The sequence below is a fragment of the Hyalella azteca genome, unplaced genomic scaffold, assembly GCF_000764305.2.
Source record: "Hyalella azteca isolate HAZT.00-mixed unplaced genomic scaffold, Hazt_2.0.2 contig11372, whole genome shotgun sequence".
NCBI classification, from domain to species: Eukaryota; Metazoa; Arthropoda; class Malacostraca; order Amphipoda; family Hyalellidae; genus Hyalella; species Hyalella azteca.
In genome coordinates this window covers 11,923-84,011 of record NW_025941371.1, presented here as the reverse complement: position 1 = coordinate 84,011, position 72,089 = coordinate 11,923, and the positions used below count along the sequence as shown (strand labels likewise).

The 72,089-nt window shown below is 37.9% G+C and overlaps 3 protein-coding genes across 7 annotated transcripts; 2 read left to right on the top strand and 1 right to left on the bottom strand.

Moving 5' to 3' along the window:
- The first annotated feature begins 41,271 nt into the window (after nucleotides 1-41,271).
- LOC108666175 (eukaryotic translation initiation factor 3 subunit E-B) lies at nucleotides 41,272-56,467 on the top strand. 4 transcript variants are annotated; one of them, XM_018152996.2, is made up of 11 exons: nucleotides 41,272-41,382; nucleotides 41,512-41,648; nucleotides 47,929-48,096; nucleotides 48,621-48,731; nucleotides 49,686-49,808; nucleotides 52,908-53,103; nucleotides 53,691-53,827; nucleotides 54,711-54,946; nucleotides 55,764-55,866; nucleotides 56,116-56,250; nucleotides 56,395-56,467. In XM_018152996.2, exons 1-11 carry the CDS (start codon nucleotides 41,379-41,381, stop codon nucleotides 56,413-56,415), a joined length of 1,371 nt encoding a protein of 456 aa, XP_018008485.1. In that variant the 5' UTR covers nucleotides 41,272-41,378; the 3' UTR covers nucleotides 56,416-56,467. The 4 variants fall into 4 exon arrangements, with proteins under 4 accessions (XP_018008485.1, XP_018008486.1, XP_047738764.1 ...); XM_018152997.2 differs by having other exon boundaries at nucleotides 41,273-41,372; nucleotides 56,116-56,467; XM_047882808.1 differs by having other exon boundaries at nucleotides 41,273-41,376; nucleotides 56,116-56,467.
- An 88-nt stretch (nucleotides 56,468-56,555) lies between these two features.
- On the bottom strand, nucleotides 56,556-61,642 carry LOC108666174 (soluble scavenger receptor cysteine-rich domain-containing protein SSC5D). Its single transcript, XM_018152994.2, has 8 exons — nucleotides 61,559-61,642; nucleotides 61,045-61,164; nucleotides 60,137-60,260; nucleotides 59,741-59,868; nucleotides 58,989-59,691; nucleotides 58,177-58,270; nucleotides 57,050-57,175; nucleotides 56,556-56,683 (listed from the first exon to the last, which is right to left on the bottom strand). Exons 1-8 carry the CDS (start codon nucleotides 61,598-61,600, stop codon nucleotides 56,647-56,649), a joined length of 1,374 nt encoding a protein of 457 aa, XP_018008483.1. The 5' UTR covers nucleotides 61,601-61,642; the 3' UTR covers nucleotides 56,556-56,646.
- Nucleotides 61,643-64,778: 3,136 nt separating this feature from the next.
- On the top strand, nucleotides 64,779-69,614 carry LOC108666176 (T-cell immunoglobulin and mucin domain-containing protein 2-like). Of its 2 annotated transcripts, XM_018152999.2 has the most exons (9): nucleotides 64,779-64,861; nucleotides 65,270-65,389; nucleotides 65,697-65,823; nucleotides 66,337-66,542; nucleotides 66,579-66,867; nucleotides 67,450-67,543; nucleotides 68,246-68,350; nucleotides 69,008-69,061; nucleotides 69,419-69,614. In XM_018152999.2, the coding sequence occupies exons 1-8, from the start codon at nucleotides 64,820-64,822 to the stop codon at nucleotides 69,036-69,038; spliced, it is 1,014 nt and encodes a 337-aa protein (XP_018008488.1). In that variant the 5' UTR covers nucleotides 64,779-64,819; the 3' UTR covers nucleotides 69,039-69,061; nucleotides 69,419-69,614. The 2 variants fall into 2 exon arrangements, with proteins under 2 accessions (XP_018008488.1, XP_018008487.1); XM_018152998.2 differs by having other exon boundaries at nucleotides 66,337-66,867.
- The last annotated feature ends 2,475 nt before the right edge of the window (nucleotides 69,615-72,089 follow it).

The window sequence follows — 72,089 nt, the reverse complement described above, 5'->3', positions numbered from 1 at the left end:
TTAGTAGGCTAATTTAAAAAGCAGGCTATAGTCACAATGGTAGGCTAATTGCATGGGCAGGCTAGCCACAACGGCAGGCTGGCCTCATGCGCAAGCGTATCTCGCCACGCTCGGTTTAAATGATGATGAGATTGTGAGACAAATTGCGTCGAGGATCAAAGCGAAGCGATCACATAATTTTTTGAGTGCTCACATCAAGATGGTTCTTATTGAGGGCTAAGCAAGAGGGCTCTTATTGAGGGCTAAGCAAGAGGGCTCTTATTGAGGGCTGGGGCAAAAGGTTCTCATTTATGGCTATTGAATCTCCAGATTTTTTCTACGTAGCAGTTGAGCGTGCAAGTCACTTAGCTAATGATGGCCAATACTGCGGCCAAACAGATGGATGAGGCATATGGAGTGTGGACAGTTGGAAGTGTAGGTAATTATCGAATTGAAGTTCACATTGTTGGACCAAGATAATTCTAACTATTATTAACTATTGAGTTCTTCCATCAATGGTAATGCAAAAAAACACAAAAGCGGAACATTTATTTAAAAGATTTACAATAGCAGATAATTTATTGTCAGAGTAATTTTGAGTTTTTGTTCAAGCGCTTCATCCTTGTAATAACTAATGCTGATTCTTACGCCGCTCCGACATTCTCAATTGTAAACTAAAAGAAATAGGTGGGTCTGGATGATCCACTTTTTTGATTCGACTGCTACATTCAAACTGCTGAAGCAACTTGTACATTGAAGTGCAGGTTGGAAATTCCAAAGCACCACTTCTGCAGGGGCTTTCTCCATTTCCACCATGATGATCCGGTGTACAAGTGGAAGTATGGGCTCCTGACAGCCAAAGAGCACCAGAAGAGAAGGCATGAGGTAGGATATCAGCAGCAGGTGCACGGGCAGCAGTACCTCCAACAGGGACAACACTGGTATAAGAGCTTCATCCGTCTAGATGGCACAAGGTGAGGATGGCTTGGAAAGGACGGCCAGAAGATGAGAAGCCTTTCCCTGAAAGTCAAAGACCTACGTTATCATCTAATTATAATAGCATATTTACGATGTTAGTTTATAGAAAAATAAATTTTGCCAACCATTAGGCAACCAAAGCAGGCGTCAGCCTTATTCTTTCTTAAACGGAGGACAAGCATCCCTAAACTTGCTTTTGTCGTAAGCAATTTTTTTTTTAAATATTCCTACTGCAAGAGATTCACAGTGAAATGACTGTAGCTGATCAATAACCCCTCGTGCTGTCTTATTACCAGTCACACAATATAACTTCTGAACTCCAAGAAACTTGTTACTGCCATCAGCAAATGAAAATAGCTCTACAAGTAACCAGTGAACTCTTTCACTTCCTGACAGATCTGACGAAAGCTTAAAGTAGATACCTTGTTATCAAGTGAAATGTTTGAGAATATGTCAATTAGAGTTTGTGTATATAAAGTGAAAGCTTAAAATAAATAAGCATATAAATAAAATCCAGCTCATTATTCCACAGCTTTGGGTTTATTATTTTACGCTCTATTAAAGATCACTATGATAGAATTTACCTTGCTAAACGATCCTGATGTGATACTGTTCACTGAGAAATATATTAGAGGTGATGTTTTAGTAATATCTGAAAGATATGCTAAAGCCAACTACAAATATATTCCCGAAAGTTATTGTCAGGTTATCGCAGAGGCTGAACGGCATCAGCCGAATCGATGAGTATAATAATGGACATATTACACAATAATTTAAATTTAATATAAAATTATAAATAATGATTTAGGAACGAATGCTTTACCTAACAACCAAAATGAGGAGAAATCTCTGGAGGAATAGAGCGATGTCCTCTGAAAGAGTGCAGAGAAGATCACAGACGACTGACGGTAGCATCACAGACGACTGACGGTAGCATCACAGACGACTGACGGTAGCATCACAGACGACTGACGGTAGCGCCACAGACGACTGACGGTAGAATCACAGACGATTGTCGGTTGACGGTAGCGCCTCAGAATCACAAATGACTAACGGTAGCATCACAGACGACTGACGGTAGCGTCACAGACGACTGACGGTAGCATCACAGACGGCTGACAGTAGAATCTCAGACGACTGACGGTAGCATCACAGACGGCTGACAGTAGAATCTCAGACGACTGACGGTAGCATCGCAGAATTTGGTATTTTTTATAATTTTGTATTTTTGTAATTTTTAGTTTTTAGTTTAGAAGTGCGGAAGTTAGATTTGTAGGTTATAGTCCGTCCTAGTCAGTCCCGCATTTAAACCCACAGTGTCAATATGTGTTTTAACTTGGTTATTTGTTTGTTCCTGTGTTTTACATTTAGTGGTTATTTCGAGATGTTCTTTATTTGTTATACTCTGCAAAGTTAGATTACTTTATTCGTGAGAGGCGTTTATTCATACATTGTCTTTTGTTCATTTATTTGTTAGTTCAGTTCATTTATTCATTGTTTTTTTTCTTTAGGAGAGTTTGGAAAAACAGGTTCGGAAGTGTCTTTCATTACAAGCCTATGTCGGGGTCCACGTTAAAGTAGTATAAGTACGGCTGGCAGAACCTGGGTGACCCCAGCATAATTTACTCGGTAGAAAAACCGAGTAATTATGTATATCGTACAAAAAGACCTACATGGCAATCATAACGATTTACCACTAGCTCCTGAAAATATTCAAATAGCGGTGCTTCATAACTTAGTACCTCATCTAGTAAGCGTGAAAAATATATAATCCGTTATAGTAATTTGAAGCTGTATGAGGAACTTGGATTGAAATTAGAGAAAATTCAAAAAATATTAAATTTGATCACCATGAATGGAACCATACATACATACAGGGGTTAAAAAATAAGGGAAACACCTGAGAAATCCAGTTTTTTTTTAAAGTTAGATGCCTTCCGGCAACAGCACTATATAAATATAACCTCTAATACCTCGCATATAGCTTACATAAATGCATAAATATATGCATAAATGAGAGTTATAAATGCGTTTTAAATAAATAACTTCTCAGGCCAGCCGTTTATTCAAACGTTACTTAAGTATATTTTTTTCACTGTCTACTTCTATTTCTAATCTAATAATATCTTATTTCTCATGAATGAAAAGTTTCAACTTCAATAATCCCACGAATTAATTTGTTTAGCTCAAGTTTGCAATTATTTTGACTAATAAATTGCCTTCAAAAGTTTCCGCCGGAAAAGTTGTGAATTTTGAAGTTTTTGTCCAATAAAATTTAATTAGTTCCAGAGATGTGCAAAACATTTATTTAATTGAACGTTTATTATGAAAAAATGTAAAAATTGCTTCATTTACGAATATTTCAGTGACATTTATCACGCGCAGGGGAGGCTCCCAAGCAACGTCGTGTGGCGATGCGCAGTATATTTTTTCCGATGTCTTCTTCTACTGCTAATCTAATAATATTTTATTATCTTAATAATTTATAAATTCATCTTACTAATTTAATAATGTCGTCCTATCATACCAATTTCATATATTTATATACATATCGTGCTAATGTACGAATGTTTTCTTATCATACTTTAAGTAATATTTATCTTATTACTCCTAAAATTTACTTACTTTGCTCATCTCTCTAATCAGATATTTGTGATTTTAAACAAAAAATTAAATAACCTCTTTAAAAAATGTTCACGTATTTAAGTATATATATTGGATCAGTTTTTTATTAACAAATTAACCATTAATTTGAATGCCAAATTAACGCATTATAAATTCAACATAATTTCAACGAAAAAATTTCGAAGGCCTGCTTCATCACCAATTCAAAACTTCAGGACTACGAGTAACAGAAAGGCTAAAATTTACGAAGATACCAAAATTAAAATCTAACTTGCCAAATAAACGAGAAAAACTAACATTAAAAACCTATCAAACAAAAATTTCCGTCAGATAAGAACTATATATGAGTTGGGAAGGCTGGGTTTCCAGTTGAAAGTATGAAGAGATAACAAGATTATTGAATCGGAGGCACTGGAGGTGGAACTTATAACTTTTGAATTGTTCTCTGACACATCGACGTTCAAGGTAATAAGGCCATTGCCATCAGTTAAAAAAATGAGATGAAGGCCTTTCAAACTGTTGGAAAAATTTGATCAGTTGGAAATCAAGGCCGTTGCTGTTAGTTTTAAAAAGAAATAAGATGAGGGCCTGCTATTCAGTTGAAAAAAGATTAACGTTATTGCCCCAAATTAAAAAAAAAGTAATATTATGAAGGCCTTTATTGCAGTTAAAAAAAGGCGAAGAAGGCCTTTCATTCACTTGAAAAAATGAAGTGAAGTACTTTCACTCAGTCGAAAAAATGAAATAAAGGCCTATCATGCAGATGAATAAATAAGACGAAGAACATTCATTCAGATGAAAAAATTTTATGAAAGACTTTCACTCAGTTGATAGAATACGACGAAGGCACTTATTTCAATTGATCAAATGAGATCGACGCTTTTTTCAGCTTATAGAATAAGATGAAGACATTTTTTTAAATTAGATACAAAGAGATAAACGCATTTCCTTCAGCTAATTAATGTGAAGAAATTTCTTTCGGTTGCTGAAATGAGATGAAGGATTTTTTTCAGTTTCAAAAGCCAACAGCTCTTTTTTCAGCTAGCAAAAGATGAATGGATTGCCGTGTGAATAGCCATTTGTTTTTAAACAATTCGGTGAGATTGCAAGCAATGGCTTCCAGACCATACAATGAGACGATTGCAATTAATTGCAGGAAAATAAGATGAAAATAAGAATTCAGTTATTCAACAGGATGAATTGGTTGACTCTCAGTCGATCCAACAAGATGAGGCAGCTCAGGAGTTTAATTCTATAAGATGAAAGTTATTGTCTCAGTTGACTTCTTGAGACGAATGCATGGCGCTCAATGGCTTGTTTCTGTGGCAGCTCTGACGTGGGGACAAAGGGAGCGTCTGGACAAAGGCGCTATACGCAACATGTGTCTCGTAGCTTTGTATTGCGAATCATAACAAAGGAATGTTGATATTGTTAAACAAAGGAGTATAGAACACAAATTAATTGAATCTCAATAGATCAATTAATTATAGATCTTAAATCTTTCAATTACATTATTGGCTTATAGATGACCATTGTTAGGTGTTAAGGAATACGAATTAATAATAAGCATTGTAATAAAAAAAACTCGAGGGAGTAATGACTTTGAATGTAGTTAATTTGTATTAGATGTTAATTATATGGAATTTGTAGCAATATACATGTTAAGAATTTTAATCCATGCAATTCAATTCTTCAGCTTACTGGGGATAACTTATACGAGTGATGACAAATACTGCATTGAAAAGAAAGCTTGATGAATAAATCTTGAGCTTCTAGTTGATCATGAGCTGTGCCTTAGGCTGTTTACAGGCTGTGCCTTAGGCTGTTTACAGGCTGTGCCTTAGGCTGTTTACAGGCTGTGCCTTAGGCTGTTTACAGGCTGTGCCTTAGGCTGTTTGCAGGCTGTGTCTGAGGCTGTTTACAGGCTGTGTCTCAGGCTGTTTACAGGCTGTGTCTCAGGCTGTTTACAGGCTGTGTCTTAGGCTGTTTACAGGCTGTGTCTTACGCTGTTTACAGGCTGTGTCTTAGGCTGTTTACAGGCTGTGTCTCAGGCTGTTTACAGAATGTGTTTCTGGCTGCTTACAGGCTGTGTCTCGGGCTGCTTACAGGTTGTGTCTCATGCTGTTTACAAGCTGTGTCTCAGGCTGTTTACAGGCTGTGTCTCAGGCTGTTTGCAAGCTGTGTATCAGGCTGTTTGCAGGCTGTGTTTTGGGCTGCTTACAGGCTGTGTCTCACGCTGTTTACAGTCTGTGTCTCAGGCTGTGTCTCAGGCTGTTTACAGGCTGCGTCTCACGCTGTTTACAGGCTGTGTCTCAGGCTGTTTACAGGCAGGCACAGGAGATTGTGTTATGATGAACATAGGAAATAATGATGAGGCAGACACAGGAAATCGCGTTTGACAAACATTGGAAATTATGGTAAAATGGACTTATGGAATCATGTTGACAGAGATAGGGAATTATGGCACGGCCGATATTGTAAATTATGTCCGACATATGACAGACCTGATAAAGTATATCAGCTTTACAACTGCCTATCAACGCCATCAAGTTATTAAATTTGTCTATAGTTTGATTCACTCAATAGATTGAAAGTACCGAACTAGATTGAAAATAGATTCGGTATTTTAAAAAAATACGTTCTCGTCACACTACGACTGTGGATCATTCATGCTCGATTTTTTTCGTATATTATACTTTATACTTTCTACAAAGTAAAAATTTTATGTATTGGGATGGCAAAACCATTAGAAAACTGAATACAATAGGCAAATTTTATTTTTCGTTGAGCAAACCTCAAAATATGTTAAAATTTTGCACAGACAGCAAATACAGATAATAAAGTCGAGAATATCGAGCCCCGGAGACTGCGGGTTTTAAAAAATGAGCTCAATCAATTCCCAATAAATAGTTAGATTCCTATATTTACTTGCATAATTCAATTCATACCTCATCCTGGGTGCAATTCATACCTCATCTTGAGTACTTGCATAGTTCAATTCATGCCTCATCTTGGGTACTTGCATAATTCAATTCATACCTCATCCATTCATATACCGCATCCTGGGTACAATATTCAGTCAGAAACTTCTTCGCCGGTCGACAAACGCAGACCGATTTTTTGCACAGTCTTTATTAGAAGTGATGAGATTTGGCCCAGGAAATTCACTTAGAACTTCTAGTCTCTTGGATTCATTTGATTTATCGCAGTGATGAATGAAGGGCCTGGGGCATTAGCCCTCACTCGAGCGGGGCTCTTTTTCTTCATTTGCCCTCAGAGGGGAAACGGAGCTGCCCTCGGTGCTGTGGGCATGAAATGATACGACGAAGGAACCGATTATGCATGATTGTTGAATTAATGATTGTTGAATGTTGCTGCTGAATGCAGATGAATGTTTGTTGAATGTTGCTGTTGACTGCTGCTGAATATTTGTTGAATGCTGCTGAATAAATGTTGAATGCTTATTAGTGTTTGGAGGATGCTGCCATTGAATGCCTATTGGATACTACTGAATTTTTGTTCAATGCTGCTGCAGAATGTTTGTGGAATACAGCAGTTGAACGATGGTGGATGTTTGTTGAATGCTGATGGATGTTTGTTGAATGTTGAGGGATGTTTATTGAATGCTGATGAATTTTCGTTGCATTCTGCTGTTGATAGCAACTGAATGCATGTTGGATTTCGCTGCTACATGTCTGTTGAATGCTGATAGATGTTTATTGAATGCTGCTGTTGATAGCTGCTGAATGCTTGTTGGATGTAACTGCAGCATATTTATTGAATGCTGCTGCCGAATGTTGGTTGAATGTTCCTGCTGCATGTTTGCTTAATGTTGAAGCTGGTTTTTAGGAGGCTTCTGCTGAGTGCTTGTTGATTCTTTGTTGAACGCATGTTGAATACTCCTAATGAATGTTTGCTATATACTTTCATTCACTGTTTAAAAATATTGCTATTAAATTAATGCTTACTGCATAGTTTCAGAGGGTTTTTGTTGAATGTTGATAAACGATAACAGCTTGTTGAAAACCTCTGCTAAATGTTCGATGAACTACGCTGCTAAATGATTTTTAATTCCAAAGTTGAATAGTTGTCAAATGCAGCTGCGGAATTTTTGTTGAATTACGCTAGTGAATATTTTCTGAATGACGCTGATGGATGTTTAGCACATTTCACCACTGAATGATTGTATAATTTTGTTACCAAATGAACGTTTGATTCTGACGGAACTGCAGCGTTTGTAACACAAATCAATTAAAAAATATCAGTTGAGTTCTCCAATAATCGTTTATTAATCCGCTTGTTTTATTGGACAGTTATAAGCGAGCGTTCGCATTAATTAACGGATCAAAAAATGTCTCATTAATCAGAGCTAGAAATACATTAGAGCTGTTCAAAATTGCTTAGCATTTAGCTGAATAAACTTTACATCGCGTTAATAAATGACTTTAATCCGATAACGCGCGTGGTCACGGTCGTGATAAAGTGTAATGCCGGGTAATTCACGGTAAGCTCATGATGCATCTCACCTTCATAGTGTGTCATGGTAACATGTCTTTATCATAAGTGAATGGCTTGTGTTGCTGCGTAGGGTTGCAGTGTATGGCCGATACACTTTTCATCATACATGCGGCAGTGTAGTGAATATTGAAAAATTGAAAGCATCTTAAATTAAAGCAAGTCCAGGTTTTTGCATTGGTTTTATACCTTAAAGTGCAATTTAATGAGTAGTTTTAAGAATTTTATAATATTTCCTGAGTTATTCGAGACTTGAATTAAAATTTATATTAATATACTGTCTATTTCATTTTGTTTTAAGTAAAAATTAATATTCTCGAGTTTTTACCGAGTCAACTGCTGGATTAATTTCAACTGCTGGGTTAATAAATTTAATATTATTCATAAAGTTTCCGAGAATTTGCAACGAATGAAAATTTCAAGAATTAGGCCAGGATTAAGCCAAAAATTAAAATTAGAATCTTTTTGAAAATTAGTTAAATCGCGAACATTCTAATTACATTAGGATGAGTTCTGTTTATTGCAGTGAAACAGTAAAAAGTTAAAATTAAGAATTTAATTTGACTTTGAGAGATGAAATCGTCTCATTTGATTGTTTATAAGTTGTTTGCTTTTCATCACAAAGACATTTTCATAATATTTTCAAGTGGCATCTAAATTTTGCGTGGCTTGGGATAAATATTTCACGTGTTGCCCCGATGTTCTTAACAAAAATTGAAAAACATTGAATAATTTGTAACAAAACTTTAATAAAATATCTGAAATTCTAAGCAAATCCATATATTCGAATATAAAATGAAAATTTAGGGGCTTTATGATCTCCACCGAGTACGACATCCCATAAGCTAGATTTCCACCGATCAGGATCTCTACCGAGCAGGATCTATACCGAGCAGGATCTATACCGAGCAGGATCTCCACTGAGCATAATCTCCACCGAGCAGCATCATTATTTGTAAAGTTACACAATGTCCGCAACAATAAGAGAAGCCATTAACTGACAAATAAACGTGCAACAAAAAACTGACATTATTTTAACTGTAATCATTATGTGACCAGTGACTGCACGTCGCGATAAGAGTTCTAATCAGAACTTGTTAACAAAGTTATTTTTAGAACTTTATTTACTTGTTTTCATTCCTTATTTATTATCAAGTTAATAATCTCTTAACTCAAGTTAATTCGCATTGAAACAAATTGTGTAATTCATTACTTTCAAATGTTTTTTTTATTATTCTTTATTTTTTATCCCGGTTACTACTCGATAAAACATACAGTTACGAAATTAACTTTTACAATATTTGTGACAGTTTCTGCAAAAATTAGGTATGAATAATTAAACATTCCATGTTCAGATATATTCAAGAATGAAGATATACAATAAATTAAGTAGGAATAAGGCATTGCATGCCGCACTTCATATATTAATTGCTGCATATATTAATTAAAATAAGTTGGAATATTTACTAATTTTTCCCGCACTTCGTGAATGCTAATTTATAATAAGTACGCTGCAGTTCACGAATGAAAATGCACAAGAAATTGAAATAGCAATTTTAAAGCACGCCACGAATGAGAACATACAATAAATTAACTGAAATATTTAGGCATTACAGACCACACACCTGGGATGAGAACATACAATAAATTAAGTAGAAATATTTAGGCATTACAGACCACACTCCTGGGATGAGAACATACAATAAATTAAGTAGAAATATTTAGGCATTGCAGACCACACTCCGCGAGTGATAACATACAATAAACTAAGTAGAAATATTTAGGCATTGCAGACCACACTCCAAGAGTTAGAACATACAATAAATTAAGTATAAATATTTAGGCATTACAGACCACACTCCAGGAATGATAACATACAATAAATTAAGTATAAATATTTAGGCATTACAGACCACACTCCAGGAATGATAACATACAATAAATTAAGTAGAAATATTTAGGCATTACAGACCACACTCCAGGAATGAGGCCGAAGCGATCTTGTGTTTAGGCGGCAAACACGAGGCGGAGGCGACGACAAACACCGTAATGCCGAGTCAACATCCGACTTGGCGACAGGCGCCCAGATTTTCGATGCATTTGTTGCCACTTACGTGTGTGTTCAAACTGCTTAATGTTTGTCAACAAGCACGGTGAACATATGTAAAGAACAACTATATGTTTTTCACCATACACGGTGAACATTTGCGCTGAATATGTTTGTCAACAATCACGGTGAACATTTGTGCAGGATATGTTTGTCAATAAGCACGGTGAACATTTGTACCGAATAACTATATGCTTTCCACCATACACGGCGAACATTTGCGCTGAACTGCTGAATGTTTTCCGCCAAACACGGTGAACATTTGTACTGAGCTGTTTGTCCTCAAACACTGTGAACATTTTTCCAAACTGCTGAATGTTTGTCGCCAAACACGGTAGACAAATGTGCTGAACTGCTGAATGTTTGTTGCCAAACACGGTGAACATAGGTGCTGAACTGCTGAATTTTTGTCGCCAAACACGGCAAAAAAATGTGCTGAACTGTGCTGAATGTTTGTCGTCAAACACGGTGAACATTTGTACTGAACTGCTCAATGTTCGTCGCCGAACACGGTAAACATTTGTACTGAACTGCTCAATGTTCGTCGCCAAACACTGTGAACATTTATGTTGAACTCCTGAATGTTTGTCAAGAAACATAGCTTACATTTATTCTGATCTGCTTAATATGTCACCAAACACGGTGGACATTCTTGCTGAATGGCTGAACTGCTGAATTTTTAACACCAAACACTGTAAATATTTATAGGGCTATTGTTGTTAACGTGATACGTCAGGCTTGGTTACATTTTTCACATGTTGACAAGTAGCTCATGTCCCAGCAGGTCTACATGCAGCAGGTTATCTAGAAATAACATTATTTCCAAGTATTTGCTTCCATATATTGCTCTGTCGAACTTGTGAAATCGAATAATGCTTCAATAAACACATGAAACGCTTTTCTATTTTTTAGAAGCTCGGAAATTTTGCTTTAACCTAATACAGTTAAAACAAACGCGCGCCCGTTATAGTGACAATGAACTCTATTGATCATTTGCATTCGTTACTTCAAATCATTGCTCATTTTTGAAAAAAGTGATTTTGATGAGGAAAACATTGCAACATACTATTCACATGGAATCATTATTTCAATTTTTATTGTTCAAACATTATACCTATAAAAATTAGCATGAAATAGGTTAAATAAACTAGCGCACAATTTTAATACGGGTAATCTGAACTCTTTTATATCGTCGAAAAAATTGTATTATAAACAGTATCGCTTGAAATTTTCAACCTCATATTAATCTATTTGAAGAATTATTTGTACAGTAATAGTCGAGTTTTACATATTAAATGTTGACATAAATTTCGTTTCCATAAAAAAATTCTCAATGAGTTATCTTCCAATATAATTAATTTAATATTGAACTTACAATACAAATATATGAATATAATAAAATGTTTGTACGTGTGTTAGAAGCCTAGTTTGGTAGGTGCTGCTGAGGATACATATCCTTAGGATGATGTACAGTGCAAGTAATCATTTAAAGAAACGTGCCGGTATATTACATGGATCTGAGAACTGCAAAATGGATCTGAATCATCTGAAATTTATCACTGGTAATAAAAAATCATAAATAATACAAATATATACAAATCTACTTCGATTAGATACAAATCTAGTTCTAAATTTAGGCAAACGAAAAAAATATGCATTTGAAATGTTTATTTTACAAATAAAATACTTCTGAAGAAGCGCCGGGGATTCCTTCTAGTTTATTATAAATGAAAGAAGACATTGAAGTTAGGGAAGTATGAATAATTACTCAAATTTTGCTCGATGCTTACTACTTATCAAACCTTTCATTTATAAAGCGAAGCGAAATTATCTTTATCGAAATTATCTATTAAGGCGAAAGCGAAATTATCTATTAAGGAATGTGCCGTTGAAATGAAATTCTTTTCCCATGAACGGCCTTTCATAATTTCTTATTGCCGTTAACCCGATTGAAAATTCACGGATAATCGATGGCCCACGCTTGGTTTCCTATAATCAATTGAACATTTTTAAAAGGTACATTTTTCGAATCGCGTGATGCGCTGGGCTATCGAAGACACGTCCGCGCTGTAAAATTGTCACGCAAACCAACCCTTGTAATGCTTGCTTGCCACGAAATGTTGTACTTTAAGTTCGACTTGCATCCAGAACGTTATTATTGACGATTGCTGGATACTTTTTTATCTGTTGTCAATCTTTGAGAAGTTCATAGTGAATTTTTGTTAATCTCTGAGAATTGAAAGCTGACTTGACATGGTACAATTTTGATGCAAAATCTAAAACCAAAGATTTCAAAACTCGAATTATGTCGCGGTATTCGATTACTTCGCAATTACCAGATACATCTACAATCCTTTAGTAATTCTGAAAATTTGTGAGCAGGCTTAAAGAGCATTTAATCAATTATCTAATGAATGGAAGTTTTCTAATTGCATTTTATCAACAAAGTTAGTATCAAATGTGAATATTTTTTCAATGAAATTTTGGATGAAAGAAGTTTTGATAACATCTTTTCATAAAAGTCGTTCAAAACTTCGAGCCCTCATAACTAAAAGTCTATTTACGAAGCGAATTTTTGGATTGAGTAGCGCTTTTAACTGACGCCACCGTAGCGCTGCGGCCGCCGTTTAGCGAATGTGCACCGCGTAGCTACATCTGCCGTGAGTAATCTAGTAGAGTGATGGGTTTTAAAACTGTAGAATAAGGGTTTTTCGGGGTTTTAAAGCCAAACACATGGTTTGATTACGTCCGTTGCTTGGCTTTGTTTCCTTGACAGAGATCAGGCTGGTAGGTGCCTCTGACTTCGTAAGCCGGCAATCCAAATAAAAAGACTCAGGCGCCATTACGAAACCATACGATGGAGTCTACATTTGCTTACGTGATCTTAAAATCCCGTCAACTGCAGGTACGTACAATACTCTGCGCTCGAGGCTTTAGTTCAAATAAGTTCTGATTCATAACGTAGACTGTAAAGTGAATATACCTAGACGTGGTATACCTAGACTTTGCTAAAGCTTTTGACAAAGTTGACCTTGGGGTGCTCTTTAGAAAGCTGAGGCTGTTGGGGGTAGGAGGAAGACTGTTAAGGTGGATCCACAACTTCCTTACAGATAGAGTACAAGCTGTCGCACCGACGACGACTCGGAGACGGAGGACGACGAAGGCGGCGCATCAGCGTGACCGTGGACTACGACGTCCTAAACTCATCATAAGGTCATAAGGTCATAAGGTGAAAGAGAACAGACGATTCGTACTAAGCTGAAAAGTTTCGCGCTGTCTCGAGAAGTGCTTTGTATGAAATTGTCCGATCAGGCTGCAAGCTTCTTTGAAGATGACGTACAAAAGCTGGTCTCAAGATACGATTAATGCCTCAATATTAATGGAAACTATATAGAAGGGTTGAGTAAAGTTTTATGTGGAAATGATACCTACTTTGTAAATACTAAACAACTTCAATGCTCAAAATAATGGAGTATTAAAACGTTAAACAAATGATTCTGTGTTTATAAGCCACTGAAGAGATGCATTCAAATCCTGGTGCATTTTGTGCTCATTATAAAAATCATGTTAAATAAAAACAATGTAACTGTCAAACTGTAAACAATGTAATAAAAAGAAGTTTCTTTTAATTAAAACCATTCAACTTCTTTATTTATATTCTTGACTATCTTTTACTGAAATGCAGACGTATAGGAACGTTCAAAGTTAAGAAACAAGATATGAATGCAAGAAAGTCATGTATTGGAATGAAGTTTCTCAATTCATAACTTACTAAGTTATATAAGTTCTTTAGAGTGAGTGTGGATTGATGAACACAGAGGACCAAAATAAATAAAACTTTTAGTGTTATTAGTCTTCAAATATTTTCAAAATGAATGAGAATAAAACGAATTAGAATTTTCATATCAATATGAATGAGAAAGAAAAAAATCAGAGCATCGTCTGTAAGTTAAATTTTGTGTAAAAAATTCAATTGAATTCTTACGTAGAGTAATTCTCGGGACTCGATTGCCTTATACACAATGATTAATTTTTTTTGGCAGTTTAGCAGTGGTGCAACAGTGGCCGACTGCCACCCTGAATTAAAGTTAATTCAGCAGTGTGGCAGTGACCAATAGTGGCCGCTCTGAATTAAAGTTAGTTCGCCTGTGGCACATCAGAGTCACATCAGTGGCACATCTGTGGCACATCAGTGGCACATCAGTGGCACATCAGTGGCACATCAGTGGCAGGAGCGGCCGCTTCCTGTGCCCCCGACAGAAGAGCCCTTCACTCACAAAAATGAAAGGTTACATTGTGTAAATACGAACACAATTTCATACCAGCAGTACGAGCAGAGAGCGAATGTATCACTGGTACTTTCTTTCCCTGGCCAAACTGGGTTAGGATAACGCACACAAAGACAATAACATTCATTTAAAAATTACTTTTTAAAGACAACACTTCTAAATAATCCAATGTCTCCGATGTTACACACGTACAACGAATTTCTAATTTTAATATCAAATATTACAAAATTAATTTTTGAATTTTTTTAGAATTAAACAAAATTACATTTTTCAATATTATTTATTTTGTCAATTGATTCATACATTGTCTCCGACTTTACGCAAGTGTTGAAAATTTCAGATCGATAGGACAGGTAGAAGTGTGTTAAATATCGATTATAAGATTTGTAGAAGACAGACAAACAAACAAACAAACAATCAAACAAGCAATCAAACAACAAGAAGTGAAGTTAAAGAAAAGTGTTGTAAAAGGTGCATCAATATTTGGACAAAATCTCACGTATTTCTCTGAGTGCATAAGCAAGATGATGTACGAGAGGCGCTGTTCACAAGCGTCGTGCGTGAGGCCGCGTAGTGCGTGTCTCAGCGTCGCGTTCTTTAAGAAAGAAGAGCGCTGCGCTTATCGGGGCATTGAGCGGAAGAGAATGCGTTAGTTTGGTGGAAAAAATTCGTGTTCGCGCTTTTTTGATTTGAACAACAACGCTCAGTATGTTGGAAAAAAATTCGTATTAGTAATTTTGTTAATGCCGGAAAAATAGAATTTAATACCAAAATTAATGGATACCAAAAAATAGAATTTGAATATTTTTAAGAGAAATAAACGTATTATTGGAATTTGTAAAAATAGTTTTGCGATCTAAACGGAAGTTGAAAGGAGAAGTAAATCAAAACGTGATTCATGTTAGCAATATTTCTACGGCATTAAATTAGCCAGCAAAGAATAAAATCTAAAAAGAGTTTATCAAGAGAAAAATTTAACGCGGTGTTCATAATCGTCCCATCGATATAGTTGCGCTATGAAAATATTATCAACGAATTAATTTACTATATGATAAGAAAAACACTATCGTAAAGTAAATAATATCCATGCAATTCCTGTATATTTATGTCTATAACAGTTCCTTGTTGTTACTTTAGAGTAGTTATTTCTACTCTTAAAATTACTTCCAAATTTCTATTTTCTTTGTCTTTGTGGAGGCATTTGTCTCATTGGTTGACAATGGCCCACCAATGTACCGTTTGTAATGCATAATTATACTAAGATAAATGAGTGAGCATTTGATGAAATAGCGATGCACTTTCAGCCCTTTTTGGGACATCCTGACCTAGTAAGACTCGGATAAGGGCGTATCAGTGCTACATCCGCTCTCTGCTGGTGCTGAGGTTAAGAAAGTGTGTCATAATTTGGGCAATTTGAATCATAAAGTTTTCTGGGTGTATTTTGTGCTAAGACTGCTATAAATAAAATGGCCTTGAGTTAGCAGACAATACTTCTTCGTTGTCATTGCAGAGTAGTCTTGCCATTGAAGCATCACAATCTCATAGTGCTCGATCATTATTAAGTCTACGGGAATGCTAACCAGCATTTAATTAGTGTCATATCCTGCAAAGTCTTCGGGAGTTAAAACCAGAATTTAGTTAAAATATTTTAAGTGTGTGTCATGTATCATGTTCTTAATTTCTAATTTTATTGTCTGACAACTCCTCGTCTTGATGCAGATATAAATTGAACTAATATTCAATCGTTTTGAGGTTCGCTTTGAAGCTCTGTATTTGGTATAGAAAAGGAAGATCCTGTCCACTTGATGAATTCAATCCTGTATTATCTCATATGATTGCTTCACAATGCAGCTACTAACAATTATTATACTGTCTTTATTATGCCAGTGTTGACTGCAGCTTCTCACTGTAAGATGCTTTCAAAGTGATTTGAAATGAATATCGACGTCATTTAGCAGAGATTTTCTTACGCGACGAAGCTGACAATCTAATTGCTTGATTGGCTTCAGAAGAAGGAGTAATTACATAAGTGAGTCATTCGAAGCAGACTAAGTGAGTCATTTGATGCAGACTAAGTGAGTCATTTGAAGCAGATTATGTGAGTCATTTGAAGCAGACTAAGTGAGTCATTTGAAGCAGACTAAGTGAGTCATTTGAAGCAGATCAGGTGAGTCATTTGAAGCAGATCAGGTGAGTCATTTGAAGCGGATCAAGTGAGTTTAATTCTTATTCTATTGAAGCAGACAAAGATAGTTATTTACGGCAGACTAAGTGAGTCATTTTACAGCAGATTAAGTAAGTCATTTGAAATAGATTTTCAAACTACGAATAAAAATTTCAGATGGAATACTGCTGGTTGTGTTAATATGGTCTTCTCTTGCCTAATTTTCTACATCTCTTTTATTAAACTGGGTTATGTATAATATTTATTTTATCTATATCCAATTTTTTCCGAGAGAATATGTATTCCGTATATCTAAGTATATACATTAGTCCTATAAGAAGTTTTAAATTTACATAAAATTGCTCGTAAATTTAAATTTATGGCTGTAACACCGTATTGTGAATGATGTTTTAAGAATAGTCATCAGTGTGAAGATCTGATCCCGTATACATATTAATACACAAAAGTATACATTATTTTATTATTATGTCTAAAATGAAGCGACTGTTTTCACTGTAGGTGCGTCGTATGAAGTGCTTCCAATATTGTTGCAACAAATGAAACAAATTGGTAATTTTGGGTGCTGTAAAAAACATCTAGAAGTCAATGTACAGTGAAAGTGGGATCATCGTTAGAAAGAAATATTTTGTAATCAAAATGTCAGTGAAATAATATGTGTGATAAATAATAGATAATACAAAGGAAATACAGGCACAAGCTGTGAACTGAAACTCGACAACAATGAACTGAAACTCGACAACAATGAACTGAAACTCGACAACAATGAACTGAAACTCGACAACAATGAACTGAAACTCGACGACAATGAACTGAAGCTCGACGACTGTAAGCTGAAACTCAACGACTATGAACTGAAACACGATGACAATGAACTGAAAGTCGACGACAATGCCGTGAAACAAGCTGAAACTCGACGAACACAGTCATAATTTCGACTGGCTCCAGCAATGACAAACGTGTTTGGGTTTCGATGTTGAAGTGTTTGTTGCGGCGGCAAAACAAACGACCATCTGTCGATTGTCGACACTTGAGCTGGTGTTTGTGCTCCGACTGATGAACAGCCAAAAGCGAAGAGAATGGGAAATTTTCCAGACCATGTGCATGATGGACTGCGTGTATCAGATACAGGAATAACACAGGCTTCAATGTTGATTTTTATTTAAACGTTAGATATGATTCATTTTAAAGTACGAATGACACCATCAATGACACGAGTATTCACTCAGCTCACTCTCTCTCAGCTCACGAGTATTCACTCTCCGCTCACTTATATAATACCGTTAAATACTCGTAATAACTATGGTTTGTGTGTTCGATTATTATTGATTTCTTTAAAATTGTTTCAGTGCTAGAGAGTTTAGAATCAATCTTGCTATGGAATTCATCTATCGTAATTAATCTACTGAAGACCGGCTACATAAGAGCTGATGGCACTTGATTGATATTGACATTAGTCAACTATCAACAGTATTCAATCATTCATTAGTTTTTATACATTAATAAGATGAATATAAAATCAATACTTGTCCATGCTCACTCGATTTAAAGAAGCTATCCTTTTATATCAAGTGTCATCGGTAAAATTGTGTTCGTCTCAGTTTTTATACTATTTGGAATACTGATTTGGCACAATTTAATCTGTTCCCTTTTTCATAATATCTCGATTAAAACTTTTTGAGAAAACTCATTGACATTGCAAAAATTTATAGAAATGAATAAAAATCATCACAATAAATCTAGCAATAAGGAACGAAATACTTCGCAACAAAACTTTATTCTCATGAACGAATTTCTTTACCATAAATTAATCCATGATAAAATTCACTCAGGATCGAAACATCGTGTAAATTTTCGTGCGGGATAAATCTTTCGAGAGGCCGAGCGACGACACCGCGTGGCAGTAACAATAAATTCAAGGCGCTCACTGCGCTGCTAAGAGCTGAGGTACATAAACTGCTGTCAGCACTGCAAGAAAATTCACTCAGGATCGGAACATCGTGTAAATTTTCGTGCGGGATAAATCTTTTGAGAGGCCGAGCGACGACACCGCGTGGCAGTAACAATAAATTCAAGGCGCTCACTGCGCTGCTAAGAGCTGAGGTACATAAACTGCTGTCAGCACTGCACGGTGATGCCGACACTGCAGCACTGCAAGGTGGTGCTGACACTGCAGCGCTGTTCGGTGGTGCTGATACTGCAGCACTGCACGGTGATGCCGACACTGCAGCACTGCACGGTGATGCCGACACTGCAGCACTGCACGGTGGTGCTGACACTGCAGCGCTGTTCGGTGGTGCTGACACTGCAACACCGTGCAGAGCAGTACTGCAGTGACCTTATGATGAACTTAGAACTTCCTAGTCCCCGGTCACGCTGATGCGCTGCCTTCGTCGTCCACCGTCTCCGAGTCGTCGCTAGGCAGGCCACCCCGCCCTCGGGTCCCGGATGTAACGTTGGATGTATTCCGTATATTTGCCCTCCTTTTGGCCAGCTGATGCAAGATTCTGTTGCTTGTCACTTGCTGAGGGTATTTTCCCATATTTGGACAATCCGGGATCCTTCTCAACCAATTGTCCAGTCGTCTCTTGAATATTACAAAGGTGAACTCCTCTCCTCTGAGCCCTTTTGGCAGGGCATTGAAAAGCCTCGGTCCTTCAACGGACAGTGATCCCTCACGGAGAGTCTGTACTCTGGCCGAGGCTCGATTATTGAATGAGGAAACATCGCACAGTCTCCCCCTCCTTTCGTTGTAATGTGTCACTATTCTGGAGGTCTCACTCTCAAAGTTGGGAGCCAGTCCGGTTATCATCTTCCAGGTGTACAGTATGATATGGCTTTCTCTTCTCTCCAGTGAGTGCACTCCAAGGTGTTTCAATCTTCCCTACTAGTCCAGCTTCAGCTCCTCCATGCCGCTGATCCTGTACGTGAAGGTCCGCTGCACTGAATTCAGTTTTTGCAACGCACCCGCCTTGACCGGCGGCCAAAGCTGGTAGAAGTACTCGAGATTGGGGAGCTCGAGGGCTCTGGAGAGTGTAATCATTCGTGCTGCTTCTCGAGTTCGAAATGTCCGCCACATTCCATCCGTTGTCTGTTTCGCGCAACTAGTTGAAGATTTGTTGTGGGCGATGGGACTGCATTATAGGACTGTTATACGCCTAGTGGCCTCGTGTAGAGAGATACTGGCCGCTTCAGGGGGCTACTAGCGAGTGGCGGCCAGTATAGTTGGTCACGTCACTAATAAACGGCCGCCTGATTGGCTGAGAGTGAAGACAGCTTAGATTCGTATGTATTAACGGTTCGCTTTTACCTAACGTGAGTGAGGTTTAATACCTAAAAATCACTTTATTAATAATTTCTTCTGTATAATAGCTTACAGTCCAATACAACTAATGTTGAACAGTTGCAAATTAAATTACATTTACTGAACTTTCGCGGCACCCTGTCATTTCAAGTGTTTAAATAAGACATGAATTATTAGAGCATGGATTAACACCAAAATTATTCCATCACCTAAACATCGTCAAGGTTGCCAACTGCGAGTTAATAATTGAAGTTCTATCTATTCAGTTTTTATCTATGTGTTCGTGACATCTCATTTGACATTTGTTTCGTAATGTTTCATAACATCCGGGACGCCAGTTTAAAATTGCGGGACTGAATTTTTGTAACGTTAACGAAATTTAACCCAGGATATTTATAAAAACTTCTTCTAGATTCTTTCCTGGATCTCTCTTGACTCGTTTCATTGTCCTGGTTCTTTTCGAAAGCACTATTCCGAAACGGAGGACCGGCAAATGATCGCATCATTAATTAATTTCGTGATTGAGTAAAGACTTCATTGCATGCGTTACTTTGATTTTTCTCAAAGGAAAATGAAAAATTTATAATAGTATTTCATTTAAAGTCAAACAAAAGTAAGTTTATTCAAAACTAGTTCACATTTTTTAAAAATAATCATTTACACTCAAAATTGAAAATGCTCCGGTTCTTCTCATCAGTAATCAGGACCTCCACATCAGTACTTCCCGCCGTTCATTGTGAAGAAGTTGGACTTCCGGCACCAACAATCCAACTATTTCGACGAGGTTGTGCTCGAAGCGTTAGCTTTGCAGGAAGATTCCTCCGAGTCACTCTCAGTATAAGTGCTTGCAGTTTTACAAAACGAACAGTAGTCCGTTGAGCCTTGAGTTGCGCTTTTTTAACTAAAACCTGTACTGCGTGTTTGCGAAGTCGACATGGTCGTGCTGGAACTTTCATTCGTCGAGGCCGAACTCGGGCTCGTAGCCTGACTGCCGGAAGAAGCGGTGGAATCTGTGTCGCCAGTCTTGCTCTTACTCGATGAATTGTTTGACGTCGAAGCGGTCCCAGAAACTGAACTCAATTTCGAGGAAGTTCTTCGAGACGAACCACTTTCCGTCGTCGATCGAGTCGGTTTATCTGACGAGCCACTGCTGACCCCTTTTCTGCTAGAGCTTGAAGATTTTACGGTCTTGGATGAGCTTGAGCTGCGTTTTGCCGAACTCTTCGTGTCGTCTGCTTCGGAAGACTCGTCGTCACTCAACTGAGAGCTTCGGTTCATGGTCCTCTCTGTACGGCGCGCTGCACAAACTGTAACTTCGCTGGTGGCTGAGCAACCGTCCGATTCATCTTCAGTTAAACTAATGCACTTCAAGCTTCGAGTTTTGCAGCTGCTTCCTGATGATGTTGTTTCAGATTTACTTTTTCCACAGGCCGCACTGCACGGGTTACCATCCAGACTTTTGCTGCTAGCACATGTCGAATCTGTGCTTTCTTCGATTTTGAATGCTGGGTGTATATATGCTCCACTGCTGCCACAGACTCGAGCGTTGATCACATTATAGTTGCATTTAGGAACTGCTTTTTCACAGTTATCAACCTTACATTTGTTGTCCACACCGCCCTTCTATAGTCGGTTTCTAGTGAAAGCTCCGGTGATCTTTTCCTTGATCATCTTCCTTCGCCTACCCCGGCATGGATCCCGGCATCCGTCATCAGAACTGGAGCTCGAACTTGACGAAGAAGAGGTGCTTTCCATGCAAGAATCTTCCGTTTGGTCATTGCACTCGCAGCTTTCTTTTTTACTGCTCGAGCTGCTGGTTGTTTCAGCCCCGCATAAATTGTTTCGGGTCGTCATTAAAGATTCTTCACAGCAGGCAGTTCCAAGCTGCCAATTCCTCTGTGCGTTTCCAAAGTTTCGAAGAAGTTGCGCTTTCGGTTTTTGGCTTTCCATGCTTCCGATTTTATTTCCAATTCGTAGAAGTTCGCAGTAAATTTTCAAATTGAGCTGAAAGTCGAGCTTTATAGTTCCAAGTATTGTGGATACCGACGCTATATCTGTCATTTTGTGAAATATTTTTGAAATTTTTCGATTGATTCCCTTTAAAAAACACACGTTTGTGGATGCAAAATGCATCATTTGACCATAAATTAAACTTTAATAATTAGGTCTTGCGTTTTGCCGTACAGTATTTTTTCACCTGATCAAGTGCTAATTTTCTTATTCAATTGTTGATCTAAAATCGTTGCCCGAGTTCAGTAGTCTCGCGCTGTCGGACGGCAGGTATATACGTTTCACTTAAACGGGGATTAGAGAAACAAAACACACAACAAGGCCTACAGCGGTAAAAATACATGTCTAGGCAATGAGAGAAATGAAATTCCAAATAATTGGGAATTAAATAATGAAACTTTGCATCCACCGGAATTTGGTCGTAAAATATCAACATTTACCAGCAACTAGCACCGTGCAGCTGTTCATGCTCGCTTATCAAGCATGTACGTACTTACAATTATATTCTGAACATATTACAACAAAGATGCTCGGCATTGAATTATATTATAACACGTAGGTAACGAAAAACGTTGGAACGCATTCAACGCAACATTCAAGCCTAAGCAATGTAAAAAATAGAACAGAAGATGATATATTAATAAAATACATGGAGTAAATTGTATGCCTTGCACTGATTTTATATAATATTTATTTATTATTGATGATATATGAAAATATCTTGTAGACAAGATCTCAGTGATTTCGATGAGACTGAGAATGTTGGCAGAACCTCATTCACAGGATTATGAATCATCACCCGAGACCACGAGTCAAACAAACTGGAACGCTTTTGTAACAATTCAATATGACGAAAATAAATGGAGTGCGAAAGCTATGATTTAAGGCTAGTTTAATTCAACGCTACTTACGAAGAAATGAAGAGGTTGTGGGAGCAGGGCAGACAGAATGAGTGACGGCAGCCTGGTAAGATTGAGTATCCATTTTCTTCATTAATGCTGTCTTCCAAGCACACGGCGCACCTCTGATTCTTGTGCTTATTGTTATTTTCATTCTCTTCATTTCCCGATGTTCCGTCTTCAGTTTGCTGGTTTTGGGAGAAGTTTGATTTGCTTTCTTGCTCTGTGTCGCTTGCTCTGGTTTGAGCAGTTCGGATAATCGAGTCAAAATCTGCCCGCAGAGGCTGTCTTCCGTCCGTGTATTTTCCAGTGAGTGCACCACAAAAAAAATATCATTGAGAAGAGCTCTTTACAGAGCAGAAAAACTTGTGTACGTTCACGCATTAAATCTCTTTTTAGCTCTGGTTCACTAATTTTTTTAGGTACTATGAGAATTACTTGGATGCAATACTGAATCACGGCAAATAACTCGGCTAGAACTGGAAGGCTATAGACGAAGAGTGTGACTTCGCTGTGAATGAGACGAAGAAGAGCAGCACTCAAGCATTCGGCGACATCTTTTAGAACCTCGGGCTTGTGGATATGTCGTAGCCTGTGCCATGCAGGGGGTTGAGGATTCTTCTCCACAAGAGACATTAGCGTCAGTGCCAGGCGATTAATCTCGTAATATGACATCCGTGTCTGCATTGGTCCTAGAATGTCCCTCATCCGCAAGAGGGTCAAAGTTTGCCATTCTTCTTCGTCGAGCTGGTCAATGCCGTGCTGCTTCTCTATAAGCCGCCACATATTCTCCCCGAATTTGCTTTCCAAATATGCAACTTTGGCCACCAGGAACTGCATCGCCTCGTACTTAGTGAGGCAGGTGTAGTAAGCTGTCTGTGCCATTGCGATGACGTCGCAGACTCGCAGTGACACACAATAATAGCAGATTACAACAGAGCGAAGGACGATTGTGCAGATTGTTCTTGCGAGGGGGTGTTGAATTTATGGCTGACTCGTATAAATTCACTCGTCTGAAAAATTTACAATTCGTAATTAATGCTGGTTAAAAATATAATAAAAAATGTATATTTTGTTTATATTCTGAATCACTCTTTTTCCCTTTGAAAGTTGATAAGCCCTCAAACACACAGTCTTTTAAGTAATGAATTAACATTTTTCATAACAGCCTCCGACGACGTTATTTTATGAAATCGCCACGTCAGATAAAGTATAGGACTATAGGTGGATATTGGTCCAGAATAATTCCAGGCTTTTTTGTTTTTTTCTGGTTCTCATTTTTTATCTACTAGACGAAATTTAGAAACTGCTACTAAGAGTGAACAATTTAAAATGTAGGAGGAGGGTGTTAGCATTTAGGTTATCCCCACGTGAATATCAACCGCATTGTTTGGCGAGCATTGCTGGAAGAATCAAGATGCACTTATATATATTGCTGAGACATAATAATGTCGCATGGGCTCCATTCGTTCCATTCGTTATTTGTGCTCCATTCGTTACTTTAAGTACCACATGGACAATTTTGTGTCTAATTTCCATAGCATGTTCTCCACGCATAATTTCGTCAGATCGAAACCTATCTTGACCTAATTAACAAAGAAGCTATGTATTCACAATACACTCCTGCAAGCATTGTCAGACTTATTTATGCCGCTTAGTTTTCATGTGGTGTGATACACGCTAAGTTTTAGCCTCTTCGCAACCCTGAGTAACTGTGTAGTAGGCTAGTAGCGCACTATACGTGAAAACGAAGCGGACAATACTGATTCTGGCAACGCTATCAGGAGTGTATTGTGAATAAATAGCTTCTTTGCTAATAAGGTCAAGATGAGTTTCGATTTGACTAGATTATGCGTTGAATACGTGCAAAAACATAGCGTGAAGCGCGCTATTTAAAATCGAAGTGAACTAAAAAACTATGGTGATGCTAACATCGGCACAATGTCAAGAAATATCTCCCTTTTTAATGTAGTTCTGCTTGGTTTTGATTTGACCTACGCATGCCTGGAAAACCTGCCGCGGAAATTCGTCCCAAAAAAGCCGTTGTGGTTTTCAGTTTGAAAATTTTTGGCTAATAAAATGATATAAAAATATCACTTTATTTGATATTGAAACATTTAGATGCATCAGAATTGTTTCAAGTGGTTCTATAAGCTGCATGTACAACATTTCTTGACAAGAAGTGGCATTTTAATTTTGGTTGTTATAAAATGCCAATGGGAGTATTATTTTTTGTATTGACGATTGTAATTTTTTGATCACGCACGATGACGTACATATCTGTATTAGAATTAGCTAATTACTATTGAGTACATGGTTCATTGAAAATGAATATGATCTGGCATCAAGAATGAGAGAAAGACGTTTTTAACCGAACTCATATTGATGGGTCATTTTTAGTGAGACTAAATTTAGCTAATACTAGACAGATCGGATGTTTTCCGGTTATGATCTAATTTTTGATCATTTTATTCGTGTATCGAATAAAACTGCCGGCACTGCAGCTTCAACATTAAACAAAACAGTAACATTTTATAATTTTTAATTACATTTCGCAAAGTTAGAAGAAGGAAACAACTGTTTCATCGAATTTGATGGAGTGTGAAAGTTTTTAACGTCGGAACCTTGATTTTTCTTTTCACTTCTCCGATAAGCAATCAAAACATAAGCCACTTATAAAAATGAAAGATAAGAACTCTTCTCTGAGAGAATTTACCATATTGCTCCATGAGCATATACTTTCTATACCTGAAATTTGTAACTCATCGATATTTAAAATAGCGCTAATGTTCTCATACCATCAATATTCAATCATCAAGAAACTTCTTATAATAGACTAAATGACCAGTGTTGGCCGGTATATAATCACGCGAGTGTTCTGGGACTCACCTTGCGTACGGTATGGCAGTTCACGTGTCTTCTCGAAAACTCCAACCTCTAACTTGGTCTCAAAGTTAGATCACAGAGACAGAGATGTTTAACGCAGGACGGTTCTTCATGGACTGACAATAACTTTGTCTTGAGGTTCACTCTGGCCTATTCCTGCTTGAAAACGTTTTCATCTCTCTAACCATTTGTGCTCCAGAGATGTAGCCTCCTCATTGGTCCGATCAGTGAAATACAAGTTGCCCGCTTGACCACTGACTTCCGTTCACAAAAGATTGTTCGTTGTTGGGTGTAACATTCGCAGTTTTACATGGTGATGTAACAACGGCCCATGATAAAGGAATCGCAGGATGAGGTCGTACTGAGATGAATGGTTTTCTTAGGGTCATTTCGTTGGTGTCTCACCACGTGGTTGGATGTAGGAGCGCCATGAATCACGAATACAAATCAAATTTTACAGGCTATTATTTCTGTTAAGTTTATAATCTTCAAATGAACCTGCAGCAAACTATATTCACAATTTAAATTTTTACCATATCTGTTGATGTTTATTGGTAATGGGTAGTGTTCACAACGCGATTTATGAGTGAGTGCAGTCGAGAATTGAAAATATAATCTAGAAAATAATTAAAAGGGAAAAGGAAGATGCGGTAGAATTTACCAATTTATAATAACAAATACTCGTCGGCATCCAGCGACTGAAGGACCCAGCTTGTATTAGTAGGGTGAAGTGAATCGACATTGTTCGCTGCGAATTGCTTGGAAATTGAATTTTTGTCTTTGATGTGAGATGCTTGCCTGCAATCATATGCATTAATACTAGCAGGTGTAAATGTAGTTAACTAGAACTATGTAATGTAGTTAACTAGAACTATGAAATGTAGTTAACTAGAAGTATGAAATGTAGTTAACTAGAACTATTCTTGATACGACTTTTCATGTTAGATCTTCTTACTTGTTGTCGACTAATAAACAATTTTTTTTCGCCAGAAAATACAGGCTTTAGAGTCACAATGGTAACCGAGGAACCCGGCGATTACCGAGCCTCAGTTAAGAGCCTGCAGCTTTCCGCACGAGTCTCAGTCTGCTTTTTCTGATGAGAAGTTCCAATAATTAATATGCCAACATTTAACTAACTTAACTTTAACCTCAATAGTGTTGTGTTATTCAATGCGTTTCTTGAGTTTAAATACGTATGGTCCGTAATACCTCCACAATGACTGTTTCTAGCAAATATTTGTGGTAGTAACTAAAACAGATAAATTTTATTGAGATTATAGAAAGAGACGAGTATTCTTCCGAACTTCCATCTAGGGAGCAGCAACAATCAAACTTCTGTATAACGGAATAGACAACAAAATACATCCTTCTCCAGTTCATTTACAATGAGGGGACACTCAATATAATTGTTTCTAACTCACTTCTGAAAGCATACGATGTCTCATATAAATGGAGGATGTATTCAGAGTTTATTTCAGTAGCCGAAGAATTTCATTGAATCATGAGCTGCTAATGAGGCTGAGTGCTACAGCGCAGTCGAGCGGCGGCTGGAAAAGAGTGGAAACGAAGCACGTGGAGCTTCAGCCCACAACTCGAAGCACGTGGAGCTTCAGCCCACAACTCGAAGCACGTGGAGCTTCAACCCACAACTCGAATCACGTGGAGCTTCAGCCCTGTCTCTTATACACATCTAGATGTGTATAAGAGACAGGTATGGCAGTTCACGTGTCTTCTCGAAAACTCCAACCTCTAACTTGGTCTCAAAGTTAGATCACAGAGACAGAGATGTTTAACGCAGGACGGTTCTTCATGGACTGACAATAACTTTGTCTTGAGGTTCACTCTGGCCTATTCCTGCTTGAAAACGTTTTCATCTCTCTAACCATTTGTGCTCNGCCCACAACTCGAAGCACGTGGAGCTTCAGCCCACAACTCGAAGCACGTGGAGCTTCAGCCCACAACTTGAAGCACGTGGAGCTTCAGCCCACAACACGAAGCACGTGGAGCTTCAGCCCACAACTTGAAGCACGTGGAGCTTCAGCCCACAACTCGAAGCACGGAGGCCCACGGAGCCTGCGCATAGCTAGTAGCGGAACTTTCAATTCTTTTATCTTCAGAGGAAATCCCGAGAGTGCAAGCCCGCTATCACACTAAGTCGCTAGAATGGGTGCCAGGCTATTCGATTAATTACGTATTGAAATAAACGAAAATAGTTTCAAGGCTAACTATATTAATGGCTTAAGATTGCAGTGAACGATTAAATTTAAAAGATTCCTTAAAACTATACTATTTTCGACATAACACGACACCATTGAGGTTAAAGTTAAGTTAGTTAAATGTCGGCACATTAATTATTGGAACTTCTCATCAGAAAAAGCAGACTGAAACTCATGCGGAAAACTGCAAGCTTTTAACTGAGGCTCGGTAATCGCCGGGTTCCTCGGTTACCATTGTGACTCTAAAGTCTAAAGCCTGTATTTTCTGGCGAAAAATATTTTTATCAGTCGACAATAAGTAAGAAGATCTAACATGAAAAGTCGTATCAAGAATAATTCTAGTTAACTACATTTACACCTGCTAGTATTAATACATATGATTGCAGTCAAGCATCTCACATCCAAGACAAAAATTCGATTTCCAAGCAATTCGCAGCGAACAATGTCGATTCACTTCACCCTACTAATGCAAGCTGGGTCCTTCAGTCGCTGGATGCCGACGAGTATTTTTTATTATAAATTGGGAAATTTTACCGCATCTTCCTTTTCTCTTTCAATTATTTTCTAGATTATATTTTCAATTCTCGAGTGCATTCACTCACAAATCGCGTTGTGAACGCTACGCATAAACATCAATAGATATGGTAATTTTTTTAAATTGTGAATATAGTTCGCTGCAGGTTCAGTTGAAGATTATATTCTTAACATAAATAATAGCGTGTAAAATTTGATTTTTATTCGTGATTCATGACGCCCTTACATCCAACCACGTGGTGAAACATGAACAAATTTGTCCTAAGAAAACCATTCATGTCAGTACCACCTCAGCCTGTGATTCTTTTAGCATGGGCCGTTGTTACATCGCCTTGTAAAACTGCGAACTTTACTCCAAAATGAACAAAGAGCAACCTTTCGGAGACATTTTTTTTCTGTGATCCGGTAGGCGCCTTGTGTTACTCTGATCGGACCAATGAGGTGGCTACATCTCTGGATCACAAATGACTTTAAAAATGAAAACGTTTTCAGGCAGGAATAGGCCTGAGTGAACCTTAAGGCAATCAGATATTGTCAGTCCATGAAGAACCGTCCTGCGTTAAACATCTCTGTCTCTGTGATCTAACTTTGAGACCAAGTTAGAGGTTGAAGTTTATGAGCAGCCACGCGTACTGCAGCAGCAAATACAAGGTGAGTTCTAGTGCATATACGATATATATTATACGTAATCAAATACATCAAACATTAGTAATTTATTTCATTATCAGAGGTTTCTTGGTCGGTTATTATTTACACATGAAGAAACGTTTAGAAATATTTAAAATTGTGTTTTTAACACAATAAGTATCAATGAGTTAGAAATTTCATGTATTGATAGTTGCAATCTCCCGACAAAGTTCTAACCTTTTTAACAACCTTTCGTTAAGTTTTGTAGGTATATTTATGTTCATGAAGCAACAGGAACATTTTCAAAGAAGATTTGTTATCTTTCCTTTGTATGAGTGACAATTATGCTTTTATTGCTTATCGGAGAAGTCGACTTCAAAAATCAATGCCCTGTTATTGAAAACTTTAAAATTTAGTGATTTTCGATTTTTTTCTGATTTCATAATTTTTTAACTTCATGATATGTAAGTAAAAATTAAAGAATCAATTAGTATTTTTCAGTGACAGGAATTATGTGATTTGTTTGGAGCATTAAATTTTACACGCAGTTACGATTTTAAAGGCAACATTGTTATACCAAAGCAATGGGTGCAGCTCAATTTTTCCGGTAATGCTCGTCGAATAATTTAGTATTTTTTTCACTTGGAAATAACGTAGATGTTACCCTCCTTGTCACTGCACATATATGGGATTTTCAAAAACAAATTCAAAAATGATTGCTAGCTATAAAAAATAAAGTCTTCGGAAGGCTGTTGGGTAAAAAACATTATTTTTTCCCAAAAACGTGTATATGAGTGCTAATAAACTTTTTCGTCGAAAAGGAGTTATCATAAAATTTTTATTAGAAAGATAATTTTAGTACATTAACGATTTCTTCTTCAATGCAACGAACAGTTATTTATAGATTTTTTCAGACAAGTGCAGTGACGCCGACTGAATAAATTCAGGTCTACCGCAAATTCAGCACCCCGTCGCTAGAACGATCTGCTCTGTCGTCCTTGGTTCTGTTGTATTCCTGTGGCTCTCTGTGTGACGTACCCTGGTGATGGCACAGTCAGCTTACTACACCAGCCTCACGCAGGAGGAGGCGATGCAGTTCTTGTCGGCGAAACTTGCGTATCTGGAAAGCAAATACGGCGAGAAAATTCGGCGGCTTATAGAGAAGCTCCAGAACAAGGTACGCTGAAGCAAGACTTGGCATACACAGAGTAAAAATATGTATATACCTTCTTGTTTGCATGTCTTTTCTAAATAACTTTGAGCGCAGTGCTTCGCAAAAAAAATCTCGTTTCTACCTACCCACAGTTAATCATTGCATTAATTCCATGATTGCAATATTCTAATTCTAATCACCCAACCTGTTACCGTCTTCTACAGCACCGCATTGACCAGCTGGACAGAGAAGATCGGCAGATTTTGACCCTCTTGAGGATGAGGGACGTTCTACGGCCAATGGAGACACGGATCTCAAATAATGAGATAATTCGCCTACAGATGAAGCTAATGTCTCTTCTGGATGTAAATCCTCAAGGCCCTTTGGGGGCCTTGAGGCTTCGAACGATACACCGACCTGAAGTCCTAAAAGATGTCGCTGGATTATTAAGTGCAGTTCTTCTTCGTCTCATCCACAGCGAAGCTCTACTAATAGATAATAGTCTTCCAGATCTAGCCGCTTTTTTTAACGTGATTGAATATTGCATCGAAGCAATTCTTATGGTACCTAAAACATTTAATGAACACGAGCTGGAAAAACATTTAATGCATGAACGCAAACAAGTTCATATGCTCTGTAAAGAGCTCCGTTCAATGATATTTTTTTTGCGGTGCACTCACTGGAAAATACGCGGACGGAAGACAGCCTCTGCGGGCAGATTTTGACTCGATCATCCGAACTGCTCAAACCAGAGTAAGCGACACAGAGCAAGAAAGCAAATCAAACTTCTCTCAAAACCAGCAAACTGAAGACGGAACATCAGGAAATGAAGGAAATGAAAATAACAATAAGCACAAGAATCAGAGGTGCGCCGTGTGCTTGGAAGACAGCATTAATGAAGAAAATGGATACTCAATCTTACCAGGCTGCCGTCACTCATTCTGTCTGCCTTGCTCCTACAACCTTTTCATTTCTTCGTAAGTAGCGTTGAATTAAACTAGCCTTAAATCGCAACTTTTTTACTCCATTGATTATATTCAATTGTTGTAAAAGCATTCCAGTTTGTTTGACTCGTGGCCTCGGGTGATGATTCAACATTCTCAGTCTAGTCAAAATGACAGAGATCTTGTCTCCTAGATATTTTATGCCGAATAAATATGATATAAAGACAGTGCAATGCATATAATTTACTTCATGTATTTTATTATTATCATCTTCTATTCTATATTTTTTACATTGTTAAGTCTTGATATAGCTTTTTTATTGCTCAGGCTTTCAACGTTTTTCGTTACCTACGTGCTATGTAAGGAATTTAATGCAGAGCATCTTTGTTGTAATATGTTTAGAATATTACTGTATGTAAATATGAAAATTAATAGGCAGTCTTTCAAATTTAAATCTTGAAGCATTCAAGAAACTTTATGATACTCGGGCAGAACTTGCTGTCCGGTGTGCCGGTGCACGACGCTCTTCTGGATCAGCAACAAGAAGCTGAGGCTCTGCCAGCAACTCGCCGCGCGCCTGCACCCGCGACGAGTTTATGCAGCAGCTGTGGTGATGCAGTGGTGAGAGACTCTGTTTCTCGCACCCAGCGCCTGGGTTCGAGTCCCACTGAGGACAAGTTCTACCGGGAAACTCAGCTCATGGTCAACTCAGCCATTCATCCAACTCTGGTTGATAAATGAGTACCTGGCTTGTCCAGGATGTTGTGTAATGCAATATAATGGTTCTGGCGGGTCAGCGAGCCAGTGATGGTCGTAGAACTNTCTCTGAATGTTGGTGATGTTATGCAAGATCTACTCATGTGCAGGGCAATTCACAGAAACTTCCTGAATTGAAAGCTCAACAAAGAAGAACTAGTAAAGATATCATCGCAATTGCAATATAAATGTTATTGTAAAAAACATTGCATGAATTTTTATTTCACTTAGTTTTGAAGGTGACATTGGACTAATGATGGCATCCATTGTCAATGCATCCAGTTCATCAATTTTTGAAGTTCCCTTCAACTTGCTGAAGCATATTGATATGTATTTTGGCGATGGCTTGGCGAATATTGTTCTTCAAATGATGTAGGGTCCTTGGGCAGTCTTTGTAAACAGTTGATGTAATATAACTTGCCCTAAACGCTGTCTCTTATACACATCTAGATGTGTATAAGAGACAGGCTTCTAGTTGTGGGTTGAAGCTCCACGTGCTTCGAGTTGTGGGCTGAAGCTCCACGTGCTTCGAGTTGTGGGTTGAAGCTCCACGTGCTTCGAGTTGTGGGTTGAAGCTCCACGTGCTTCGAGTTGTAGGCTGAAGCTCCACGTGCTTCGAGTTGTGGGTTGAAGCTACACTCCACGTGCTTCAAGTTGTGGGCTGAAGCTCCACGTGCTTCGAGTTGTGGGCTGAAGCTCCAAGCACGTGGAGCTTCAGCCCACAACTCGAAGCACGTGCAGCTTCAACCCACAACTTGAAGCACATAGAGCTTCAACCCACAACTTGAAGCACGTGGTCGTTGCTACGTATAGGTTATACACCAGAATATGATGACAGTTATCAGCTGCGTATAGGGGTTACGCCAGAATTGGATGGTATGTATGAGCGGCGAATGACCGGCATGAGCTGCGTACGGGCGGCTACGACGTCCTGAATTGCCTGAGCTCGGTCGAGGTGCTGGACACGGAGCTCAACGAGTGGCGCATGGGCGCCCCCATCGGCACCGCCAGAAGAGGGCACGGACTAGCCGCCTTCAAAGGTGCCCACACTTAGACTGTTTGATGCGATGTTGTAAAGTAGTCTCGTATATTACTAACTTTATTTGACTTTTTAAACGAAGAGGGTAAAGTTTACGTGTATAGTTTTCGTAAAGACTCAATTTGAGAAATAACGCTCACATGTAATTTAATAACCCGTTGTATGTATTTTGCGTTTTTTAGTTTTCTTGTTTCTTCGCCCGTTATTTCCAGAATCGGAATTTTGTACGTTAAAGTTTCAAAGTTCATAAAAAATTTCAGCTTTTTCAGTGAACTGTCTTTACGTGATTCGTGATCTTCAATACTCGTGCATCGTTTCTAAGGGGTTCTCAATAAATTGATTTTTTATTACATATTTCAATATAGGGTCCGCTTTGAAGGGTTCACTCCCGCTTTGACTATATATTACGAAACACTGCAGAATTTATTATGAAAATATGTACGACTTGTAAGTCGCTGATGTCTTTCGCTGTGTGAGCAGGCAAGCTGTTCATGGTGGGCGGGTTCGACGGCAAGCAGTCGCTGTGCTCCACGGAGATCTACGACCCCGACACCAACAGCTGGGGCCATAACTTTCCGAACTCGCTAAGTGAACGTAAGTACTTACGCTCTATTTCCTTGTCTATGATTGGTGGATTTTGCTTGAAAGACCGTCAATGATTGAGTCATGAACTTACGATCTTTTAACTTTTTTTGGAAAGTATTCGCCCTTCCATTTGACCACTTAACAAACAGAAATTCTTTCAAGTTCCAATAAGATTCTTGAACGGACAAATGTTTTTCTGGAATCATAATTGTGAATATCATAGGTGAAATAATTAACCCCGTTGTATTTCTACCTTTTATTGTTAATTGCAACTTTCACTGGAGGTTTTTTAGCGTACGATAGGACGTGTAATGTCATACAATAATTCTCGGTATATCTTAACTAATCCTCTGGCAATAAAAAATTAATGAAGGTCTCGAAATCAGTCATTTCCCCAGGGTCAATTTCAGGTAATTGAGATAATTCAATTCAATTGAGGTAATTCCTTAAAATATCTAAGCCGCGGGTAAACTCGTCGAAGGTAAACCCGGGCACATGTGAGGTGCGGCAGGCCGGCGTATACGGGGATGTTGAACAGCGCGCGGCGAGTTGCTGGCAGAGCCTCAGCTTCTTGTTGCTGATCCAGAAGAGCGTCGTGCACCGGCACACCGGACAGCAAGTTCTGCCCGAGTATCACAAAGTTTCTTGAACGCTTGAAGATTTAAATTTGAAAGACTGCCTAGTAATTTTCATATTTACATACAGTAATATTCTGAACATATTACATCAAAGATGCCCTGCATTAAATTCCTTACATAGCACGTAGGTAACGAAAAACGTTGAAAGCCTGAGCAATAAAAAAACAATATCAAGGTTTAACAATGTAAAAAATATAGAATAGAAGATGATATTAATGAAATACATGACGTAAATTATATGCATTGCACTGTCTTTATATCATTTTATTCGGCATAAATGAAATATGAAAATATCTAGGAGACAAGATCTCTGTCATTTTGACTAGACTGAGAATGTTGAATCATCACACGAGACCTCGAGTCAAACAAACTGGAATGCTTTTGCAACAATTGAACATAATCAATGTAGTTTAAAAGTTACAGTGTAGGTTAGTTTAATTCAACGCTACTTACGAAGAAATGAAGAGGTTGTGGGAGCAGGGCAGACAGAATGAGTGGCGGCAGCCTGGTAAGATTGAGTATCCATTTTCTTCATTAATGCTGTCTTCCAGGCACACGGCGCACCTCTGATTCTTTTGCTTATTGTTATTTTCATTCCCTTCATTTCCTGATGTTCCGTCTTCAGTTTGCTGGTTTTGGGAGAAGTTTGATTTGCTTTCTTGCTCTGTGTCGCTTACTCTGGTTTGAGCAGTTCGGATAATCGAGTCAAAATCTGCCCGCAGAGGCTGTCTTTCGTTCGTGCAATTTCCAGTGAGTGCACCGCGAAAAAATATCACTGAACGGAGCTCTTTACTGAGCATTAAAACTTGTTTCCGTTCATGCATCAAATCGTTTTCCAGCTCGTGATCATCAAATGTTTTAGGTACTGTAAGAATTGCTTCGATGCAATACTCAATTACGTTAAAAAACTCGGCTAGATCAGGAAGGTCATTGTCTGTGAGTAGAACTTCGCTGTGGATGAGACGAAGAAGAACTGCACTTAATAATCCAGCGACATCTTTTAGGACTTCAGGTCGGTGTATCGTTCGAAGCCTCAAGGCCCCCAAAGGGCCTCGAGGATTTACCTCCAGAAGAGACATTAGCTTCATCTCTAGGCGAATTATCTCATTATTTGAGATCCGTGTCTCCATTGGCCGTAGAACATCCCTCATACGCAAGAGGGTCAAAATCTGCCGATCTTCTCTGTCCAGCTGGTCAATGCGGTGCTGTAGAAGACGGTAACAGGTTGGGTGATTAGAATTAGAATATTACAATCATGGAATTAATGCAATGACTAACTGTGGTAGAAACTAACTGATGTTAGTTTCTGTGGTAGAAACTAACAATGACTAACTGTGGCAGAACTAACTGTAGGTAGAAACGAGAATTTGTTTTGCGAAGCGCTGAGCTCAAAGTTATTCAGAAAAGACATACCAACAAGAAGGCATATACATATTTTTACTTTGTGTTTGCCAAGTCTTGCATGAGCTTACCGTGTTCTGGAGCTTCTCTATAAGCCGCCGAATCTTCTCGCCGTATTTGCTTTCCAGACACGCAAGTTTCGCCGAAAGGAACTGCATCGCCTCCTCCTTGGTGAGGCTGGTGTAGTAAGCTGCCTGTGCCATCGCCAGGGCGTCGCAGAGAGCCACCAGGAATACAACAGAACCAAGGACGACAGAGCAGATCGTTCTAGCGACGGGGTGCTGAATTTGCGGTGAACCTGAATATATTCAGTCGGCGTCACTGCATTTGTGTGAAAAAATCTATAAATAACTGTTTTTTTTTGCATTGCAGAAGAAATCGTTATTGTACTAAAATTACCTTGCCGATAAAAATTTTATGATAATTCCTTTTCAACGAGAAAGTTTCTTGCACTCATATACACGTTTTTGTGAAAAAATAATATTTTTTATCTACCAGCCTTCCGAAGACTTTATTTTTATAGCTAGCAATCTTTTTTGAATTTGTTTGGAAATCCCATACATGTGCAGCAACAAGGAGGGTAACATCTATGTTATTTCCACGTGAAAAAAATACTACATTATTCGACGAGCATTACCGGAAAAATTGAGCTGCACCCATTGCTTTGGTATATCAATGTTGCTTTAATAATCGTAACTGCGTGTAAAATTTAAAGCTCTAAACAAATCACATAATTCCTGTAACTGAAAAATACTAATTAATTATTTAGTTTTTACTTACATATCACGAAATTAGAAAAAATTATGAAATCAAAAGAAAATGTTTCGAAAAATCACTAAATGCATAAGTTTTCACCAGCTGGGCCTTGATTTTTGACGTCGATTCCTCCGATAAGCAATAAAAGCATAATTGTCACTCATACAAAGGAAAGATAACAAATCTTTTTTTAAAATATTCCTGTTGCTTCATGAACATAAAAATATACTTTCAAAACTTAACGAAAAGTTAAAGGTTAGAACTTTGTCGGGATATTGCAACTATCAATGCCTGAAATTTTTAACTTATTGATGCATATTGTGTTAAAAACACAATTTTAAATATTTATAAACGTTTCTTCGTATGTAAATGTTAACCGGCCAAGAAACCTCTGATAATGAAATAAATTACCAATGTTTTATGTATTTGATTACGTATAATATATAACGTATATCGTATATGCACTAGAACTCACCTTGTATTTGCTGCTGCAGTACGCGTGGCTGCTCATAAACTCCAACCTCTAACTTGGTCTCAAAGTTAGATCACAGAGACAGAGATGTTTAACATAGGATGGTTCTTCATGGACTGACAATATCTGATTGTCTTAAGGTTCACTCAGGCCTATTCCTGCCTGAAAACGTTTTCATTTTTCTGGTCATTTGTGCTCCAGAGATGTAGCCACCTCATTGGTCCGATCAGAGTAACATAAGGCGCCCACCGGATCACAGAAAAAAAATGTTCCCCGAAAGGTTGTTCTTTGTTCATTTTGGAGTAAAGTTCGCAGTTTTACATGGAGATGTAACAACTAACAACGGCCCATGCTAAAAGAATCACAGGCTGCGGTGGTACTGACATGAATGTTTTTTTTTACAAATTTGTTGATGTTTCACCACGTGGTTGCATGTAGGGGCGCCATGGATCACATGAAACTGATCTCACACGTGTTTTATTTGCGCTAAGAATATAATCTTCAACTGTAATTGCAGCGATCTATAATTATACATGTTAAATACTTTGTAATGAGATAAAACGTTATACGTTAAATTCTTTTGCTTGTGAGAGAAAACGGTCGTTATCGCCATGATCTAGACAGTTGCGCGCAAAATATCCAGCCTTGGTGAAAAGGAGAATACGGCTTACTGTCCTTATTCAGAATAATAATTAATAATTTTCCGATCTAGCTGGTATTAGCAGGATGAAATGAATCAACATTGCTCGCTGAGAATAAATTGTAAACCAAATTCTTGTCTTGAATATGAGGCGCTCTACAGAAATCATTTGCACAAATATGAGCCGGCTCATATGTAATTAAAAAGAACTAGTCGTGTTCGACCTTCTTATTTATTGTCGACTTGTAAGCCATTTTTAATGGTTACCTTAATATGCAACCAAGGAACCTGGCGATTACCGAGCCGCAGTAGTTCGCTCTGCTTCCATCTTTCCGCTCGAGTCTTTCTCCTTTTTCTCTGATAAGTCAAAGCAAAAAATATTTAAAATATAAAAATTCAAAAATAACATTCAACTTCCTACCAGGTTATCGCGTCATCCGCGTTCATTAAGTTTTTGGGTTCAAATTAATGTACGGTCAGTAATACCTCCGCTATGTAATTTCGATCGAAAATATGTTGTACTAAAGTAAATGAATGTAAGTTATATCAAGATTGTAGAGACGAATCTTCTTCTAGATTTCTCCCTATAGAAGAGTAACAATTGAACTCCTGTTCAACGGCTTTGGCAAAGCAATGCATTATAATCAAGTTATTTTTAGTCTGGGAACACTCAATAATTGTTTTTAATTCATTTTGGAAAAAATATGCTGTCACAAATAAGCGGTGAATGTATTCAGAGTTTGATTCTGTAGTCAAATAATTTTATTTCATCACGGGCTGCTAAAGCGCAGTCGAGCGGCGGTTGGAAAAGATAGGAAACGAAGCACGTAGAGGTTCAACGGGAAGAGCTTCATAGGGGTTGAGGGTTACACCGTCACAATCTTTTTATCCAAATTAATGCTGTTTTAAGCGGTTGCAAATTAGTTGCAGTTGAAGATATTACGAACTAAAAATTACGATTTTAGGAACTGGCACCGTTCACGGAGAATTTGTGCGAAAGCACAACTAAATTAATGAATGCATATTATTACGTACGCTGTAACACCTTGAAATATACAAGTACAACAAAACTCATTCCTCAAATAAGTTATATTTGTATCGGCTTATCAGATCCAAGAACTTGTCGCAAACGTGTTGTAGCCCGTCACCGCATCTGCGTTCCAAGCTCCTAGCTGACCCGAGCTGTCTTTTACTAGCATCGTTGACGCTCCGAGTATGAACGCCTTCAAGAACAGACTAGACGAGGCTATGCAGGAGCATATGTTCAGTCTTAAAATACCTAGCAAATTACGGACCAGGCAATAAGACTAGACGAAGCTATGCAGGAGCATATGTTCAGTCTAAAAATGCCTAGCAAATTACGGACCAGGCAATAAGTCCAGCAGCTATCTCAATCAATCGTCAGTTATGGAAAGATCGGGTTCCAAAGGCCGGATCCCTTGTGAATCAAGTCACGAAAAGTTCAAGAATCGGCAACTGGCCATGGGCCTATTTCTTCAGTGCCGACACTTCTATTCTATTGTGGGGGAATGCTAAAGGTAATGAAAAGATACAACTGGTGCAGATACTGCCGGTGCCATCGCGAAGGCGAGGCACCGAACGCCAGAACGTTGCAAAACCAAGGACCTTTATTAAATGATAAATAGTGAATTGAATAATTAATAAAATTCATTACATAAGGTTTGGATCCCGGTAACTGGATATTTCATTTTCAGTGTGGCCGGTTTTATTTGGTAAGATCTTTAGAATTTTACAGAGAAATGACAATCCCCTTGAAAATTTTTGTAATAAAATAGTATCGAGGTAATGTAATCAAAGTAATCAAATTATCACAAGTTTTAAGTAAAGAAAACTTAAACATTTATTTTAGACAATCTTTCGAAGTATCTGTTTGCTACAATTTGTTGTTTGTTGCTCTAATATGAGCGGTAATATTTGACGTAAGCATATTAATTAAAAAATGTTAAAAATTACTTTGGAAGCTTGAATTTTCTTTTTAAGTTGTTAGCTATATTATTAATAAGTAGGATGACTTCCATTATCCAAACTCGGATATAAGGACCTCCACATCTTCACACAACAGCAATTGCACGGTCGAGCGAGTTCGTTTTCTACGGCCAGGAGTGCGGTTTATAACATCCTGGGCCCATACTTTCAAAAAAAGTTAAGATATCGTAAGTTCATCAGCCAATCATTGACGGCCTTTCAAGCAAAATCCACCAATCATAGACAAGAAAATAGAGCGTAACCTGCGTAAGTACTTACGTTCACTTAGCGAATTTTAAAAGTATGGCTCCTCGTTGTAAGTTATTTCCCTGCTTATATCATTAGCAATAGATTATTTTGAGTACAAATTTTACGCAAAAAGTGAATCATGACCCAGTGCTGGATCGACACTACACTTATACGCTGATATTTAAAAAGTTTAACTACACCACACTGAATTAGAAATATTACAATTATTAATACTACTATATTTGATATTTCAAACTGAAATATCCAAATTTTGTCTGTACATACGAAATTGGAAATAATCTGTTTAAAATGCTATCATAATTAAGATAAAGTGAATTGTATTCAATAAATTCCATAAAATTCCACCGATCAATACAGAGAACTTGCCCCACATCGGAGCTAAATTCGCTATGAAATTGAAATTCATCGCAACTCGCAAGTTTCATTAGTCGCTAACTTGCTTGCACAAGAATTTGTGGTAAGATCAGAGCCGAGCACCAGCGAATAATCATCAATTTTAATTATTAGGCAGACCACGCGTTAGTGAATTATAATCATATCGCTCGACATGCGTGGTAGCAAAAAAATTAACTGGGGTTCGGGATGACTAAATTTGGGACAACGGGATTTGGCAAAACAAATTTTTCGAGTTTCAAGGATTATTTATACTAATGTTGGACTAGCCCGCTAGTATTTAACTGAAGTGAAGAGATGAATGCCAGTTATTTTTCGACTTGTAGGGCGTGAAATCCAACTTTTTTCAGTTTGTTTATGAACCACTGTTATTAGTCCAAAATGTGCAATAATATCACAGAAAGCAGGCCAATTTTCAAAGGTGCCTACAACAACAGCCTTCCATTATTTCCACTCACACCCTTCCTTCCTTCGCCCAAGATTTATATGTGTGACTTGGTCAGAGCACTCGGAGGGGAAAGGGGAAGCAATTAAGATTCTAAAAATGTTTCGGTGTATTCATGGATGTTTGATTTGTGGTAAACAGACATATCCAAATTAAAATGTTACAAACGAAATCTTGTGTTTTGTGGGAGCAAACAATACATAGCATAGCATTTAATGACCACAAGCTTTTATTACTTAAATTCCGAATTTCGGATTAAGTCACTACATTTTTTAATGAGAAAATATAACGCAAAACTGTCTTGGAAAATTATCCACGTTAGTGTAACATTGATCTTTCGAATAAACATGATTTGTGAAATGTCGATTTGGTTGATAGTAGGTGGTTATATATTTCATTTGACAATTTTTATATATGTGTGAATTTTTTATAGAATTTTGTTTCTAAATACTTTTGTAGAAATGATTGAAGTAAATAAAGCACTGTATAACTGATTTAACGTGATAGTAATACGTGTAGTTTGCTCTCTTGTCGAATGAGGAAGATTAAGTAAAGTTATACCGCCTGACTGTGACCGACTGTGGCCCGACTCTGAAGTCTTTTTCTCTCTGAGTCACCACGTCCCAAATCCAAATTACAAACTGTTGACATCGAAGATTAAGTGCGCCGCGTGTGTCTCTGACAAACATTGTTAGAGCTTACATTTTACAATATCAGTATATTGTGGCTGCCGGTGCCCGGTGGTGCGTATGTGTTAGTATTGCTTACTAAATGCTTAGTTACATGTATTATATTTTGATTATATATGTGTAACTATGTAAATTTTCGTCGTGTTTGAATGCTTTTTGTTGTACCTAGCCTATCTGCTTTTATTTTACCTAGGTACTTCTGATTTGAGGAGTGAACATTGCATCCGAACGAATTCAAACATGGCGCAGTATGATCTTACAAATAAACTTACTCCATACTTGGATCGTCATTTGGTATTTCCCTTGATGGAATTCTTGTCCGTAAGGGGGGTAAGTTTTACTTTAGAATCTATTGAGTAATCAGAACAATCTTGTATAGTTTTTTTTCTTATGTTATTATAATTTTAAAGTAAGGTAATATAATTTTAGACTTTGAATGGTGTCTGGTGAGTCCTGACTCCTGAGTCAGTGAGTGGTGACCACTGACTAGGTACTGACTAAGATAGGAAGTTTCCTACTATAGGGACATAGGGTAAACACGGTATATTCCGACATCGTGGGTAATTCCGTCACCTCTCTAGTTTTTCCTTTATACTAAGCTTTGTTTTAGTTCCATGCGATATTGATGGTTGAAATGGTGACGTCATACATTTGCGCGTCGACGGTCGAACTACTGCCAAAACACTAGGTCTTGGCCATCTAGTGGGAAAATATTGAAAGTCCTATTTTTGTCTGAAATATCGCGGCTCTAATATCATATAATTTCAGTAGGTATGAAATCTTGCGGCTCGAATGTCATAAATTTTTGTTTGATTAAAAAATCGCGGTTTGCACTTCGCAAACATGTCATTTCATAAAATTTTCAACTTCCGCAATCCGCATTGCTTTACCGTTTCCGCCAAAAATATCTTGCAGAAAAACATAAACATCGTAATGTAAACAAATAAACAAAACGTTTGTTGAAGATCACGCATAGTTGCGGTCATGTCAAAGCGGTCAAGTCTGACCGCTTTGACATGACAGTATGGAATTCTGTATAGGTAATATATTATCATGTTAACATAATAAAATGTATCGAAAACTTACCACCTTACACCTTCCACCAAAGTGACAATTGATACTCATTACACTGAGCTCGTCAGATCAAAAACTGCGGACACCCGGACAGCCGCGCTTCCTTTATCTTGCTTGCGTGTGGTTCAAAAACCGATAAAAAGTCGGCGACTCTTCCCAAATGCAAACACTAGTCGTGTATGCGTATCGAGAAATTTTTTGTAATGAATATGTTCCAAAATAAAATAAAAATTACGTCATCTTTCGCAGAAAGTTCTCACGATTTCATCCATACCCACAAAGTTCTCGAATCCACACGAAATGATGGGATAAACTGCTAAACTTTCACGGCGTATGGCAACATTGTGTTGACTGTTGACATTAGACAAGACGGGGTCAGACACCTTTTTTTGGTCTTGTGAAGTTCGATTTCACAATAATTAGACTTGATCCACATTCCATACTGACATTTAAATGATGGAAATTTGTTTCAAATTATAAATATCAATTAATACGCATCCAGACATACATTTTTTCATGTTTTTTGTCTATTTTGTCAATATTGTCTATACCTATAATTAACTTCACCTCAGATTCTAAATGATTTCGTCTGCCATCCCGCGTTTTCGAACGTTTTGTGTCTTTTAGAAAATTTTCGTCGTTTAACATGGGAAACTATTTCATTATATAAAACATAGAGCACGTACCGTATAGTGCATCAATAATACAAATTAATTTAATAAAAATTAATTTTTAATTTAAAAAATATAATCAGATTTTTAATTCAACATTTTTCTAATAGAATTTAATTCTACAGCTTGTACCATCTAGTGTATTAAATAATAAAATTTGATTTAGTAAATTTTAATTAATTTTTTAATTTAATTTAATTCTACAGCTTCAACCGGTAAAAATGAGCATCATAGGAATCAAAGTAAAATTGTCATTTATACATCACAAATTGAGTGACAATGGATGGATTTGATAAGTATTTTATTAATCCTGTTTATATGTAAGAACGGAAATGACGCTTCTATTTCAGAATGATAATGGAAATGTTCCTACTATTTCAGAAACTTTTCTTGAATACACTTGCAAAAACTAAAGTTCTGCAATCAATGAGGTCTTCGATAATGACAAAATTGTTCAATTTGAAATTTTTAGCTATACGAGTGAGACCGTCAAATTCGTCATTCGTCAATCATCATAGAAGCTGTAAGCAAAAATTCGTTTTTGATGTAAAAGAATGTTTTTCAATTAAAAGAAATGCAATACTTGATTTTTGGAAATACGATGCTAAAATTAATGATCCGTATTAGAATTCAATAGACGTTATGATTTCAGAATTATCTTCAAAAAGTTTGTTTTTGTTCGTTTGATCAGAAGTTTTTGTTCGTTTGATCAGAAGTTTTCGTTCGTTTGATCAGAAGTTTTCGTTCGTTTGATCAGAAGTTTTCGTTCGTTTGATCAGAAGTTTTCGTTCGTTTGATCAGAAGTTTTCATTCGTTTGATCATAAACTACATAATTATTCATTCTCTTGCACTAAGTATACGAATAATTAGTTGGACTCCGTTACTACCACATAAGCTTGATATAAGCTTTTTGTCCTTTTGATAAACAGAGTTCATTTAGGTTCTATTGACCGTAATAGCCTAATAGGTCGAACGATGCTACATATTTGCGGCCATTTAATGATTGGTTAATGGCGTTGACTCTTGATACCCATACTATTGTACAAATATTGTGGTAGACACATCATAAAGACGTTTCAATGCAAAGATTCTTATTTAAAGGATAATAAATTGATTCGTAATTATTTACTTCCACCTATAGATATAAATGAACATCATTCAATATATTTTAATTGCTTCTCATGAATTTGCATTAAAATATTTATTTTGAAATCAACCATGTCAGAGTAACGAAATAATTTGTTCACGTTTTAGGCTTCCGAAAATATTTCAAACCTCTATCAAAAATATCATAATTAATCATTCTCTTGCATTGAGCATATGAACGTTATGCCTTGTGCTGCCGCATCCGCGATCGTCATTCGTTTCTGTCAGTTGCATGCTGGGAGCTTACTTTCGTTGTTCTATGTAGTCTTGCTCCGATGAATTGCGTGTTTATTGTGTGCATCAAGGAAAAGTTCTTTGCTGTCACATTAAGAGACAAATCTTTAACGAACTAGTACTTTTTATAATTTTAATTGTTGAGTGCAAGCTGCCCTTAGGCAACAAAACTTACGTAATGCATACGTTTTTTTATAGTTTTTCATTTCTCGATGCGTCCTTAATGTGTCGGAATATACCGCGTTTACCCTACCCTTCCTAGGGAGTAGGGACAAACTCATAAATTTATCATAAAGTGATAAATTTTCAATACACTTGGAAATAGGCTAGCTAGTGTTTTTGGGAACAAGATTCCAACTCTGCCAGACTAAATAGGCCTACCTATAAAATACATAATACAAACTTTGGCATGGTTATGACAAATATAAGAGAATGTCAAAAAATACACCAGAAAATACACAAAAAGCTTGCAAACCAGGAACACTGAACAGGTAAAGCGACCCTGGTTGCGGACAGAGTAAAAGTGGCTGGCGGAGATATGTCTCCGTAAATTGCTTATTCTAGCAAGTGTTGCCATATGGTCATTCATTTTGCACTAGGGTAAACGCGGTATATTCCGACACATTGAGGACGCATCGAGAAATGAAAAACTATAAAAAAATAACCGTATGCATTACTCAAGTTCTGTTTGCTTTATGTGACTTGCAAAACACCGTACTACGCGCCAGCAACAATGAAATGTCACAAAATGTTGCCATATTTATTTAAAAGCCTTAGAATGCAAACCTACCAAATCCCTATATTCTGACGCTGTGTGTGGCAATATTCGGTACGTGGAGAGGGGTACTCCGTCCGCGCTTCAAATTCTACTGATACGTAATGCTGTCATCCACGTGTTTGAATTCTGTTTGCTGTGTGAGCTGTATTGGAATACAACACGGCTTTGAATTAGAACACTAATGAATATTGAACACTACTTAATTACGCTTTTAATTAACAAATATTAAGCTTTTAATTAAGCAAATTTTAATTTTTGTACTCAGCTTGGAACGATCTGTGTGTGTCCAATTCAAGTTGTGACGGAATTAGTTTTCATGTGTCTAAATCCATTTCTCAACTTAATCATCTATTAATTTATTTACCACTTGAAATCAGCGACTACAAGTATACTTAAAGGATTCCTAATATATTCACAGACGTATTTAAAAGTCTCAAACCATAATATTCTTCCTATACAAACAGTTATTCACTTTTTGGTAGAGCAAGGTCAACTGTCAGATTTGACACATTTTTCGATGATCTCACTGGGTAGCGTGCATTGTCTCTCTTTGGATCTCAATATTTTCCTGCTAGATGGCCAAGACCTAGTGTTTTGGCAGTTGTTTGACGCGCAAATGTATGACGTCACCATTTCAACCATCAACGAACGCATGGAACTAAAACAAAGCTTAATATAAAGGAAAAACTAGAGAGGTGACGGAATTACCCACGATGTCGGAATATACCACGTTAACCCTAAATACCTATAAAATACATAATACAAACTTTGGCACGGTTATGACAAATATAAGAGAATCTCAAAAAATACACCAGAAAATACACAAAAAGCTTACAAACTAGGAACACTGAACAGGTAAAGCGACCCTGGTTGCGGACAGAGTAAAAGTGGCCGGCGGAGATACGTCTCCGTAAATTGCTTATTCTAGCAAGTGTTGCCATATGGGCATTTTGCACTACATAATCTCTAAATTAATGAGCTGCGGCTACAACACCCATTCCCATGACCCTTTCCTCATTTATTTAGTAAATAATTAGAAAAATTCCCCATTTTCACCTGCAGTTTTCAAATATCAATCTTTAATCAATCATTTTTATTCAAAATTATAAGAAAATTCTGCCCAATATTCCAAGTTGGAATTTGCAATCTCACTGCTAATTGTGCTTCTTTGGTCAGCAATTAGATCAGAGGTAGGGTAAACGCGGTATATTCCGACACATTAAGGACGCATCGAGAAATGAAAATCTATAAAAAATAACCGTATGCGTTACTCGAGTTCTGTTTGCTTTACGTGACTCTCAAAACACCGTACTACGTGCCAGCAACAATGAAACGTCACAAAATGTCGCCTTATTTATTTAAAAGCCTTTAGAATGCGAACCTACAAAATCCCTATATTCCGACACTGTGTGACTATATTTGGCACGTGGTGAGACGTATTCCGACCACGCTTCAAATTGTACTAATCCGTAATTCCGACATCCACGTGTTTGAATTCCGATCACTGTTTGAGCTGTATTGGAATACGATACGGCTTTGAATTAGAACACTATTGAATATTGAGCACTACTTAATTAGGCTTTTAATTAACAGTTATTGAGCTTTTAATTAAGAAAATTTTAATTTTTGCACACAGCTTGGAACGAGCTGTGTGTGTCCAATTCAAGTTGTGTTTGAATTAGTTTTTATGTGTCTAAATGCGTTTCTCAACTTAATCATCTATTAATTTATTTACCACTTGATATCAGCAAATACAAGTATACTTGAAGGATTCCTAATATATTCACAGACGTATTTAAAAGTCTCAAACCATAATATTCTTTCTACACAAACAGTTTATCACTATTTGGTAGAACAAGGTCAACTGTCAACTTTGACACATTTTTCGATGATCTCATTGGGTGGCATGCACCGTCTCTCTTTGGATCTCAACATTTTCTCACTTGATGGCCCAGGCCTAGTGTTTTGGCAGTAGTTTGACGCGCAAATGTATGACGTCACTATTTCAACCATCAATGAATGCATGGAACTAAAACAAAGCTTAATATAAAGGAAAAACTAGAGGTGTCGGAATTACCCACGATGTCGGAATATACCGCATTTACCCTAACTCATCTAGTGGGAAAGCTCTGGTGGATGCTCAAAAGATAGATATATTCTATGCTTGCATTGTGTCAGCTGTGCTAACAGAAAGGTTTTCTGATTGAAAGATTAATGAAACATGCTATCAATTCTTCCTAAATAAATATCTTTACATTGTTGTTGGAGTAGTGTGTTTGAGAAGCCTGGTAAAAAGTAATATATTAGAGAAATCTAATCACATATCCATGATTCTTCTTGTGTTGAATATTACCTGGGCCTGTAAATTTATTCTTCAGGGGCAAATTAGAAAGCATTGCATAACTGGGAAGAAAGGATTGGATCATAAATTGAACTTTGATTTTTAAATTGTAATTTATTGATTGAATATTAGAGGTGAAAAATTGTTATCTTTATTTATTTATGTGTAAAATGTTTGTTTGTAGAAGTCTTTCTATAAAAAGCATACCTTGATTATATTCTTACTGTTTTTGCATAATATTGGTGCAAGATATATAATTTTTTGACATTAAATTCAATTCACTAGATTGATGAATATATAGGTTTATTAGATGAATATTAACCATTAATACTAATTCAGATCTTAATTATGCTCTAATTTTGCAGATTTACAATGAAACTGACTTGCAACGCACAAAGTTGGATTTGCTATCCAACACAAACATGGTGGATTTTGCTATGGACATCCAGGCTTCTCTGTATCCTGACCAACCTCCAAGCACTGAGCTCACTGAAAAGAGGTCTCGTGTTGTGGCCGAGTTGAAGAGACTGCAGGTTGGTAGACTTGCCCTTTGACAAGCATTGTGTAGGTATATATTAAGATGGAGACCATTTCTTTGTATGTTATAATAATGACAAATTTATGATTATGATGTGGATGTTCCTTTTTGGCAGTTAAAATTTTTTAACTACGGTACCTTGGATTTTATTTAGAGAAGTGTTCAGTAAATTTTTATGTTAACACCATGTGACTTCACATTTTTTAAAATGGTTAAATTGAAAAAATGGTGATTGTTCATGGATTAGGCTTTTAACCCTTAAGCTACCAGCTTTCTTGCGAGTGCAAAATACTACATTGTATGTGTATCTATACCACATTGATGAAATTTATTCATTGAAAAAATCTCACAGGTGACAAAAACCTCCACCTGACTCATGATGTCAAGTTCACAGGGTGTGTTAAAGGAGTCTAAATGGTATTTGAGGAACTACGTAAAAAAAATTTACAAGTTTACATTTCATTGTTATGCCTTGAACCTTAGATGCTCAGCACATCTCAGAAATTTTTTCAATTTCAGACTGAATCTGCACAAATTTTTGACATTTTTGCTGATCCAGAAGTTCAGAAGCAAGTTCAATCATCACGGGACTACAAAACTCTTGTGAATTATTTGCAGGAAAATCACAAGGTTAGTGTTGCTATTTGTAAATTTTATTTTTTTTAATAACTGTTAATACTGTTAGAAAATTTGTGCTCTTGTCTTGGCAATAGTCTTTTCTTCTGCATGGAACCTAATTTTGTATTGGAACATGTGAAAAACTTCCACAAATATTGTCAGGGCCGAATATATCCACCAGTAAAGTCATGGCCTTATTCATTGTTGTATGAGCTGCATTGCAATTCAACTGTCAAAGAAAATTTGCACTTGATGATGTTTTTTTTTTTCAAAATTTTCTTTGTTTTGATTATAAATCCTCATTTTATTATTAAATTTTTCATAGAGGTTAACAGCTTGAAATTGTGAGTTTTGAGGCATTCTTGATTCCAAATCTCGTGTTATGGATGAAATTCAAGCAAACTTGCCAAGCCATTAGGTTTCTTACTGCCAATACTTCACAACTGAAGATTGAAGTTTCCAGCATTTTAGCCCAAATTTAATTTTTAGTTTAATCTAGGTGATGTAAAAGTTTTATAATGATGCAGCAATTTCTAATTTTCCTTCATTAAAATTCTTTTATCGACAATGTCTTTAATTTGATGCATCAAAAAAAGTATAGTAAAATACTTATGTTGCCTAATAATCCCCAAAAATGCCTTTAATTTGATCAAAGCAGACTCATTTATGTTCATTGAATTTCTACAACACCAAAACAGAATAATTTTTTTACTTCATCATAAAAATGAAATGAATTGATTTTTATGTTAATTTGATTGAACTCTTGATTTGAGTCAACTCCCGTTAAGCTATTATCTATACCTATATATGTTTTCAACAATTTTATAATTCACGATAGAGTAACTACTGAACCTTGAAAAACAGTCATGTTATCCTTGAGAGAACTATGATGAAAGTCACGATTAATTATTATCAACAGTCAATACTTGACAATGAAACCTAATTGTGCTTTTCTTTGCTAACTAGTTCAAGCCTGAGATGCTGGATGTTGTCTTCAAGTATGCAAAGTTCCAGTATGAATGCGGCAACTACAGTGCCACCGCTGACTACATGTACCTCTTCAGGTGCCTCGTCCCCCCTACTGACAAGGTGAGACTGCCTCTAGCTACTAACACCTCATTCAACTCTATGGTAATATTGTTAATTAATTTGGACGTTATGTGCTTCTTTCCTGTCATAAATATTAGAAAAAAAGTAATCTAAAGTAATTGATTTTATAGTGTCGTACAGTGTTAATATCAAGTCATCTACAGAATGTAAATTGTGCCCTTAGTACCATCATTTTGCAGATAGTACATTATCATTTTATTGCGTGATTTGAGGAATTTAAACACACTATCTGCACATAATGATGTCCTGGTCAGTTTGCCATCAGTATATGGTCATGATAGATTAACTACTGCACCGTGAAGAACAGTCAAGTTATTCCTTCCTGAGAGAACTATGATGACAGTCAGAGCTGGGCAGCGCTACTTGGAAATGTAGCGGCGCTACCGCTACCGCTACATGCTCTAAATGTAGCGGGCGCTACCGCTACACCCACTAGATTGTAACAGGCGCTACCGCTACCGCTACAGTAAAATGTAGCGCGCTACATTAGCCGCTACAATGGCCAAAATTATTGGAAATCTCTAAATATTTATTGTTCTGCTATTGGGATTTACTCAAAAACATTTAATTTAACATTTTCAAAACATATCAATGCATTTTTATTGCAATTAATCTAACCGAACTATAGTACGGGTTAGATACAGTAAATAAAAGTTAGTTATTTTTATGTTTTTTCTTCCCTACATGGATGTCTACTTTAATCTACCAATCTAAAAAATTATCCACATATACACATAAAAAATCTGTCTTTTATTTGTATATATATGTATGAGAATTATCTTTGAGATAGGTAGATTAAACTAGACATCCATGTAGGGAAGGTAAAACATAAAGAATAACTGTGTAAAAATAACTGTAAGCAATCTGAAACATGAAAAAATACCTGTAAATAGTAACTGGTAACAACTTAACCGGCTACCCAAAGTCTGTGCGTGCTATAATTTTTGCGTAAGACAATTTTAAAAATATATATATGAACATTTTTTAACAATATATACAAAGATTTATTTGAATTAAATCTGTATATATATATATAGATCATTACTCTCGTTAATTACAAAGTGTTTGCACTCGTTTGAAAGCTACAAACGAGACGCGTTCAACAAAGCTACTACCATAGATGTACATGCAATACTTTTTTGTGTAATGCAGTGGTGAACTTTTATAAAATGATCATTTTATATCACTATTTACAAATAAATGTTATTTATATGTCATTATTTAGGTTAATTGCAAAGTGTTTGCACTCGTTTGAAAGCTACAAACAAGACGCGTTTAACAAAGCTACTACCATGGATGTTCATGCAATAGTTTTTGCGTAATGCAGTTGTAAAGTTATGTAAAATGAATATTATTTATATATTTATATAAAAAAAGTCCCATTTATAGCCTATTATTCACGTTAAATTAAACATAAATAGGTCTAAAGACGCGTGCTGGTACCTTGAATGCAAATAATTGGCAATGGGAAAGCTTGGGCTACAATATCAAGACTTTTTGGGCATATTCTTCTGTTTTCAATGAATTTTACTTTATATGGCTCCCCTGAACTATTTAAAAATCCGAAAAACGCCATCTTAAAAAAATTCTAACTCCAAAAGTTTTCAAGCTACGGCAATGAGAGACATACATTTCGATTTGTAAAAACAATACCTAGCGACTCTAGACGCCTTTTTTTAATATGTGCATGGTTTGACTTATATATGGGAGGGGGATGAAGGTGGGGGGTAAAAATGTGAAAAAATGTGAAGAACGCGAAAAAAAACGAGGAAAATGAAAAACGGAGGCTCTACAGTCGCTAGATAATGTTGTTATAAATCGAATTATATGTGTCTCGACATTGTAGCATGTGATTTGCAAAAGTTATAAACTTTTTTAGAGTACCCCTTATTTGCCGTTTTCTATTAATTCCACGTTTTCTTTTGTAGCGGGCGTTACCGCTACCGCTACATTGCCCTAAATGTAGAGCCGCTACCGCTACTGAAAATGTAGCGGCCGCTACATGTAGCGCGCTACTGCCCACCTCTGATGACAGTCACGCATTAACTATTATCAACTGACAAATCATTATTTGTTAAATAACATTTATGTGGATCAACCAAAGTAATTGTTAGGGAAATTTTAGTGTCCAAAACAAAATATTTTGTAAATGTACCAATGCACCAACTAATTAGAGCAGCTGTCTCTTAAAAATATTCTATTATAATCCCTGGCCAGTTAAATTCTTGTGTTATTATATTTCAATTTTCCTGCTCCCACAAATGTTAACTACTGTTCCTTCTATTAGTGGATAGAGGAGTATTAGTTCAAGTTCCTATTGACTGATGTACCAGTTGGTGATAAGATTCTTGAGCTTACCATGCACAATTAATTACATCAACAAATGCCATTCCACTAGCTGATCCACTAGGTTGGTGATAGTGCCTGAAAAACACAAGATTTGCACGGAGAAATTGAAACCGGCACTCCAGTCAAAGTAGTTGGGTGTCCTCCACATTTCTAGTGAAGTATGCAGTCTGCCTGATAGTCATCATTGCATCTATTCTTATTCTTCTGAGATTTGGCGCCATCTGTTGAGGTTCTGCAAAGCTGTTGCCCAATAAATGCACTTTGTTGATAATTCTTCTTTTTGTATTGTGACATTAACGATCTGATGTTCTTATGATCTGCTGTGACATCAACTATATTTTATATAAGGCGTCAGCTACAGCAACTCCTTGACCTTAGCCTAGAAAACTTCTCAGAGTAGACATTAATCGAATTCTGTGTAAATTAACTTTTGATGTTTCTTTATTAGTATATAGTGTTTACTGAGAGTATATTTTTTCAATGAATTTCTAGTACTGAGTTTGATGCATTACAAAATTTTTGAGGTTGATGGTTGAAATTATTTGCTAATTTGTGTCTACGAAGAATTCAGTGATTGAGTATATTTAGTTGTTAGAATTCAGTTATTCAATTTGTGACTTCATGCTGTTAACCTGAACGATTATGACCTCAATTTGAACATCATAATTGCAGGTTTTGCTTTGAATGGCTTGTTATTGAGATCTTAACGTTATAATATTTATTTTCCAGAACTACCTGAGCTCTCTTTGGGGCAAGTTGGCCACAGAAATCCTGACCCAGGACTGGGAGAACGCCCTGGATGACCTGAACCGCCTAAAAGAGGTGCTGGACTCTGGGGTGACCACCAGCACGCCCCTGCAGGCGCTGCAGCAGCGCACCTGGCTCATCCATTGGTCTCTATTCGTTTTCTTTAACCATACCAAAGGTAAAGATTTTATTATCTTGCAGAAAAAAAACACTTCAAGATGCTCAAAAACTCAGCAATTTGATTGTAATGAAACATCTTTAAGACAATTTCGATTTTCAAAATGCTCCTGAACTTTTTTCGCCCTAAATCCTCAAAGCTTTGCGTTTCGTGATAAATTGTTCATTAATTATATGTTAAATTAGACGTTTCATAATTTCCAGAAAAATTGAGCTCTGCAACAGGAATTCTTTCAATTAATGACTGTCGCACAGGAATTCTTTTAATTAGTGCCTGTCGCACAGGAATTCTTTTAATTAGTGCCTGTCGCACATGAATTCTTGTAATTAGTGACTGTCGCACAGGGATTCTTGTAATTAGTGACTGTCGCACAGGAATTCTTTTAATTAGTGTCTGTCGCACATGAATTCTTGTAATTAGTGACTGTCGCACAGGGATTCTTTTAATTAGTGTCTGTCGCACATGAATTCTTGTAATTAGTGACTGTCGCACATGAATTCTTGTAATTAGTGCCTGTCGCACAGGAATTCTTTCAATTAATGACTGTCGCACTGGAATTCTTGTAATTAATGACTGTCTCATGACAGGACGCGAGCTGATCATCGAGATGTTGCTGTACCAGACGCAGTACCTCAACGCCATCCAGACGATGTGCCCGCACGTGCTGCGCTACCTCGCCACCGCCGTCGTCATCAACAAGTCCAGCCGCCGACAGGCGCTCAGGGTCAGACTTGGTCAAGTCCATTGCCTTATCCTTAGTCCATTGCCTTATCCTTAGTACATTGCCATATCCTTAGTCCATTGCCATATCCTTAGTACATTGCCTTATATTTGCTGGATGGTGGGTAGTGGTGCAGGTGGTGGGTAGTGGTGCAGGTGGTGGGTAGTGGTGCAGGTGGTGGGTAGTGGTGCAGGTGGTAGGTAGTGGTGCAGGTGGTGGGTAGTGAGGCAGATGGTTGGTAAATGATTTATAAAGGCCTTGCTTACAGCAAGATATTTTATAGCCAGTTAGTTAGGCATTACCTTGGTTGGTACTAGCTACCTACGTAATAAATAGCACCGTAAGAAGACAGCTTCTTATATATTTCAATACCTACTGTATTGGCATATATACTTCAAGTTTATAAGACTCGCTAATTATTTGGGCACCTGCAAGTTGATTAGCTTGACTTTATATTTGGTTCCCACATCTTAGTGATGATCATCGTTAACAATCGTCATTTCCTGTTACATGTCGAGGTAATCGCTTCTCTTCATTCGCTTTCTAACTTTCATTACAACTGTTAATTGGCTAATTATCAAAACATCTTATAAATTTGAAAATGTATTTTAACTTGTGGAATTCGCCTAATTTTGACGCCACGCTTTATTGTATTCATTTGTTTAAAATTTTTATGGAGTGTGATGAAACAAAGAGTGGCCTAAATTGTATTCTCCAGTTTGCCAGGCTAAATTACTTTTATATTCATCATGCCATGTCTATATTTATTGATTCGCTTCGCATAATTTTGGCCTTACAATTTAATGATGCAGCTTATATTCCGTTAGTATTTCCAATAAAGCTGCTTGAAGGCATTTGCCGTTGAATATTTTAATTTTTGCGGCAGGATTTGGTGAAAGTGATCCAGCAAGAAAACTACAACTACAGTGACCCCATCACTGAGTTCCTGGCTAGTCTCTACGTGGACTTTGATTTTGATGCGGCTCAGGAAAAACTGCAGCTTTGTGCTGATGTTCTAAAGAACGACTTCTTCTTGGTGGCTTGCATGAAGGACTTCATTGACAATGCTCGCCTCATGATCTTCGAGCTCTTCTGCAGGATCCATCAATGCATCAGCATCAAGTGAGTTCGGATTAAGTCTTTCTCGATATTGCATAGTGTCTTGAAAGTTCATTTACTGTTGATATTTGGTTTCATTTTCACTCTAGTTCTAAAACATAAATGACGACATAATATCATGGTCTCCTCGTGCTTATTGCATTGTGAAAATTTTATGTTGTGCTAATGTATCATAGTCTCGGCTAACGCTTGTCCACTGGAGCTTACTGCGCGTTATTGTGATCAGGAAGAGGAAGTTGTTACCTCTCTCTTATGCTCTATCCTGAATGTTCAAAGTTGGAGTTAGGTTGACTGCTTCGTTTTTTTGGCTCTTCTTACAAAATAATTTATTTGATAAGGTTCTACACGTCCAACTCATTCTGAAGACTATGTCTCATCCATGTTATTGTAATTGTACTGCTATCGTACTATTGTGATGCTACTGCTGTCTGATTCTTTGATATTACTGTAAATGTCATCGTATTTATTGAACTTAGCTGCAACTGTCAGCACTTCTATCTTCCTAGTGCTTCCATTCCTAGTTTTCCTATCGCTACCTTTTCGTTCATAGTTCCCTCTCAGCTCTATAAATTATAGTGTCATATTGTCCTGCTGCAAATATTGTTCGACAGGCGTAGGGTTGAACGAGGACAAGTTAGTCAAGCTCTAATGAGAATAATTTGCTTTTGTTGTAACGATGTTGAGCAATCACTGTTAACTTCAGGAACTAGTTCCTGGACTCAGATGCTTCGCCTTCTTTCTAGGTTGAAATACGTTCGGTTAGGTTAGGTTATTGTAGCAGCATAGCTCTGTTATCGCTAACACTTGCATTGTTGTTCAGCATGTTGGCGGAGAAGCTGAACATGACACCGCCGGATGCGGAACGCTGGATTGTCGACCTCATCAGGCAGGCCAAGCTTGACGCCAAGATAGACTCCCAACAGGTTGGCTGATAGAGTACCTATAATTTTGGTGGAGAACTAAGGCAAATGCAAATATTTATGCTGTACAAGGCTGCCAAATTCCCTACATATATAGGCTGCCAAGGCTAAATCTTTTATTGGGACACCATCCCTAGGTTATATAAGTTTGGCAAGCGTGTTCATTAACTAGTTTTAATGGACGAGCTAAACCTCGTACGAAATTGATGTGTTTTAAAAAAGTTGATGTGCTGATATTTAAATTATTTTTAGGGTCACGTCGTGATGGGGACGCAAGCCATCTCGCCGTACCAGCAGCTGATTGAAAAGACCAAGAACCTGAGCTTCCGCACGCAAATGTTGGCCATGAATATCGAGAAGAAAGCCAACACCGCTCGTTCTAACGAGGTGGTATTCAAAGTAGGAGGGTAGAACGGTCTGGTTTGATTGTTTACGCCCTAGTGAATATTCTGTAGTTACAACAGCAACACATGTATTTTCGAACTCAATTCACGCGTATTGACCTACTGATTCATTCTTTTCTCTTCACAGGCATACAGTGACATGCACTGATGACTTCTGACCGTGTTCTATGTTGCACTGCCAATAAAAGGGGTCATTTCTCTGATTTTGTTTCAATTTCCTACTAAATGAAAATGAAATAAGGCTGTCAATGCGCAAATTTATTTCAATGATGACAGCTGTATATTGTTTATTTTTGTTACATCAACATTGGTGTGCGTCGATGATCACTGATGTTACTCTGTCGTCATTTTGATCCACAGGTGACAGGCTTGTTCTGATTTAGCGTGAAGGAATAGTGGCCGACTGGCATACGAAGCTGCACAGAAGATATAGGAAGCTTAATTAATGCGAGACACGTTTCTGATTATTATAGCTATTAAATAGATGCTGGTATTTGTTAATTGGACCGAGTACGGTATTGCCAAGTGTTAGGCTTTTTGCCGGCTGAACTGATGACGAACGAACATGTCATATTGAACATTTCTGGAGAGTATCTTTTGGGTCTTAACGATTTGGCTCAAGTGGCTGCCTGATCAACCACTATTCATCGTATTTTTTGCCTATGGAGAAATTGCTGTTTCTATGGCAGCGATTATCCGGCACGCAGTAAACCATTGCTGCGTGCGTAGCAGAACTGCATAATTGATGTGAGGAGCCCTTAACATATCTAGCTTATACTCACTATTTTTTGTCGTTACAATCCTCGTCGCTCATTCCTGAGCTGGGACTGAACATGACGCAGTCGAGGTTGCCCTGCAACCAGCTGATGTACCACCACTTCGATTCCTTCGGCTTGTCCACACCCCAACTGTGAAAATTGATAAATGCAAGTGTGATCACCTTTAATTTGCTGATCATCCTGTTGTTGCCAGCACGCAAGTTATCAGGTTATCACTCGAGTCTCTCACAGTAAATAAAAACTTGGATAGTTATGAACAAAATAGCGGGACACTTGGTAGATGGATGCGAGAAAGACGATAAAACCGAGTTGTCCTGCGGGTTGAGAAATTACTAGAGCATGCTAATCTTGGGAGTCGATAACGGGAACCAATCGAGAATTCCAGTGATCGTCTCGGATTGTTGACGGGATTATGAATTCACTACGTAATAATTCGTAAAAGAAGCCGTTATTTATTCCTGCATGAACTCATTCGACGCACGTACAAGGCACATCCACGACGGTTTCTTCTTCCTTGACACCTCATCATAGTGGACATTCCATAGTTTACTAATTTAACCTAACCTAACCTACATGCACTTATGTTTGCAAAATTCACTTGATGTACTTTAATGAAAATTATGGTGAATTGCAATATTCATGAAATGTCCCAACGATGAATTTCCAAAATGATGAAATGTCTCGCATGATGAGGTGCCTGGCCACTCTCCATGACTTGTCATTGATGAAGCGATGAGAACAAACGTTTAGAACTAATAGAATATATAAATATAAAAAAAGGTCTGGTTCTATTCAGCGACAACCTTACAGGTGTTGAAATTACTGGTCAGAATACCAGGAGTGTAGCAGAGAGGTGCGGGTTTGATCCCAGCTCTGTGCGCCAGTTTTTGGTCAGAATCGGCAAGGAGGCCGGGCGATTGATTAAAACATTGCAAAATTGGAGCAGTGAGTTGCGAGTTCGAGATCGCAACAAGCTGTGGTGTTCTGCAGTGTCATGAATCGGCGACCAACTTAAGGCCTAATAAATGCTGAAACAGCCATATCAGTAAAATTATTTTTATTATATTGTAAATGACTTGTCGAACGAATTTTACTGCCGGCTGGAAAAAATTATCAACTGGTGAACTCACGTGATGTACGGAGTGCCACCGTTGGAAAACACGTAGGTTCCTTCCTTGGCGATATCATTGACGTCAGTCCAGAAGTAGTAGGAGCTTGCGTAGCCTGAAATTGTAGAATTCAAGTTAATAATTAGTTTGTACCGCATGCATTATCGTGAACTGATTTTCATTGCAGAGTTGCTTCTCGCTGGCCATGCTTGTTAAATCAAATCGACCTCCTCGTGTGACGTATTCGGTTTACCAGCGGTTGTTTCTTTTCATTATCGGGAAAATATTTCTTGCTTGTACTTAGGAATTCTGTCGATGAAAAGCAAATAACCGAATTTTCTCTTAGCTTCATCAGTGCTCCAGGTGAGAGACACATATGTACATCAACTTATTAAATTCGAAAAAGCCAAAAATTAATTGTTCAATGAAAGGTACTGATAAATTTTAATTTTTTCATGGCAGTCACGATTCCTACTTCCTTTATATAAGTCTGCTATCACGTAATATTTTTGAACGAGTTCGTGTTGGACAAGAGAATGCAATCGACCGGCTTGTTAATTTTAGATGATATGAAAAAACAAGAGAAATGTAAATACTGAAAATGTCATTGAAAGATTACTAGCAGGATTCGACAGTCCTACAAATTTGCATCATTAGTTATAATTTTCATAACTCTCGCACATTTTTGTACATGAAACTACACACGGCTTTATTCCAACGACATTGCCGTGAACATGTCGTGAGTGAGAAACGTGAAACCATTGCCAGAAATAAATTTTCATCTTTGTGAAGTCTGCATCATAAATGAGTCTGTGATCTACTGCTACACTCACTTCTGAGGTAGTTGAACTCCGTTAAGGAAGTGATCCGGACCAACGTAGCGCCGTAAGCCTGGCATGCTGTGCGGGCGTCACTCCAAGATTTGGGTGTGGTGAAGAGTTTGTAGCACGTCCGATCGTTGTACTTCACGGCGCCGGAGGGACACGAGTAAGTGATGGGAGGCAGCGTCGTGGTTGTTGTGGTGGGTTTGGGAGTGGTCGTAGTGGTAGTTGTGGTCGTAGGCTTCGTTGTCGTAGTGGTCGTAGTGGTAGTTGTGGTCGTAGGCTTCGTCGTGGTAGTGCTTGTAGGCGTGGTTGTGGGTACAGGTGTAGTTGTGGGAGCTGGTGTAGTTGTGGGAGCTGGTGTTGTTGTAGGTTCAGGTGTTGTTGTAGGTTCAGGTGTTGTTGTAGGTTCAGGTGTTGTTGTAGGTTCAGGTGTTGTTGTAGGTTCAGGTGTTGTTGTAGGTTTAGGTGTTGTTGTAAGTTCAGGAGTGGTAGTTACTTCCGGTGTGGTGGTAGGTTCAGGTGTGGTTGTGGGTTCCGGTGTTGTCGTAGCCTCTTCTGTTGTTGCAGCATCAGTCGAGAATATAATTTCAGTCGTGGGCACTGGAGCCTCAGTCGTGGGCACTGGAGCCTCAGTCGTGGGCACTGGAGCCTCAGTCGTGGACACTTGAGCCTCAGTCGTGGGCACTGGAGCCTCAGTCGTGGGCACTGGAGCCTCAGTCGTGGTTCGTGGACACTGGAGCCTCAGTCGTGGACACTTGAGCCTCAGTCGTGGGCACTTGAGCCTCAGTCGTGGACACTGGAGCCTCAGTCGTGGGTTCGATGTTGGAAGGTTCGGTGCAAGCGTTCACCGCTGCTTGTAACGTTTCTGCCTCACTTAGAAGCTGCTCACCTGTAAATTTGTACAAGATAAGTTGAACATATCACTAATTCGGGATGGAATCTGGCATACTTGTTTTCTTCCTTAAAAAGTTGCCCAACGATTAACAGGACGGCAAAACAATAAATTCAACGGATACCGAAGCAGATGAGTTGAGCGATTGGCAGATTAAAACCTTTGTATAAAGGATATTTGAAGTTTGATTTTCTAAATCGGAAATTCTATACTGAGATCACAACAGAGAATTAAATGCAATATAATTGGAATTTAAAAAAATTACTTGTGAGGTAGGGCACGAGAGCACATTTAGTCAGTTGACCGTTCCTGAAGGTAGCTTCCACCATCTGCTGGCTAGTCTCCTGAAGCTGCGCGAACCTCTTGTACACCACGCCAGAGATGAAGAGCTGCAACAGTCAACTCTATAACGCGTGATCCTCGCTTCAGAGGGCACATTATATCTCATAATGAATTCAATGTATCCATGAACTACATCAACTACTATCAATGGCACATATCGCCGCCACGGCACCTATGAAAAAAAGTGTCTGGTTCTATTCAGCGACAACCTTACAATCGGCGACAACAATTGTGTCACCGGCCTGCAATAGAAACTATCTGTTTCGTGAACAAAACTTAGTCAAAATTGTCTAGAGCGATCTTAAAAGCTCCTTAGTTATTATGTGGTGATTGATCCATACAAATCGGAATTGTGACCAGTGCAATACGGTTTTGACTATATAACGAGCGGCGAGTTAGAAGCAGTAGCTGCTGGATGACGACTCGTGTGTCATTGACGGTAGGAAATAAGGGGATGTAATTTTACATTTCTAACTCTATTGTTCTTTCAATATTTCTTTAGGAGTCGTAGAATAGGTTAAAAAAACGCTTCGCCATTTTCAAACGTACTACAAGCGCTCTAATTACTGGTCAAAGGAACAAATTTATCGCAGGGTGGGTATAGTCGACAGAAAAAAATGTGAGCATCCGATTGTCATCGTTGTTTTTATTAACCCAATTTAAATTCAAAATAATATGAAAGACTGTTGAGAAAAATCAAAGCAATATTGGTAAGAAAAGTAATAGTTTACTCGAATTATCGTTCGTTGGCAACGAAGAAGAAATTAAGATCGATTATGGGAGCCTGTATCTCATAGATTGATTCCACCAGAGGGGTTATGCGAGACTCACGCTGGAAGCGTCGTTGCAGGACAAGGAGCAGAAGGGCGAGGCCGCTGCGCCGGTGGGGTAGTCGACTCTGACGGTGACATCGCAGTCAGTCGCCAGTGTGAGGCGACCAGCGCTGCACAGCTAACCAAGAGATAAACCTCGATTAACGATACTACCAAGGACAACTAGAATCAATTGCAATATTTCGTTGCAAGCGTTCACCGTGCAAGCGAACGTTTTCACGAAAATATTCGTGAAAACGTTCGAGGGAGAGCGTTATCTGTAAAACATTTTCATGAGAAATCGTTATTTATGAAATTATGAGGAAGTGCGTTGTCTAAGAAACAGCTAAACGAAGGCGATATTTATATAACAGTTATTGAGTGTTATCTGTAAAAATGTTCAGAGACGACGTTATCGTTATCATAAAATAACGGTAGTAAATCAGAACACTAAAAAATATTCTTAGCTAATAGTAATCGGTAGCTTGAGAGGTAGCGTAATATGGACATGGACGATGGTGAATAAAACTTACAGCTACCACGAAAATGAAGATCTTTAGACAAGCCATGGTCATTCCTGTCAGAGGTTGGCTCAAGACTGAATTCCTCACAAAATTTTCGAACTTTTATTGCAGCGAGTGGCCTACAGAGTTGCTGCCTAAGGTGAAGCATGAACCTAAACTTGCACTACACTCGCCAAGTTTCCAATACTTGATCTAAAGACCTAAAAGAGGCCCATTCAAAAGAACAATATCTATGCACTGTTTGCAATCAGCAGGAGTTAGCTCACATTTGGAGGTCATTTCAAGTGGCCTCTATTCATTAGCTGCACTGTTTCCAGAAATTTCCTACGTTTTAGGATGCATTCAATCAAGCTGTCAACTGAACGTTGCGGTGAACTATGAGCATTGAGCATGGCAGTGCCGTACTCAACACCTGCAGAACTACGTCCAGCTCTTAGCGCGTACAAGACTTTCTTTGTTATCGTTTTTTTTTCAGACAAAACTTGTGTTCTACAATTTTTCTGACAGTAACACGTTGATTGGAAACAGCCGCTAGCGCAACACTCATTCTCCAAAATTGAATAATGGGAAGTTCCACTTTCGTATAATACAAAGTAGGAAAAAAATATGATTCTTTTCAGTCAAACTTGAGAAACGGTCAATTACACAGAAACCAAACAATCAGCGCCAAAGGATTACACAAAATTCCATTTAAAAATCTATGTTTTCTCACAATAGAACCATTACAAATTTTCACTACACGTGTTCAGTAACAGTAAGAGCGTCTGGACCGGAATGATATTTTCTATGCCTCGAGTCCAGTCCTCTGTACGACGCCTACAGAACTCCAATCTCTCTCTAATGATTTTAAAAATAAAGAAGAATATCGATTTCAAACACGGATTCAGTAATTTAAATATTTTTCATTTGAGGAGCGAATGCGGTTAAAAAGATGAACTCTTTACGCACTCTAGTTATGTTATGACACGCTTTGCGCGCTGGTAGAGCGCGTCATAACTTGCACAATGGGAGAATTGCTGCCCAATTCAATGTCCCTTTAAAGACATCCGATGTTAATAACTAATCTTGGGTCAATGAAAGAAACTTCGCGTACATATTGCACATAGAAGGAAATGAAGTAGAATGGAATGACATCGGCCAACCCTACGAAAGCAACAAATGTATCGAGGTAAATAAAAAGTATTTTTTGTCACTCATACATTATAAACAAAACAATAATATGATGGCATTAAGTTGATACTTGTCCGTACGTGAAAAGTACCTCTGTAGCGCTACTGATCAGTCGCTGTTATGATTTCGTCTCTCTGTAACCGATTCTAATGTATCAACTAAATACTATGTTTTATTTTCTGCCCCCATGCACTACGTAACAGATCAGCGCCCAGATTTCAATTCCTGCGGGAAGGATCTCTTTCCGCGGCAAGGTCGGGGCTGTCGTCCAACCAAAGCTATGCTAACGTCAGCTATGGAAAGATATCGTCAGCTATGGAAAGATCGGGTTCCAAAGGCCGGATCCCTTGTGAATCAAGTCACGAAAAGTTCAAGAATCGGCAACAGGCCATGGGCCTATTTCTTCAACGCCGACACTTCTATTCTATTCTAAAGGATCTAAGAATGGGTGAGTTCACCCTGGAGACTTTCAAGGGACGACTGGACGTGTTCCTGGGCACAATCCCAGATCGACCTCCCCTGCAACACTACCAGCGGCGAGAAGCAAGCAACAGCATCGTGCATCAGCTGGCTCAAATGACGGCGGATGAACGATAATCAGAGGCGGCGATCCATCGTGGCCTGCGACTGCTACTTCCGAAACAAATACCAAGGATACTAAAGACCGTAACACTATTCATTTCTGTCCATTCACAGCCCATAATACCTTATATTACTGGAGAAGTCCACAGATATTAAATTGAGACAAAAACTCATTTGTTAGATTCACTGTAACCGGTTCCTGTATAGTCAAGTGAAACATGAGTCAAGTGAAAATTGAGTCAAGTATTAGTTTATTTAAGGCAAATTCATTTTTACTGATTGTAAAAATTCTAAGAATGATTGGAATCATACTTTGGAGTTCGTTTGGCACCAAAAGTTACCGAGACTAGTCTCTTTTCGGAAGACATTTTCCTTGTCCCTTTTTTGTTTCTTGCGAATAGGACATGAATATTTATTTTCTTTGTGTTGGCCAGAGTTACTGAACCAAAAATTTTTAATTAGCCTTAGAAGATTAGCTTTGCAATTAATACATTTCGTTGGTGAATGTGGCATAAGTGGTTAAGAACAGAAGTAGGTCATGTAAGGAACTTTAAATCACCAACTCAATTATTTCTTTCGGGTATTATTCCGCATGACGAACGTAAACAATAAACGTTAGCAATAATATGATGTAATTATGAACTGCTAGCTTCGATAGTGTGATTAATAATATCTGCTGATGCTGGAATAATTTTTTTTAAGCACTATGAGTTAATTTGCTAACTTTATAATAGATAAAATGGAAAATATAATTTTAATCGAACGGCTCGCTGAATCAGTTCTGAAATGAAGAAATAATTCCATGTCTCGAAAGCGAAACCAATTTTATTGTTATAAATAGTTCGCCTCAGTAATTATTATTACCTTCTTTTAGGAACTATTTACCAACACCTTCAGGAGATTTCCACATGAGTTGCAGGGGCAAAACATTATCTACACGCAATGTTTTGTTCAGCTTGCACATCGTTTAGTTGGAAGATCATAGCGACACTACTGATAGGAGTATATTATCATTAAATATTTTTTTCTGCTTTTAAAGATAACAAAAGTTAAAATTATAGCTTAAGCTCCATGTGTCACAGTTGCACAGATTTTCGCCAGATCTTTTACCGAGATCTAACAGAAGAGCATTTCAAGCAATGCCAACTCACCTAAATGGAACATTGAAGTGTCTAATAGAGGAATGTTTAGTGCAGGTTCTGCACGGCATTCATCACAGGGGAAACTCTTTTAATCTAACGTATTCTAACCAATAGTTCACCAAGGACCCCTAAGTGAACATTCAGACATATCCATGAAGGGAAAAACGGAATTTCAATCATTGCCATCAATTGCGTAGTTCTTGATTGTGACTATAGCCCAAAGCCCATGCATTGATGTCAAGCGCTTTGTGGGTAGAGGCCTTACACTGCATCATTATCGTCTGAATGCGGCAATTACGCGAGCAGTGTCACTGTGGTACAGCAAGTCAGGTATAAAGAAGCCCTCGGCAGAATAGGACTCCATTGCAGTGTCAACATGGCTACTCTTCAGTTCGCACTCGTGTTCCTCTTTGGCTTGGTAAGAACTCCTTCCTAGTTTTTTCATTCCATAATATATCGTTAAGAAAATAAGCTCTCAATTATAATTCTATTTTATTGTCACATGAAATTATATGAAGCATAAGGAATATAGCTTCATTCCGTGTAACAAGTAAAAAGGTTTTTAATTACAAATAGAGAAATGCTTTGAGATGATAATTTGCTCAGCACATTTGCACGTTTGCAAATTCTCGTATATTGCGACTGAAATTTAAAACTTCACGCGGTTGTAGAAGAACAAAAGCTAATCATAATGCTCCAAAGCAATCATAAATAATTTTATGTAATTTTCACATATGATATTTTTAGTACTTAACTCAACCACGAATGATTTCGCTTTTACGTGTCGTGATTACAGCATTTAGAGATAATAATTTTTCGTGCGCAGCTTGGCCAGACGCTGGCGCAGGATGTGTCGAGATGCACGGTGTCGGTGAACGTGGCCTATGCCGACAGCGGCTCTCCCTCCGTCACCTGTACGGACACTTGCAGTGCCGACGATGCCAACGTGAGACGATAGTCGAAAATATTTTGATTTATGTCAGCTTGATTTGTTTCAAGCTTGTCCGTTAATTTGTCGTGCAGTATTGTGTTCTTAGAACTACACTCCGTGAACCACCCACGCATTTTGAACTTATATGGAACAATGAACACAAACGCTGCCTTCAGCGTGAATTTTCATAATCAGAATAATGACGTCTAAGTCATGCATTATTATTTACAATAATCTTAGTTTACTGCTGGAAAAAATGAACCAAATTCTATCATTCACTTTAAGCGATATTATTCGTTAATCTCTCCTTGATTCATCACAGAATGCATGGTTCAACGGTGTGGCCTACCAAAGAGTCCCGGAGCTGACGGAGAAATACGAATTGATGGTGAAACTGAACTACAAAAACGGCGTTTTGAGCGGTTGCAGCACTGTGCCTTACCAAACAGGTGACTTACAAAATATCCCATAACTGCCACATTTTCATTAAATTTTCTTCGTAACTTCACGACCTTTGGTTTATTTTATGTGTTTGCATCGAAATCACAATTTTAGTGTAGATTGAATGACTGTGCCAGGTATAGGTATAGACATCGATCCTATAGGTACATCGTATAGGTTATAGACATCGATCACATCCACCATCTACTCAAATAATTGCCGAAATACGTGAATATGTTCAGCCGACAGGACCGCCTTTCAGCGGCTCTTTTTCAACAGACAGATGCATTCCCCTCGCGTGGCAAAAGAGTTCGCGATCTTAATAGCAAAGAAATACTAAGCATTAATTGCGAAAAGTTATTCTAAGACCTCTGCGTGAAAACGAGTACTAAATATTTGTCGTCAACTAAACAACTAATTAAATAAATTTGCTTTCTTAACACTTTTTTCAACAATTACTAAGTCTCTCCAAAACCCTTTCCCCAAAATTCGAGTGAGCATGTTTACAATAATTTTCCCAGTGGAAGAATCTGCTGCGGAGCTCCAGGCGCTGATGGCGTGCATGGGCATTGAAGAACAAGTAGCGGTGGTTCCGACCGTGGCTTCTTCAACTACGGCGGCCGTTGAAACCACGGCGACTCCAGAGATCACGGAGACCCCAACGACCACTGAAGCTTCAACAACAACAGAGACCCTAACGACAACAGAGGCTCTAACGACCACTGAAGCCCCAACGACAACGGAAGCCCCTACGACTACAGAGGCCCCAACAACCACGGAGGCCCCAACGACCACTGAAGCCCCCACGACAACAGAGGTCTCAACAACCACGGAGGCCCCAACGACCACTGAAGCCCCCACGACAACAGAGGCCTCAACGACCACGGCTGCCCCTGTCGCGACCTGCCCTAAGGGCTTCACGATGCTGCTCAACAAATGCTACTTGGTTTCTACGGATGTTTACAACAGGGCTGGTGCTCTTAGTTTCTGTACCAGCAACGGTGCTACATTCGCCACTATTGATTCCAAGGAAGAGCAGGAAGCTGTACAAGGTAAGCATTGCCATGCGTGTCAAACTGATTAAGTTACTAATTTATTATTTATTTTAATGAACCTACAGAGCGTCGTAAAATGTTGAACAAAGCTTTCATAGTGAGAAGACTTTGAATGCAACTAAAAATTTTCACTTTTAAATTTGACGAACATGGGTAAAGGATTTTTGAGTTAAACTTGTATTGCACCTTCTATTTGAAATTGAACACTTAAACTTTACTTAAGTGTTCAATTTCTTACTTAGCTTTAAACTTTACTGAATTCTCGGTAGGCGTTTCACTAAATCTTGCAAATGAAACAAAAACGTTTGCTAGTTAAGGATAAACTGTACATAATAAAATTGCAACAAACGCCTTATTATCTACAATACCAAAATTACGTAAAAAAGAAAAACGTTCAAACAAATAACAGTCTAGGAAACTCTTCGAGCAGTTGATATGCTCTGTGAATTACCTTTCAAAGAGTTAAAAATTAGAGTAATAATGCCCATCAACTTTCTGAAAAGTCAATACATTTCCTTCGCTGATGAATTCACTGGTTTAAGAGACTTATCCAGTTTCAATGTCTTCTCGTGATATCAGGTATCCTGACTACTCACACCTACATCGGCATCAACGACATAGACGTCGAAGGAGTGTTCAAGTCCTTTGCAGGAGCTACCATCTCCTACACCAAGTGAGTTGGTCACAGTGAATATTAAATATAATAAACCTAAACGATCAGGTGCTAATAAGTCTAACAGATATTAGATAAATGTGTACCAGCGTGACATGGTTTCCATGTTATACTTACTTCATCCGTTCTTTGATTTTCCCTAATAAATCTATCACTAAATAAACGCAATAAATTAAATTCGGATCGAATAATTGGAAGGCAGCTAATAAGCGCTTCGAGATTTTCGAAATCTCGCGTCGGGCTATGTGATTAGAAGAAGCCAAACAGTTTGAATCTTAGAATAGAATAGAATTGCCGGCACTGAAGAAATAGGCCCATGGCCTGTTGCCGATTCTTATAATTTTCGTGGCGTGATTACTGATTCCACAAGGGATCTGGCCTTTGGAACCCGATCTTTCCATATCTGACGATTGATTAAGATAGCTGCTGGATCTATTGCCTTCCGTAAGGTGCTATAGGCTTAGACAACATTAAATGCTTCTGAAGTAAATTGCCTTGCAAGGTTCGAATAAAACTGAAAACTTGAGAGGAGTGTTTTTTGGCAATCACGAGGAGACTTTGTGCAAGATAAAATTCACCCCGTATGCTCTTAATGAACATTGACGCGGTTCCTAAAAATGGTACATCTAAACGTAAACATTCTTAAACTACAGTCTTAACAGTTACATGGCTCTCTTTAACATAAAATATATCTTTTTCCAGTTGGAACACCGGTGAGCCCAACGGAGCCCGCACTGAGAACTGCGTCGTGATGAGGCAGAACCAAAACTACCGGTGGAATGACGTTGCCTGTTCAAAGACTTTCAAGTAAGTTTATCTCATACTTAAATTGTCAAATGATTCTCGAAACGTTTTCCAAACTTCTTTGCAAAGCCCCGAATACTTAAAATAAACAAAGACTTTCAAGTAAATTTATCTTATACTTAAATTGTCAAAAGATTCTCGGAGCGTTTTCCAGACTTATTTTAGATGCAAAGCCCTGAATACTTAAAATAAACAAAGACTTTCAAGTAAATTTATCTTACGCTTAAATTGTCAAAAGAATCTCGAAACGTTTTCCAAACTTCTTTGCAAAGCCCCGAATACTTAAAATAAATATTTTTTTTAGAATTAGCACGAAAAATCTTCATCCAACGCATATCCACTCATTCAATTGAAGTGACGCCTTCTAATTCGAACAAAATATGTGGATCGCTACGGTAACGAATGTATACTGCTTCAATATGTTTATTTTTGGGGTTAGTGGATTATTACAGTAAATGAAGTTGTAAGTTAATTAATGTGAAATGCATTGCACATTACTAATTTATCAGAATAAGTATTTATTCTATAATATATACTCTTAGAGTAATTTTTCGTTCTGACCCAAAAATCATTGTCATTATTAGGCATTTAGTTTTTCAACAACTCTGATAAATAGCACAAACAAAGACACTAAATTAAACTAACGCAATTCTCCCCCAGCGTGCTCTGCAAGACGTCTCCCTCGGTGTAAACCTTGTCCTTAAATGCTGGCTTGTGAGTATTATTAATATGAGCTAATGAACCACGAGATATGATGTTATCCGCTATTCCAATTTACTTTATTGAGGCTTTTAGAGTTGATGCTATTGATTTTATATGTCATGTAATTTATTAAATCAAAATAATTTTATGTACAAAATGAAATTATTTTAGAAAATCACAACGGATCACTCGATCTTGACTATCATGCGTGATACCAGATAATCTACATTGTGAATAAACACACGTTTACATGCTCAAAAATCATTCCTGTTATGGATGACGCAAAACAATGACTTCTTAATCTGATAATGTAATAAATTTTTACAATGACTTTCTTTCCTAACGCAAAATTTCTTTCCGCATTTCCAGCTGAAGAAAGTAACCTGGATGTCATTCAACAAAATCCCCGCATTCCGGCCGTCCACCCCAAGCGTCTCCATCATTTAGTGCGTCCTCGTGATCGGCGAATTTAGCTACACGATCCTGAAAGGCTGAACTTTATTTTATTCCACGATTGCTGGTTCAAATACTTGTGAGTCATAAATTCAATAAATAACCAAAAGGCTTGATTACTTATTGTCGATTTCCTTACAGGACTTATTCTTTAGAAAATTCATGAGAATTTGTTTTTAATATGATTTGTTAACTCAACTACTCTATGGTAAAATATTTAGTAATACGTGGTAAAATAATTAAATTTCAGCGCCTGTCGGCAGCTGAAATTCCATTTTGATTGTCGTCTTACATATTTTATCAAGAAATATTTTCGTTAAGATGGATGGTTTCATCGTTTTTTTGCTTCGGAAAAAAATTAAGACTACAGTACGAAACAGGGAGCAAACAGAGAATGAATCAGCTTTCAAGAAACATTTATCCAATTTCACGATTTCAATTTGAACCTCACCTAACAAATAACAAACCTTCCTTGAACGTTTGTTATTTATTGTTTTATGTCGAAACAAACTTCACCAAAACTATACAAAGAAAATCTTTATAACGTCATCAAAAACTCAGTTCTTACTATATTGAGTGACAAGCAGTTTGGGAATTTGACATTCCTTATAAAAAATCCGACAATCACTTGCTCATCCAGATTCAAATCCTAGATATCTTCTCATACTTAATTAAATCCGACTTTAATCCGACTCCCTGTGGAGGTCATCTCCCGACCTGCTGATCTCACGCATTGGCTGGATTCTCTACGAAACTGCTGCGTTTCCCGGCCCCTCTTGATGATGAGGAAGAGGTTAAACGACTAAAATTTCAGAGTTTCATTTCTTCTTTACGCATCTTGTTATCGTTTAAAGAAATGTATAGAAAACGCAGTAGACGTAGCATCAATGTTTGCAATGCAGATGTACACAAGACTTCAGAGTCCCGCTTCATACAGCTGAAGGAATTCGCCCTTCAAGTTTATGATTTATTATTGTTAAAAATTTTTAGCCTTTTCTGAAAATGAAAATCTTCTGGTTGACATTTGATTCCATGGTTTGATATAATATAATCCTAGGCAGTAATAAACTAATAATTCACTATAGTTAGCAGCAAATTTTGCATGTATGCTTAAGTGGCTGTTATATATGCAGAGACAACGTAGTGAGCGCTAAGCTGCTGGATTGTTAACTTCGCTGGCAACCAGAAGCCAGAACTGCAGGCGCGGCTGGTGAAGGCCGAAGCATAAATTTGGGGCTGTTGAGTCTCGTCAGAGTCGTAGGCGGACTCGCCAATTCAGACCAGCACATCCCCTACCGTGACTCCAAACTGACTAATGGTTCAATAATGAATTGAAAAAAAGCATTACATTATGACGCAAGTTTTGGCTAAATTTGCAGTTCGCTGATCGGACACAAGGCTCTAGACGACGTAGTAGTAGAATTTTAACATTTCGGGCGTTGTATAGGGTCATATAAAGTGACCAAGTTCCGGTGTAAAACGAGTAGAATGGGGGCTCCAGGTAGCATTGGACATGCTGACAAGACACGCTAGTTTAGCGAACCCCCACCGAAGCAGGAAGCTTTTACCATTTTGACGAACAGCCGATTATGTCGAAGAGATGGCCCAGGCTTACCAAGAACTAAGAGCGGCTGAGTATCAACAAACGAAAGACAGATTTGGTGAGTTACTCGACATGGAACTGCATCTGTGTTGATCGATCACGAGACGCGATCTACTGCTACTAATGGTTGAACTAGCAATTCAACCATGTGTCAGGTGGTCGCTTTCTATGACCACCTGATAGATTTGTAACAGAGAGTCAGGGTACATTGTCGTTCCGAGTAGGACTAAGGCGGGACAAGAGAAACGCATAGTTAACTCTAGCCCTATCATAATAAACTGTCACGGTGAGTGAGTTCAGTTAGGAGAGGATTGACTGGTACAGCACAGTACGAAGAGCGAGCTAAGCTCCTCGTACTGTGCTGTACTGGAGCTCGCTCAGATGAGCTCGTACTGTGCTCAGCTCTTCCAGATCCAGGTAAGAGGGTCTTGCTACAATTGGCGTGTGGTACTAACTACGCCCACCAAACGGCCAATTTTAGTCGTGGTGCTATAAACAGGTCGTGACTGATAGATTTATGGTTCCAGTATCCCTTGCTGCTTCGTTTTACTTGTGGAACAACGAAATTTAATTGCAAGGGTTCCAGTTCACTGTCCGAGCCTTAGTTACTTGAGCCTCTGTGTGATGAAGTAAGAAGTTCAGTTAAGGTGCTTATTTACGGGGGCGGATAGTCGCGTCGATTAGTTGAGTCGACTACAGTTTTGCCGGCTGAGACGCTATGCAAGAGGAGAAGGTTTTCGGTACAGTCCACCGACGCCAGTGCAACGTTGGGAGATGTCAAATAAGGCGTGCGTGTACATGATTGATGCAATCAAGAGCTCCATAGTTGTGCTTACTACGACGACTAAGAGACGAGCAAGAGAGCGACGCACTTTATGAAAGCAGAGGCGGTACTGGGCACACTCGAGTGGCAGTCTGGCACTGGCTTTAATAATTGAACAACTTCAGCCGTTTTGCGTGCAATGCAACAGTTAGTCACCTCCG

Bases quoted from the DNA above. Each gene is read 5' to 3' on its own strand.
- LOC108666174 (XM_018152994.2), bottom strand. From the start codon at position 61,600: ATGACCATGGCTTGTCTAAAGATCTTCATTTTCGTGGTAGCT. The intron at 60,261-61,044 runs GTGAGTCTCGCA...TGACTGTTGCAG, and splicing joins CCTGCAACGACGCTTCCAGC to CTCTTCATCTCTGGCGTGGT. The intron at 59,692-59,740 runs GCTCAAGTGTCC...ACCACGACTGAG, and splicing joins CTCAAGTGCCCACGACTGAG to GCTCCAGTGCCCACGACTGA.
- LOC108666175 (XM_018152995.2), top strand. The intron at 41,649-47,928 runs GTAAGTTTTACT...CTAATTTTGCAG, and splicing joins AATTCTTGTCCGTAAGGGGG to ATTTACAATGAAACTGACTT. The intron at 53,828-54,710 runs GTCAGACTTGGT...TTTTTGCGGCAG, and splicing joins GCCGCCGACAGGCGCTCAGG to GATTTGGTGAAAGTGATCCA.
- LOC108666176 (XM_018152998.2), top strand. From the start codon at position 64,820: ATGGCTACTCTTCAGTTCGCACTCGTGTTCCTCTTTGGCTTG. The intron at 65,824-66,336 runs GTGACTTACAAA...TAATTTTCCCAG, and splicing joins CACTGTGCCTTACCAAACAG to TGGAAGAATCTGCTGCGGAG. The intron at 68,351-69,007 runs GTAAGTTTATCT...ATTCTCCCCCAG, and splicing joins GCCTGTTCAAAGACTTTCAA to CGTGCTCTGCAAGACGTCTC.